The sequence below is a fragment of the Struthio camelus genome, chromosome W (assembly GCF_040807025.1).
Source record: "Struthio camelus isolate bStrCam1 chromosome W, bStrCam1.hap1, whole genome shotgun sequence".
In the NCBI taxonomy this organism is placed as follows: Eukaryota; Metazoa; Chordata; class Aves; order Struthioniformes; family Struthionidae; genus Struthio; species Struthio camelus.
This window is the reverse complement of record NC_090981.1, coordinates 12,515,845-12,587,332: the sequence shown is the minus strand read 5'-3', so window position 1 is coordinate 12,587,332 and position 71,488 is coordinate 12,515,845. Positions and strand designations below refer to the sequence as shown.

Here is a 71,488-nt window from a genome sequence, read left to right as displayed (position 1 = left end):
CCCATACCCTTACCCAGTCCCCATTGAAGGGTTCATGGAGTAGGGAATGTTAAAGAAGCCTGCAGGGCTGTGATCTGCCTCTGCATGTTGACTATAGCTTCCTGCAGGGTTTGGAGGTCAGCCTGGAGATGTGGGGAAACCCTAGGGGCAAGCCCCTGCACAGCCTGGGAGCCAGGCTCCATGGTGCTTGGCTCAGGGCTCAGACAGCCTGAACTAATTGTCAGGGATAAGCAAGAGTGGGGCTGCTCCATGAAGGAAAATGAGCAAGGATGACCACAGCACAGGCAGGAGCAGCAACCTCATCGACAAGGGTGCAGCCCCGTGGGATCCAAGCAGAGCCAGATTGGTGATAGTAACAGGTTCTGTTTACAGTACAGAATCACAGAATCACAGAATCGTTTAGGTTGGAAGGGACCTCTGGAGATCATCTAGTCCAACCTCCCTGCTCAAGCAGGGTCACCTAGAGCATATTGCCCAGGATCACATCCAGACGGGTTTTGAATATCTCCAGGGAAGGAGACTCCACTACCTCTCTGGGCAACCTGTTCCAATGCTCAGTCACCCTCACAGTGAAGGAGTTTTTTCTCAGGTTCAGATGGAACTTCCTGTGGTTCAGTTTCTGCCCATTGCCTCTTGTCCTGTTGCTGGGCACCACGGAGAAGAGATTGGCCTCATCCTCTTGACACTCCCCCTTCAGATACTTGTACACGTTGATGAGATCCCCTCTCAATCTTCTCTTCTCCAGGCTGAACAGGCCCAGCTCTTGCAGTCTTTCTTCATAGGAGAGGTGCTCCAGCCCTCTAATCATCTTGGTAGCCCTCCGCTGGACTCTCTCCAGGAGTGCCATGTCTCTCTTGTACTGGGGAGCCCAGAACTGGGCACAGGACTCCAGGTGAGGCCTCCCCAGGGCTGAGTAGAGGGGCAGGATCACCTCCCTCGACCTGCTGGCAACACTCTGCCTCATGCACCCCAGGAGACCATTGGCCTTCTTGGCCACAAGGGCACACTGCTGGCTCATGCTTAACTTGTTGTCCACCAGCACTCCCAGGTCCTTCTGGGCAGAGCTGCTTTCCAGCAGGTCAACCCCCAGCCTGTACTGGTGCATGGGGTTATTCCTCCCCAGGTGCAGGACCCTGCACTTGCCTTTGTTGAACTTCATGAGGTTCCTCTCCACCCAGCTCTCCAGCCTGTCCAGGTCCCTCTGAAGGGCAGCACAGTCTTCTGGTGTGTTAGCCTCTCCCCCCAGTTTTGTATCATCAGCAAACTTGCTGAGGGTGCACTCTGTCCCTTCATCCAGGTCATTGATGAATACATTGAACAAGACTGGACCCAGGACTGACCCCTGGGGGACACCACTAGCCACAGGCCTCCAACTTGACTCTGCACCACTGACCACAACCCTCTGAGCTCGGCCATCCAGCCAGTTCTCAATCCACCTCACTGTCCACTCATCTAGCCCACACTTCCTGAGCTTGCCTAGGAGGATGTGATGGGAGACAGTGTCAAAAGCCTTGCTGAAGTCCAGGGAGACAACATCCACTGCTCTGCCCTCCTCTACCCAGCCAGTCATTCCATCATAGAAGGCTATCAGGTTGGTCAAGCATGATTTCCCTTTGGTGAATCCAGGCTGACTACTCCTGATCACCTTCTTGTCCTTCATGTACCTGGAATCTGTTTCCAGGATTAGTTGCTCCATCACCTTTCCAGGGATGGAGGTGAGGCTGACAGGCCTGTAGTTCCCTGGGTCCTCCTTCTTGCCCTTCTTGAAGATAGGGGTGACATTGGCTTTCTTCCAGTCCTCAGGCACCTCTCCTGATCACCATGTCCTTTCAAAGATGATGGAGAGTGGCCTAGCAATGACATCAGCCAGCTCCCTCAGCACTCATGGATGCATCCCATCAGGGCCCATAGACTTGTTTATGTCCAGTTTGCTTAAGTGATCCCTAACCTGATCGTCCTCGACCAAGGGAGTCTTCCATTCTCCAGACTTTCTCCCTGGTCTCCAGGGCCTTGCATTCCTGTGGGACAGTCTTACTAGTAAAGGCAGCATTCAGTATCTGTCTTTTGTGTATCCTTTGTCCCTGTTATGGAAATAATTCAATCCTAGGTTTCAGAGGAGCAGAGTCTCACGTACGTCTAGCAGTGAATTTAATTATTTATTTAAATGATGGTACAGCAAAGTAACAGCTCGAGCTGGGTGCCTCCAGGGAGGGACCCCGAACAAAGAAATTTTGGGGTAATTATACTCTTTGCAGTCAAAAGGTTCTACGGCAAAAGGTGAGGGCTGGTTCTAGCTGGGTTTGCAGTCGCATCCTCAGCAATGTCTCTCGAGCTCATTTGCAATTCAGTCCTGCGGCCTGCAGGCTTCATCTACTTTAGGCACTAGTGCTGAGCTGGGCTAGAGCTAAATTAGCTCTCTTTTCTAACAGTCACCAGGGCCCCTGCCACATTCAGCAGCAGGTCCACATTTTCCCTAGTCTTCCTTTTGTTACTGATGTATTTAAAGAAACCCCTCTTGTTGTCCTTGACATCCCTCACCAGATTAAACTTGAGATGGGCCTTGGCCTTCCTTGTCCCATCCCTGCATACTTGAACAACATCCCTCTGTTCCTCCCAGGTTATCTGTCCTTGCTTCCACCTCCTGTACACTTCCTGCTTCTGTTTGAGTTTTGCCAGGAGCTCCTTGTTCATCTATGCAGGTCTCCTGCCCCCTTTTCTCAACTTCTTGCTCACTGGGATGCACCATTTGTGAGCTTGTATAGTTGGGGAGCTCGTGCATATTTTAAGGGCTTCTCCAGAGTTTGACACTACAAAATTTCCCTTTGTAGTGGACACATATCCAGAGGGTTTAACTCACTCTACCTGTACAGACATGTTGTAGATCACCAGCTGGTCAGAGACTTTTTGGTTTCATTACTATGCTGTGTTCCAGCCTGTGGTAATAACAATAAATTGCATTATATGCCTGTGAACTGACATCACATCAACATGCTCATTATTGAAATAAAGACCAATCAGAACAAGTCTGCACTCCCTGGACTCTTTCATAGGCAGGAATGGGGAAGATTGCATAGATCTGTACAACACTGCTGTACCTTTGCTGCAAGACTGTAAAAGTTGACAGGTCTGATCTTGGTGCCAGAGATGATGTGGGTCTGGTGAATCACCCACTGAATTACAATTGGCAGCTATATGAAGGATCATTCCCTGCTGGTTGATAGGGAAGAGTTTGTCCATGGCTATATCCTGTTTGCCTTCAACCTTTCAGCAGACCAATAATGTGTTGACTGCTATTCTCTGATTAAAACCTGAGAGCAGAAATACGCTTTGCAGGGGCTCTGACCAAGACTGCTAATATGGTCATCTACAGTGTATTTGGCAATGTGATTGAGATAAAGTGGCTCCCTAGGGCCCATGTCTCTCCAAGACCAGCGAGTGTAGTTGTGAACAGTTGTGCACATCTGCATAACTGGCCTGGAGAGCGCTGGCTGGCAATTTTCCTGGCAGATCAGAACCGTGCAGTTTTTTGACTCATACTGTCACCCCCCCCCCAAACATTGCTCTCTTTCCTGAAAACATTAAAATGGAATGCTATGGACATCACTTTCAAGAGGAAGCAGCTGCAATATCCCCTTTCTACGGCCTACAGCTACCACTGTGTTTTTCCTACATCGCTGTAACAAGGAGTTATCACTTGAATGGGTTTTAAAATTGTATTCTAACTACTTAGTACAAAATGACTGGATAATGGTGCAGGTTGTAAAAAAATGGATATAAAGCTTTCCCTGTGACTTGGGATGCTGAAAATATGTTTCAAGAGACCCATATATATATATTTCTTGTAATGACTTTCATAAATGTGTTACACAAACTCAAAACTCAGCTAATAGGTTTTAAAAAAAATCCTTTTGCATCCTTTAACTATCCACCACTTTGTTTTACAAAAAGACACCGCAGACAACAAGGTTGAAGAGTTCTGTGATAGTTTATTTTCCATGTTAAACCTTAGAAGGTACCTTACCAGGTGAGCCACTGGGCTTTAGGTAGCTTTCTCTTCTTAGGTGGTGTGAGTAGTGTTTCTTGGTCTGTCATAGTTGCTTTCGGTTGTTCCAAGAGATCCTGGTTCACTGTATTACCCATGACAGAAGACAGGACTGCAGCCATGGCGTTCATAAAAACATTCTAACCTTTAGGCAATCCCATACTGGTAGGGGTATGGGGCTGAAGGACTCCTCAGTGTAGATCAGACAGGTTAGATCCCTTCATGACCACTCCTTTGTATATGGAACTCCCCTGGTTAACCCAAGAAGAAATCTGTTTGTGTTGCCTCAGTTTACCTAGGAGCACTTGTGCATTCTTTTGTCAGGGCCCTGAGTGCACCAATAGCCCTTAATGGTCCTGACCAGCCTCACCTGGGGCCTCCACCCACACCCTCTGCCCATGGGGCCCAGGAGCTCTATTTAAGCTCAGGCCTGGGCATTCAGTCCTTGCTTGAGCTGTCATAGGTGTACCTGCTCCTCAGTCTGTTCCTGAACTATTGTTTGGTTTTTTGGATCTGGACCTAACTTGTTATCTTGTTTTTGCCTGATGATCATGGGATTGTTGATAAGACCTGTTGCTGTCACTGTCCTGCTCTGCTCATCCAGCTGAGATGTTGCAGGACTGTACCCTGTCAGTGAGGTCACTGCCTGGCCTGTGTTGTGGACACCCTTGGCTCCTGGCTTGCTTTCCCTTTGGGAGTAGCCCTGTTCCCACTGCTCCCTGACACTTAGCTCAGGCCATCTCAAGTCCTGAGCAGAGCAGTATGGAGCCTAGCCTTCAAGCTGTGCTGGAGCCTTACCCTAGTGCCCCCTTCCCCCCCCCCCCCCCCAAATACATACCCACAGCTCCAGGTTGATCTCCAAACCCTGCAGGAAGATGTGGTCAGCATGCAGAAGCAGATCACAGCCCTGCAGGTTGCTTTAGCATCCCCTGCCCCCATAGCAACCCCTGTCCCCCAGCTCCCCAAGCCCTTCAATGGAGATTGGGTGAAGATATGGAGATTTATTAGTCAGATGTGGCTAATATCCACTGCTTACCCAGAGACCTACCCAACCCATTAGCTGCTCAGCAGTAATAATGTCCCAACTCTCAGGAATGGCCCTAGATTGGGTCACCCCCCCCCCCCATGTGAAGTGCAATGAGTCTATGTTCCAGAACACTGATGACTTATTCACTGCTCTGGAGTGGTTTTGGGGAAACTACAGTTGTGCAGCTGTGGCTGAGGCTGCCTTGCTAGAGTTCTGGCAGGGGAGTTGATCAGCTGCCTACTACACAATTCAGTTCATGAAGTTGACTGTGGAAACTGAATGGGAAGAATGAACCCTTATGGCCTACTGCAGGTTAGAGCTGACCAAGGCCCTCAGACATGAGATGGCCACAGTGGACCCACCATGGAGGCTGGGACAGCTGTCAGACCTGGCTATTGCTATGGAAAGCTGCCTGATGGCATGCCAGAAAGAGCACGCCCAGACTCTTGGGGGAGCCCAGCCACGTTTTCCTCCACCTCCCTTACCACCCCTAGAGGAGGAGCCCATGGAGGTAGGTGCCATCCAACCTCATCCCAGGAGTGAGAACACAGATGGAGGGAAGGGGCACGCTTTTCCTGTGGTGAAAAAGGCCACCATGTCATTGCCTGTCCCAACAAAACTCCTGCCCCAACCACTGCAAAGGGAGCACAGTCAGGGGCATATGGACTAGAGCCTCACCTCACAATACTTCTTACCATCACCCTTCCAGATGGGTGCACTGCTCTGATGGACTCAGTCCTCGCATAGTTTTGTGGCTTCTGAGTTTGTCCAGCATGCCCAGATCCCTATCCAGCCACAGCCCACCCCAACCACAGTCATTGCAGTAAATGGGAGGAGCACCCAAGGGAGGGGGGCCACCAGCCATGAGACTGTTCCCCTTAAGGTAACTGTGGCACCTGGACACTCTGAGTTTTTGTTCTTCCTCATCCTGCATACCCTCTTCTTTCCAGTGGTCCTTGGGCTGCCCTGGTTGTAAAAGCACAACAATCATTGACTGGCAGTTGGGATTCTTGTGTTTCCCTGCAGGAAGGGGATACTCAGAGTGTGAGGGCAAGAGCTGGCCCTGGGATCTGCTTGGGACTGTTCCCCCTATTACGACACCCCATATGGGTCGGTCTAGAAATTCCTGTGTTCCTGATGCCACACCACATGAGCAGTTGTCTGGTTGCATGACTGCCATGCCTGTTTTTTGCTGAGAGCCCTACAGTGACCTCCAAGAGGATGGTGACCAAGAAATGTAACTGCACAAGAGTTGTGCCAACTACACCACCCCTAGATCATAGCAGTGCCCTCAGCACAGCTCTTCTTAGTCCCACAGCCTGCAGCTCTGACTCTCCCAGGCCCCGGGACTATACCTCTGTCTCAGTCACTGGAGCAATGCTCCCAGATGAGTACAGTGACTTTGCAGATGTCTTTGAGAAGAAGGGGACAAAAACTCTACCACCCCGTTGTGCATATGACTGCCCCATTGGCCTGAGTCCAGGAAAGGAGGTGACCTTTGGGCACACTTATGCCTTGTCATGCCCTGAATTAGTAGCCCTCGAAGAGTACATCAAGGACAATCTGGCACGTAGGTTCATCTGCCCCTCCACTGCCAATAAGAAAGGCACTCAGACTCTGTAAGGTATTGATTAAAATACCTGATATTGGACATAACACAAGAAGGAAAAAGGGGATAGCATAGATAATCTTACAACCCTTCAGATGCTGGGAACCCTAAGTTATGCAGCATCAGATGGACCTCTAGTCAGGGCACAGCATGCTGTGCAGATCCCATCCATGCTGATGTTCACTGGCATTGTGGTCTTTAGAGTTTTTATAGGATTTTCTTTTTTTTTCCCTTTTTTTAAAAAATTATACTTGAGAGCAAGCTGCTACCATTAATATGTTATCTGTCTCACAGCCCATTTCCTACCTTACATTTGTGGCATCACTGAGAAGGAAAGCATTTGAGATAAAGTTAGTCCTGGGGGCTTCTCAAATAGAGACAGAGATATATTGCATTCCTCAGTAGCTGTTGGAGTCGCTGTGTCAGCTGTGTCAGAGACTTCCACCCAGACAGACCTTCTGACAGTGGGTGCAGCTCTGCAGGTCTCAGGCTGCAGGGAGTGCCTGGGGCCTCTCTGTGAGGCTGGGGCTGACAGTCATCTCTTCTGCAGAAGGTGTGCTGTTGTTGATGAATTGTGTCGCCAGGTTAAGGAGTTATGGGAGGAAGTCAGCAGGCTGCGTAGCATCCGAGAAGATGAGCAAGAGATAGATAGGATATTCTCAGAGAGCCTACAGCTTCAGGAGTACCAACCTCCCACAGCAGTGGAGATGCAGGTGGGCTCTGTGCCATGTGAAACAGTAAGTCATAACTCTGTAGAAGATGAAGGCTGGAAACTGGTCACTCCTCATATGAGGAGAAAGGCTCCTGCCCTCCTGAAGACTTGCAGTTGATGAACAGGTTCAGTGCCCTCCAAGCTGAGGAGGAGCTGGGCATGGCTTCAAGTGAAGCAACTGAGCTGATGGACTCTGTGCTATGCAGGAACACCTGGAAGAAGCCGTGAGTGATTGTTGTGGCTGACTCCCTGCTGCAGGGGGCAGAGGAGCCTATCTGCCGACCTGACCACTTGTCTAGAGAGGTTTGTTGCCTGCTAGGGGCTCGAATCAGAGATGTCATGGAAAGACTGCCGAGGCTTGTCTGCCCGTCCAACTATTACCCCCTGCTGCTTTTCCACGTGGCCACCAACAATACTGCCAAGGGCAACTTGGAAACTGTCAAACGGGATTTCAGAGATCTGGGGATGGTGGTCAAGGGTCTGGGGGCCCAGGTCATTTTCTCCTCAATCCTGCCAGTGAGAGGGAAGGATGGGAGGAGGAGGAGTAGACAGATTCTCCAAGTAAACAACTGGCTGTGCTGCCGGTGTAGGCAACAGGGTTTTGGTTTCTAAGACCATGAAACCCTGTTTGAAGATCAACAGCTGATGAGGAGAGATGGGATCCACCTCACTAAGTGGGATACATGTGTCTTTCTTTGCCAACAGGCTGGCCAGCCTGGTAAGGAGGACTTTAAACGAGGAAAGACAGGGGAAGGGGAGAGTTATAGAGACCATGCAGTCAGCAAAACAGGGCTCAAGTGGAGATACCTCCAGCAAGTGCATGCAGGCAAGGCAGTGCCTACAAGACAAGACTATGGGGTATCCTCTTGCACCCCTCCTGGGAAATCAGCATGCTCGAATACCCCTCTGAAGTGCCTGTACAAAAATGCATGCGGCATGGGGAATAAACGGGAAGAATTAGAAATCTGGGTGCGGTCGCAGGGCTATGATCTCATTGCAGTTACAAAGACATGATGGAATAGCTCACATAACTGGAATGCTGTCATGAATGGCTGCATGCTTTTTAGGAAGGCCAGGCCAGGAAGGTGAGGAGGGGGAATTGCTCTTTATGAGAGAGAGGATCTGGAATGTATGGAGCTCTGCCTAGGGGTGGATGAAGAGCAAGTTGAGAGCCTATGGGTAAGGATTAAAGGGCAGGCTAACATGGGTGACACTGTGGTGGGTGTTTGCTACAGGCCACCTGATCAGGAAGAGGAAGTAGATGAGGCCTTCTACTGACAGCTGGAAGTAGCCTCATGATCACAGGCCCTAGTTCTCATGGGAGACTTCAACCACCCTGACATCTGCTGGGAAGAGAGCACAGCTAGGCACAAACAGTCCAGGAGGTTCCTGGAGAGCATTGATGATAACTTTTTGACACAGGTGGTGGAGAAGCCAATGAGGAGAGGTGTGCTGCTGGACCTTGTACTAACAAACAAGGAAGGTCTAGTTGGAGATGTGCAGGTTGGGGGCAGCCTTGGCTGTAGTGACCATGAGATGGTGGAGTTGAGGATCCTGCGAGGAGGGAGCAGGGCAATAAGTAGGATCGCAACCCTGGACTTCAGGAGAGCTAACTTTGGCCTCTTCAGGGACCTGCTTGGAGGAATCTCATGGGGTAGGGCCCTAGAAGGAAGAGGGGTCCAAGAAAGCTGGTTAATATTCAAGGATCACTTCCTCCAGGCTCAAGATGGGTGCATCCCTCTGAGTAAGAAGTCGAGAAAAGGGGGCAGGAGACCTGCATGTATGAGCAAGGAACTCCTTCTCAAAGAGAAGCAGGAAGTGTACAGGAGGTGGAAAAGGGGACAGGCCACTTGGGAGGAATATAGGGACGTTGTCAGAGTGTGCAGGAATGGGTCTAGGAAGGCCAAGGCCCATTTGAAGTTAAATCTGGCAAGGGATGTCAAGGGCAACAAGAAGGGCTTCTTCAAATACCTCATTAACAAAAGGAAGGAAAATGTGGGCTCACTGCTGAATGACACAGGGACCCTGTTGACAGAGGACACAGAGACGGCAGAGATACTGAATGCCTTCTTTGCTTCAGTCTTTCCTGCTAAGGCCAGCCTTGAGGAATCCCAGACCCTGGGGACAAGAGAGAAAGACTGGAGAAAGGAAGACTTTCCCTTGGTCGAGGAGGATCAGGTTGGGGATCACTTAAGTAAACTGGACATATGCAAGTCCATGGGCCCCAATGGGATGCACCCACGAGTGCTGAGGGAGCTGGCGGATGTTATCGCTAGGCGACTCTCAATCCTCTTTGAAAGATCATGGAGATCAGGAGAGGTGCCTGAGGACTGGAAGAAAGCCAATGTCACGCCAGTCTTCAAAAAGGGCAAGAAGGAGGAGCCAGGAAACTACAGGCCTGTCAGCCTCACCTCCATCCCTTGAAAGGTGATGGAACAGCTCATCCTGGAGGTCATCCACTAAGCATGTGGAGGACAAGAAGGTGATCAGGAGTAGTCAGCATGGATTCACCAAAGGGGAAATGATGCTTAGCCAGCCTTATAGCCTTCTATGATGGAATGACTGGCTGGGTAGAGGAGGGCAGAGCAGTGGATGTTGTCTCCCTGGACTTCAGCAAGGCTTTTGACACTGTCTCCCATCACATCCTCATAGGCAAGCTCAGGAAGTGTGGGCTAGATGAGTGGACAGTGAGGTGGATTGAGAACTGGCTGGATGGCAGAGCTCAGAGGGTTGTGGTGAATGGCGCAGAGTCTAGTTGGAGGCCTGTAGCTAGTGCGGTCCCCCAGGGGTCAGTCCTGGGTCCAGTCTTGTTCAACGTATTCCTCAGTGACCTGGATGAAGGGACAGAGTGCACCCTCAGCAAGTTTGCTGATGATACTAAACTGGGAGGAGTGGCTGAGACACCAGAAGGCTGTGCTGCCATTCAGAGGGATCTGGACAGGCTGGAGAGCTGGGCGGAGAGGAACCTCATGAAGTTCCACAAAGGCAAGTGCAGGGTCCTGCACCTGGGGAGGAATAACCCCAGGCACCAGTACAGGCTGGGGGGTTGACCTGCTGGAAAGCAGCTCTGCCGAGAAGGACCTGGGGGTCCTGGTGGACAACAAGTTGACCATGAGCCAGCAATGTGCCCTTGTGGCCAAGAAGGCCAATGGTCTCCTGGGGTGCATGAGGCAGAGTGTTGCCAGCAGGTGGAGGGAGGTGATCCTCCCCCTCTCCTCAGCCCTGGTGAGGCCTCACCTGGAGTCCTGTGTCCAATTCTGGGCTCCCCAGTACAAGAGAGACATGGCACTCCTGGAGAGAGTCCAGTGAAGGGCTACCAAGATGATTAAGGGACTGGAGCATCTCTCCTATGAGGAAAGGCTGAGGGAGCTGGGCCTGTTCAGCCTGGAGAAGAGAAGGCTGAGGGGGGATCTCATCAATGTGTATAAGTATCTGAAGGGAGAGTGTCAAGAGGATGGGGCCAGGTGACACCACTTCTTGGTGGTGCCCAGTGACAGGATGAGAGGCAACGGGCACAAACTGAAACACAGGAAGTTCCATCTGAACATGAGGAAAAACTTCTTTCCTGTGAGGGTGACTGAGCCCTGGAACAGGTTGCCCAGAGAGATATTAGTCTCTCCTTCCGTGGAGGCCTCTCTTCCTGCCTTGCCTGCTGGGCCTCCTTCCTTTTGCGGTTCCCCTTCACTTTCAATTCCATCTGGGAAAGCAGAATTGCAAGGCAGATGCCTTGTCACAGGAGAACCCAGATTGGGACGCACACCTTGTGCATGAACTCCCTGCCTTTTTTTTCTTCGAGACACTTCATCACAGCCACAGCAGAGGATAAGCTTATTGCAGAAGTTTGCCAGGCCACTGCAAATGTCCTGGAACAACATCATGCTGGCAAGGCCTCCCCTAGCCTGTGAGAACCGGACAGCTGCCTATACTGAGGCAGACAGTTGCACATCCCATAGGGAGCACTGCAAGCACAGGTCCTGTACCAATGCCATGATGCACCTGTAGCCGGATACAGGGGCTGTTGGAAGATGCAGTACCTGATTACCCAGACCTTCTGGTGGCCTACAGTACAGGCAGATGTGGTTGACCACGTCCAGGCCAGCAAAGGGCTACTAAGATGATTAAGGGACTGGAGCATATCTCCTATGAAGAAAGGCTGAGAGCTGGGACTGTTCAGCCTGGAGAAGAGAAGGCTAAGGGGGGATCTCATTAATATATACAAATATCTGAAGGGAGGGTGTCAAGAGGATGAGGCCAATCTCTCCTCTGTGGTGCCCAACGACAGGACAAGAGGCAATGGGCAGAAACTGAACCACAGGCAGTCCCATCTGAACATGAGGAAAAACTTCTTTCCTGTGAGGGTGACAGAGCCCTGGAACAGGTTGCCCAGAGAGGTTGTGGAGTCTCCTTCCCTGGAGATATTCAGAACCTACTTGGATGTGATCCTGTGCAACGTGCTCTAGAGGACCCTGCTTGAGCAGGGAGGTTGGACTAGATGATCTCCAGAGGTCCCTTCCAACCTCAACCATTCTGTGATTCTGTGATTTATGACACCACTTCTTAGAAGGGAGAAAAGACACAGACAACAGGGAGATAATATGCAATAACTAGCAACTGATTTCCTGAAGTGTAACAATTTTGAGTTCTCCTTGCCTGCTTCCAGATGTCCTAGATCATTCACAGTCAGGTGTTGTCAAATCTCAGGTCACCTCTCCAGCGGATCATTGCAGATTTGCTTCTGGTTTCTGTTCTTCAGCCCTCTCTGTGCTTCTGCAAGAAGATGTACACAGTAAACCCTACTATTTGCAAAGATTATTAAATGGTTTTTCATAGCTTCTTTTTGTTTTGAAGTTTGGGATTTTTGCATCTGAGGCAAAAGTTTGGGTAACAGTGCACCTAGGTATATCAAGTTGGCCCACACTTTGACACAGTATTGCAAGCATAAATTTCCCTCTACTTTACAATTTTTCTCCTCTCATAACAGAAATGCTCCCAGTGTGAAAACAAACTGTAAATTGCATGTCTTTGAGGTCTGCCCACCAGCTCCTTTTATACTTCTTCCCTTCTCTCCAGTGCATCACATCTGAGCCTTTGGGCTTTCCTCTGTTTAGAGCCTGGGGGGGGGGGGGGCGGTGCTCAGCCACCAGCTCTACACTTACATGAAAGACAAATTTAAGCACACACACCCACTCAATTGCAAAAATCCCTCCTGTTTCTGCACACAGTGAACGATCTTGCCAAGGTTAACTTCTCCTGGGAAGTTCTAGCTAGGTGGGGCTGCTGCTAACGAGCTCTCTGGGTTGCCCTGGTCAGAGGGAGTTGGGGCTTTTGTTTCAGGTGGCTCCTGATTGGGTGGGTCAAGCACCCTTGTGAGTCACTGCTAGGCAGAGGCCTATGTAAGAGCCAGGCCTAGAGCGCAACTCCCAGAGCGCAGCCAACAGAGGCAGCGAACAGACGCAGCAGTTTGTGCAGCAGTGTCTGGGCTCTGCCTGGGCCTTTTGTGGGCCTTGTTGGAAGTTGTGGACTTTCTGGGGACCCCCGAGGAACTAGACGGTGCTTGCTGCTAGCAGGAAGGGAGAGCTGGGCAAGGACTCCTGCAGGGGGCCTTGACTTAACTTCTCCTGGGAAGTTCTAGCTAGGTGGGGCTGCTGCTAACGAGCTCTCTGGGCTGCCCTGGTCAGAGGGAGTTGGGGCTTTTGTTTCAGGTGGCTCCTGATTGGGTGGGTCAAACACCCTTGTGAGTCACTGCTAGGCAGAGGCCTATGTAAGAGCCAGGCCTAGAGTGCAGCTCCCAGAGTGCAGCCAACATATGCAGCAGTTTGTGCAGCAGTTTGTGCAGCAGGCAAAGAAGGCACCTCTCCATCTTGCACAGTGGTGTGTCCTTCCCCGGGGCATGGTCATGACATACTGCAGAGCATGTTCCCCAGTGGCTGTTGGAGGTGCTGCATCAGCTGTGTCTGAGGCTTCAACCCAGACAGACCCTCAGACAGCAGATGCAGCTCTACAGGTGTCAGGCTGCAGGGAGTGCCTGGGGCCTCTCCATGAGGCCTGGGCTGACAGTCAGCTCTCATGCGTGAGGTGTGCTGTGGTTGACCAGTTGCGTCACCAGATAAAGGAGTTACGGGAGGAGGTTAGTAGGCTGCGTAGCATCTGAGAGGATGAGCAGGAGATTGACAGGGTATTCTCGGAGACTGTGCAGCTCCAGGAGTCCCCTGCCCCCACTGCAGCGGAGTTGTCAGAGGGCTCAGCACCGAGTGTAAAGGTGCATCATAACGCTGTTGAAGAGGGCTGGGAGCTGGTGACCTCTCGTAGAAGGAGAAAGGCTCTTGCTCCTCCTCAAGAGTTACCCTCAAAGAACAAGTTTAGCGCCCTCCAAGCTGAGGAGGAGCTGGGCATGGCTCCAAGGGAGGCAACTGGCCTGGCAGACCCTGTGCCGTGCAGGAACCCCCGGAAGAAGCGGCGAGGGATTGTTGTGGGTGAGTCCCTGCTGCAGGGGACAGAGGCACCTATCTGCCGACCTGACCTCTTGTCCAGAGAGGTTTGCTGCCTGCCAGGGGCTCGAATAAGAGATGTCATGGAAAGACTGCCAAGGCTTGTCCATGCATCGGACTACCACCCTCTGCTGATCTTCCATGTGGGCACTAATGACACGAAAGGCAAATTGGAAGCCATCAAACAGGACTTCAGAGCTCTGGGAATGGTGGTCAAGGGTCTGGGAGCCCAGGTCGTTTTCTCCTCAATCTTGCCTGTGAGGGGAAAGGACGGGAGGAGGAGTAGATGAGTTTTCCAAGTTAACAGCTGGCTGCGCCACTGGTGTTGGCAACAGGGCTTTGGTTTCTATGACCATGGGACCCTGTTTGAAGATCGACAGCTGATGGGGAGCGATGGGATCCACCTTACCAAGCGGGGCACGCGTGTCTTTGCCAACAGATTGGCCAGCCTGGTAAGGAGGGCTTTAAACTAGGCAAGATGGGGGAAGGGGAGTGGTATAGTGGCAGGGGAGTCAGTAAAACACCGCTCAAGTCAGGATGCCTCCAGCGGGTACATACAGCCAGGGGAGACAGCATGGGACATGGCTATGGAGGCTTCTCTTGCACCTCTCCTGGGAAGCTTGCATGCTTGACTGGCTCTCTGAAATGCCTGTATACCAATGCACGCAGCATGGGGAATAAACAGGAAGAGTTAGAGATCTGTGTGTGGTCGCAGGGCCATGATCTCATTGCAGTTACAGAGACATGGTGGGATAGTTCACATGACTGGAATGCTGTCATGGATGGCTACGTGCTTTTTAGGAAAGACAGGCCAGGAAGGCGAGGTGGTGGAGTTGCTCTTTATGTGAGGGAGCAACTAGAATGTGTGGAGCTCTGCCTCGGGGTGGATGAAGAGCAAGTTGAGAGCCTATGGGTAAGGATTAAAGGGCAGGCTAACATGGGTGACACTGTTGTGGGGGTTTACTACAGGCCACCTGACCAGGAGGAAGTCGTCAATGAGGCCTTCTACAGACAGCTGGAAGTAGCCTCATGATCACAGGCCCTGGTTCTCAGGGGGGACTTCAACCACCCTGACATCTGTTGGGAAGACAGCACAGCTAGGCACAAACAGTCAAAGAGGTTCCTGCAAAGCATTGAGGATAATTTCTTGACACAGGTGGTGGAGACGCCAACAAGGAGAGGTGTGCTGCTGGACCTTGTACTAACAAACAAGGAAGGTCTAGTTGGAGATGTGCAGGTTGGGGGCAGCCTTGGCTGCAGTGACCATGAGGTGGTGGAGTTGAGGATCCTGTGAGGAGGGAGCAGGGCAATGAGTAGGATTGCAACGCTGGACTTCAGGAGAGCTAACTTTGGCCTCTTCAGGGACCTGCTTGGAGGAATCTCATGGGGTAGGGCCCTAGAAGGAAGAGGGGTCCAAGAGAGCTGGTTAATATTCAAGCATCACTTCCTCCAGGCTCAAGAGCAGTGCATCCCTCTGAGTAAGAAGTCCAGCAAAGCGGGCAGGAGACCTGCATGGATGAGCAAGGAACTCCTGGCCAAACTCCAGCAGAAGAAGGAAGTACACAGAATGTGGAAAAGGGGACAGGCCACTTGGGAGGAATATAGGGACGTTGTCAGAGTGTGCAGGGATGCGACAAGGAAGGCTAAGGCCCATCTGGAATTAAATCTGGCAAGGGATGTCAAGGACAACAAGAAGGGCTTCTTCAAATACATCAATAGCAAAAGGAAGACTAGGGAAAATGTGGGCCTGCTGCTGAATGGGGCGGGTGCCCTGGTAACAAAGGATACAGAGAAGGCAGAGTTATTGAATGCCTTCTTTGCTTCAGTCTTCACTGCTAAGGCCAGTCCTCAGGAATTCCAGACCTTGGAGACAAGAGAGGAAGTCTGGAGAAAGGAAGACTCTCCCTTGGTGGAGGAGGATCAGGTTAGAGATCTTTTGTCCAAACTTGACATCCATAAGTCCATGGGCCCCGATGGGATGCATCCACGAGTGCTGAGGGAGCTGGCGGATGTTATCGCTAGGCCACTATCCATCATCTTTGAAAGGTCCTGGAGATCAGGAGAGGTGCCTGAGGACTGGAAGAAAGCCAATGTCACGCCAGTCTTCAAAAAGGGCAAGAAGGAGGACCCAGGGAACTACAGGCCTGTCAGCCTCACCTCCATCCCTTGAAAGGTGATGGAACAGCTCCTCCTGGAGGTCCTCACTAAGCATGTGGAGGACAAGAAGGTGATCAGGAGTAGTCAGCCTGGATTCACCAAAGGGAAATCATGCTTGACCAACCTGATAGCCTTCTATGATGGGATGACTGGCTGGGTAGAGGAGGGCAGAGCAGTGGATGTTGTCTCCCTGGACTTCAGCAAGGCTTTTGACACTGTCTCCCATCACATCCTCCTAGGTAAGCTCAGGAAGTGTGGGCTAGACGAGTGGACAGTGAGGTGGCTTGAGAACTGGCTGGATGGCCGAGCTCAGAGGGTTGTGGTGAATGGCGCAGAGTCAAGTTGGAGGCCTGTGGCTAGTGGTGTCCCCCAGGGGTCAGTCCTGGGTCCGGTCTTGTTCAATGTATTCATCAATGACCTGGAGGAAGGGACAGAGTGCACCCTCAGCAAGTCTGCTGATGATACTAAACTGGGAGGAGAGGCTAACACACCAGAAGACTGTGCTGCCATTCAGAGGGACCTGGACAGGCTGGAGAGCTGGGCGAAGAGGAACCTCATGAAGTTCAACAAAGGCAAGTGCAAGGTCCTGCACCTAGGCAGGAATAATCCCCTGCACCAGTACAGGCTGGGGGATGACCTGCTGGAAAGCAGCTCTGCAGAGAAGGACCTGGGAGTGCTGGTGGATAACAAGTTAAACATGAGCCAGCAGTGTGCCCTTGTGGCCAAGAAGGCCAATGGTCTCCTGGGGTGCATGAGGCAGAGTGTTGCCAGCAGGTCGAGGGAGGTGATCCTGCCCCTCTACTCAGCCCTGGTGAGGCCTCACCTGGAGTCCTGTGCCCAGTTCTGGGCTCCCCAGTACAAGAGAGACATGGCACTCCTGGAGAGAGTCCAGCGGAGGGCTACCAAGATGATTAGAGGGCTGGAGCACCTCTCCTATGAAGAAAGACTGCAAGAGCTGGGCCTGTTCAGCCTGGAGAAGAGAAGATTGAGAGGGGATCTCATCAACGTGTACAAGTATCTGAAGGGGGATTGTCAAGAGGATGAGGCCAGCCTCTTCTCCGTGGTGCCCAGCAACAGGACAAGAGGCAATGGGCAGAAACTGAACCACAGGAAGTTCCATCTGAACCTGAGAAAAAACTTCTTCACTGTGAGGGTGACAGAGCATTGGAACAGGTTGCCCAGAGAGGTGGTGGAGTCTCCTTCCCTGGAGATATTCAAAACCCGTCTGGATGTGATCCTGGGAAATATGCTCTAGGTGACCCTGCTTGAGCAGGGAGGTTGGACTAGATGATCTCCAGAGGTCCCTTCCAACCTAAATGATTCTGTGATTCTGTTACCATATGCCTCAGTTTTCCCAATCAAGGCCTCTTTTTCTACTCACAAGCATATCTGGGCAAATTTTGAGGACTTCCTATATTTGGAATTTCCAGGCCTAACAGCTCAGCTGCAGTTCAGCACCAGCTTTGTCCTGTCCCTAAAAGTGCACTAAGTCCATTGATTTTAGGAACTGCCCACTAACTTCATGCCATTTCTTTGAACCTGCACAATAGGTCTGACGCCCTTAAAATGATAACACTGGGGCTCTATCCATGCACTATGACTTGATCTTCTTCTGCATTGAACTATGTTTTAAGGTGTAAGAAAATGAAGGTTATAATTCAGTCTCAGTATCCCATTCTCCATTTCATCACCTCTCATATCAGCGTAGATCTCTGTCAGAGTTGGTTATAATTCTGTTAAGAAAACTCTGCATTTAATATTTTTCATGTTATGATGCATGAAATTTTACCCATATAAAGACTGCAGCCAGGCAAGTGCTGACTGAGGTACCCAATAGAAATTTTATTTGGCAGATCTCAAAGGAGAGGTGTGGAGGAATATCTCCTGCATTGCCATCGTCTCAGTGCCCAAACACAAGAAATGAGGAGCCAGCAAACAGGAAAAATGGAAAGAGAAATTCTTCTGTCCTTGGTTGGAGAAGGGCCACATTGCTCAAAGGAATATGGGTTCTCTGTGGTTTGTGCTCTGCATTTTGTGGTGCCTGGTGTTACTTATTTTTACTTTTTCATCTCTTGAAGAGAAATTGCAGAATGTAACCAAAGTGGGCTATTCATACTGCAGCAAAGAAGGCAGACTGAGAATTGTGTGCAAAGAGGTAAAATTGAAAACCTGATAAAGTATGAACCAGACCAGTGATACTGAAAGATCTCAGACATGAAAAAGATTTTGGTTTGGAGGAAGCATTTTTAAGCTTCCTCACCTTTCTCCCCTTCCATTGCCTTCTGTTTACACCTGAAATCTAAGGAGGCCATGCAGGAACCTAGGGAAATCTGACTCACTCTAATTTATACCCATGTATGGTCCTAGAAGCTGGGATTCTCACCAGTCCAGCCCAGACTTCTGCTAAAGGTACAGAGTAAACATTCAAGAAGGAAATTACAGCAATCGAATGGCATTACCAGCATCTTTCAGTTAATCTCATTTTAGGTGGCTAATTAGTATCCTGCAAAGATCTGTGTCATACTTGTCAAGTGGATTAAAAAACAAATACCTGATAAAAAGTAGCAAGCAATGGAAAGTCTTTGGGATGATTTCTGAAATGCGTCTGCCAGGGAATTTTTTCTTGGCCAAATACTCTGAAGTAAATTTCTCAAAGATCTAGAAGAAAATATCATCACTGATGAAGTTTACAGATGATCCAGACATAGGTAGCACAGTAAAAACCATACAAATAAATAAATAATAAAAAAGCCAGCTCTACAGAGCCACCTGGAATCACTTGAACAAAGCATGTTACAATAAATCAACTACACATCTAGGAAGCAAGACCGTCAACTGTATTCAGAGAATATGGATTGATTGGAACACATGCCTCTGAAAAGAGCTTGGGAATGGTGATAGGAAACATCTGAGCAACCCACGGGGGAACAATAGCTAAGAGAGTTACTGGGAATCAGGTAGCAGAATGGAACAGGTACAATACAGTCTGTACAACTGTAATAAGATAGGATCAGTAGTTAAGGGGCTGCTTTTCTTCAAGATAAAACTGACAGTTGCCTCGCCCCCTACTTCCAGCAGAAGTCCCAACATAGGCTTTCCCCCAGAAGTAGGCCACATGACTGTGTACCCCAGCAGTCACCCCTACACTTCCACTGTAAACATCCTTATATCCCGGAAGCCACCTCTTACTCTTCCAGTTAAACCTCACCTTCTTGTTTACCCCAGATGTTAGGGAAGTATCTACAGCATTGGGAAGTCCCTTCTGCAATTGGTTGGTTAACACATGCAATCTCAAAAGCCTCTGTGGTTGGTCAAGTGCCCATATCACCAGGAAGTCCTCCTGTGATTGGTTGGTTAATGCATATGATCTCAAAAGTCTCCACGATTGGTTAATTGATGCAGCCATGCCCCATGTGAGCTGTCCCAGAAGTCCATACTCACTTTCTTGTTTATCCCCGATGTTAGGCAAGTGCCCATATCACCAGGAAGACCCCTACAATTGGTCAGCCCTTTTGACATACCCCCATGTGACCTGTGAATTTTGACACAACAACACTCCTGTGACCTCAATGTTCTGCTGAACATGTTCTAGCCATGATCTCAGAATTTTCTGTGGCTGGCCGGCCCTTTTGACATACCCCTGCTGTGAGTTTTGCTGAACACTGTCTAACATGGCTGAGGTAGGTGGGAGGTTGGGGGCTCCCTTTGCCCGAACAAGTTGGGAGTAAGGGGTGGGAGTAAGATGGAGAGAGTGAAGGGCAGGAGGACAAATCTAAGTGTCTCATCAAGAACACCCCCACCCCCAAACAAAAAGGCCAATCCTATCTGTCTAATCAAGATGCCTCCTTACCTGTGTTTATTAGTAGTGCATTACTAGACACATCTACGCTGCAATATCTGTTAAAAGACATTTACTATGTTTCTGGGGAGGTGGGAAGCTTTGGTGGCATAAATTCACCTTCTGAAACAGCTAAAAGAACAAATGATCTGAACAGAAACCAGGTGGTAATGGTTTGCAAACCAGGACATGTATACCTTACACAAATTGGTGAGAAAACCTTTTAAAGGGAACGAGGTGATGGTGCCTGAGGATACCAGGTGGATCTGGTAGATATGCAACAATTTTCCCAACATAACAGTGGTGTTAAGTACATCTTAATGGTGATAGACGTATTATCCAAATTTGGGAGGTTGGAGACTCCTTTTTCCCAAAATCTTTTGGATATGCCTAGGATTGGAGTGAGTTGGTGAGAGTCAACCCCTCCCCCCCTTTGTCCAGATTGATTGATGTGTCCTGTTTTTCCATGCCCAGGAGTGGGCTTACAGTTATCGGGATGGAGCTTACAGTTACTCACAATACCATTATGCGCTACGTGCTTGCTCTATATCTGTTTCCTTATCCTTACATCAATAATGCAAATAAGGATGAGTAGCTGAACAATGCTGTTTTGTTAGACCATGATTATAGTAGAAGCAACAGGACATGATCTTTTGGATGCTGCCTACTCACATATGCTTTCAGAGACCTTGTCTATAACAGAAACAGTGAGGATGGTTTTTGAGTGCTCAAAGACCATGATTATTATAGGATACAGAAGAGCAGCAGATGGAATGGAGTTCATAAAAAATGCTAGTTGTATCAATAAGTCTGGTGCCACATTTCACAAGTTAGTGAAGCACAAATCCAAGCTATGACGAAGGTTGCTCATTAGTAAAGCTAAGTGAATTTTGCAGCATTACAGGTGTCTTGTTGGCAAAGGGTTAAGCTTACAACAAGGCCCCTCAAGTGCAGACTGCTTTTCTGAACCTGATGGGTTAGTGCCTGCATCTCCTGGTAGGGTAGAAGATAAGCCCATGTAGGGGACTTATGGGGCATTTCATCCCCCTGCAGAGCAAGAGACTGTGCCCCCACTGGCTCAGAATGGGGATGCCCCCCAAGAAGAGCCACTGGATGCGCTCCATAGCCCCAAGGGGTCATTTGAAAGTCCAGCTTTACCCCCATCCCCAAGTGATGCAGGGGAGGTAGTGCAGCCTGTGACTTCCATGGAACTTGTGTGGCAGTGGGAAAACAAATTGATTGCCTGTTGATGATTTTGAGAGTGTGAGAGGTATAAATCCTACATTAAAAAGGTTCACAAATGTGAAGACTGGAAATACAGTTTGTCACACACATCTTGAATGTAAACCAGCACCAGTGTTTCATGCCTGTAGTCAAAACCCCTGAAGCAGGAAAGAGCTTATATATATATATATATATATATATATATATATATATATATATATGTATATGGAACATATGCAGGAAACTGGGACACATATCCTTAATTAAATACTTGCCCTGAAATTAGCACCAGAAGCACTGTGGGATGAAGAAGGGGGTGGAAAGAAAAGCTGAATGAGAATGGGAGTGGCCATTCATGACAGCATTCCAATCATGTGAGCTATAGGCTCACTGTATAGCCTATACAGTTCAAGATATGCTTCAAAGTGAAAGCTCCCCATGAAACAAGTAGCCAAAACAGTTAATTTGGAAAATTTCAAAATGTATTGTTTCCACTTTCTAAAATTTTTCCTCTTCTTTCTTCTTATAGTATTCCTGTATGTGGCAAAATATTGCTATAAGACTATTACTATGAGTGAAACTATAGGAATGTTTTTTGAACTCCTAGACAGGATTGGCCAGAGATCCCTTTACCAAGCTCAGCTGGTTCAGTTGCATTTAAAGGCTATGTAGTGAAATTATTGCTAAACTAGTAACTGAATCACCCATAGTCTGATTCCTCCCCAACCAAGACCTTAGTCTTAAGAGTGCAAGAAATCCTCAAGTAAACAGTATTGAGCTACCATGAGGTTTGGCGATGGAGAGCTTTGGATTTTAAGAGAAATTCTTTTCCTCTTGTGTGAAAACTGTAACAAGTCACTTAAGACTCCAGAACTGGATCCAAGTCTAGGTAGTACTTACCAGCCAAGAAAGCAAAGAAAGATCTCATCAACAGTAAAATTAGCAGCTGGCGCTACAGCTACATTGCCAGGCTGTCTCAAAAGGTCCCAAAGCTGGGAAACCACACAACATGCTGCATTGTTTGGAGGAAGATGGAAGTGACCTCAGTATGGACACATTAACTCTCATTCGCGTTAACATGCACATAGAAAACACATGATAGGCCTTATCAGGATATGTATGTTTGACAAGACAATTAAGTCATCCTAGTGTCAGGTCACCTTGTCCTAGTTTTATATCAAAGATTTTTCATATCACCAGCAGTTTTGTTTCAACAAGTTAATTATATTCCTAAAAATCTTACATATCAGCCAAAGATTCTCTACAGCTGCAACTATCAGCAAAATAAAAGTTTATACTGCACATGGCAAAGTGATGAGGAAGTCTATGTGTCAGCCCATGCTAATGCACAGGCCTGTGACCCTCTGCCCATGGCCCAGGAGCTCCATTTCAGCTCAGGCCTGGGTCCCCATTCCTTGTCTGTGCTATGCTGTAGGTAGGCCTGTGCCCAGCCCTATCACCTGGTCTGTGCTCTGCTGTCCTGACTTGGTCACTGGTCTTCCTGGATCAACCTTGGACGTGACTTGTTACCTTGTGTTTGCCTGGTGATCACTAGGCTGCTGCTGGAACCTGTTACTGTCACCACCACTGCCCTGCACTAGTGCTGTGGGGCTGCGCCCTGTCAGTGAGGCCACCCTTGGCTCCTGGCTCCCCTTTCCTCATGGGGCAGCCCCACTCTTGCTGCTCCCTGTTATTTAGTCTCAGGCCTCTGGTATCATCCTATGTCTATGATCTTCCACGCCACATTTTATTCTAGTCATAGATAGTTCAGTCCACACTGAATAACTACTTGTTATTACTATAAACTAAAGCTAAACCAAAACAAATTTAGGCAATAGTCACCTGACTTCTAGACAATTGCTATCACAGCTAAAACAAGCTAAAAACAGCTCAGGCTCAGACAAATCCTGAGACCCTGCACTGTTAGGTCAATACAAAACCTGTGACCTTTAACTAGTAATGGCAAAAAAATCATATTTACTGGGCTGCAGACTATTCCTTATATCATCACATAATATTTAGAATTAATGCATCTTTAAGGAACATCCTTAGAATATACAACTTCCTTTATTTTCCCTTTTTTGGAGGACAAATTTAGAACAAGGATTTGTTTTAAAGCCCAGTGATGGAGAAAATGAAGAGTAAAATTTTCAGTTGTGCTTCTGATTTAGGAACCAAGCCCTGCATTTGTGAGTTTCACTGGAGGCCTTAGATACCTTTGAACTCCACAACAGGTACCTAGACAGAAATTTAAATACACTTAAATGACTTTAAAAGCTGAGCCTTTTTAGGATATTCTCCCCCAGTATTATCCTGGCTCTAAGGTTGAAGGATAGCCCTTAGCCAATGAACGAATCACAAACTGTTCTCTTTGGCTATCCACAATTCCTGCTAGGTAACCACTCATCCAACCTGCAGGAAATTGCTTCTGATCCCTCATAAAAAATGATTAAAGCTTCTGAAAGAGCTTCTGCTTCTGGGACATTCTACATACCAAGCGATCTGCCTGTGGTGGTTACTCAAGAGACTGATCACAGTTATCTTCTGAGCCAAAATCTTCACCTAGCCCCCAACCACAATGCAGTCTTCACAGTAGTCAGAGGATCCTGCCTTGCCTTTCTGCTGTGCACCTGATCTCTTGGTACAACTGTGATTGTGTGAGTCTTCCCCCGCCCCTTTCAGGGCCACAGCAGGAGATGGGAGAGCGCAAATCTCACTGGACTCCTGTGCACATAGCCAGTTTCCAAAGAGCTCACAATAGAATCAGTGTGTTACACTCAAAAATCTTATTATGGGCAACAGAGTACAAACCATATATACATGAAGCCAGGATTTTTGTGTTACTCTACTTCAACAGTCTAATCAAAATACAAAAGAGTTATTGTTAGTCCAGTTACAATAATACTACCATTCATAGACCAGATAAATACAGGAAACCCTCAATAATACAGTTAAAATAGTTATACAAAAAAAACCTTCCTAGTATATACCCCTTTTCTCTGGTGTTATGCTCACCCTTCCAGTATCCCTCTAGGGCCTCAAGTTGAAAGTGCCAGTCTTCCTCAAGAAGAGGTGAGGTGAAGCATGGCCCCCCGGCACCCAGGCAAGGTGAGAGGAGGCACTCCTGGCCGGGACGTGCCCCTGGTGGTGAGGCCAGGCACAGTGCCCCTGGTGCAGGGAGGCAAGGGGTCCCTGGTGAGGTTAGACATCTCTGGTGTGACATGGCAAGGTGAGTCACCCCTGGCCAGGCAAGGCCCCCTCAGCCAGGCACCCCTGATGAGGCGAGGCAAGGTGAGGCGAGGCAAGGTGATGCACCCCTTGCAATGAAGTGCCCCTTGCAGCAAAGTGAGTCAAGGCATCCCTGGTGAGATGCCCATGGTGAGGTGAGGCATCCCTGGTAGCAAGGCAAGGCACTCATGGTGGGGGTGGTGAGGTGAGGAGAGGGGAGACACCCCTGGCAGCAAGGAAAGGTAAGGTGCCCTTAGCAGCAAGGCACCCCTTGTAGCAAGGTGCCCCTGGCAGTGAGGCAAGGTGAGGCACCCCTGCCGAGTCAAGGTACCCCTGGTGAGGTGCCCCTGGTGAGGTGAGGTGAGGCCCCCCACCAGCAGTGAGGCAACCCTGGCAAGGCAAGGTCAGGTATGCCTGGCCAGGTGCCCCTGGCAGCGAGGCCAGGTGAGGTGAAGCATCCCTGGCAGGGAGTTCCCCCTGGCCACACAACCCTGGCGAGGCCTGGCACCCCAGCGAGGGGAGGCCCGACACCCCTAGCAAGTCCAGGCACCCCTGGAGAGGGAAGGCAAGGGGAGGCCTGGCACCCTTGGAGAGGCCCCGTGACCCTGGTAAGGCTAGGTACCCATTGCTGGAAGTCCCTGGCAGGGGAATGCATTGTGCTCCTGCGCCTAGACTATTTAGATTGGGAAAACAGGGGGCTAGTGGCTTAAAAAGAAGGGATGATGAAAAGAAGGCATCTTAGAAAGAAGAAGGGGGCCTGGAAAGAAGAGGGTGAAGAGCCTGTCTGGAGGGAAGAGCCTGTCTGGAGGGAAGAGCCTGGAAGTAGGGGAAGATTCTGCAGATCAGGGAGATGCATGGAGATAAATGCTGGGGGATGCCCAGGGACCTTGGCCAGTAATGCCCAAGACTGATAACTGAGCAGCTGCACAGCACAGAACTGACATGACTTTCTGCCTGACCTTTCTGGATCATCAGTGATCTCTGATGGGGAGGGAAGTCAAGACCTAGGGAATGTAGTGTGTGGGGGGGGGAGGGGGTGAGTGTGTGAAATCAAGTAGAATAAAAGCTCCAGTCTTGTTGGGTCTTAAATAAACCCCAGTATCCAGATCCACTGTGGGTTATTCTTACTTTGTCTTGCCTGTAACAGCACCTGGAGGGCAAAGGGGGCCTAGGAGAGCTGATTGATCTTCAAGGACAACAGAGTACGAGAATGGTTCATTCCGATGTGCACAAAGTCAGATAAGAGTGGCAGAAGGCCAGCATGGATGAACATGGCGCTCCTGACTGAGCTCAAATAAAAAAAGGAAGGACACAGAAGGTAGAAGCAGAGACAGGCTACTTGGGAGGGAGGAATACAAAGACAGTGCCTGCCTGTGTAGGAAAGGAGTCAGGGAAGCCAAAGCTCAGCTGGAGTTGAAACTAGCAAGGGAGGTGAAGGGCAACAAGAAAGATTTCTAGAAGTATGTCGGCAGCAAAAATAAGGCTAAGAAGGCAAGTGTGGGCCCATTGCTCAATGGGGCAAGGGACCTAGTGACAAGGGACATGGAAAAGACTGAAGTACTCAATGCTTTCTTTGCCTCAATTTTCCCTGGTAAGGTTTGCCCTCAGGCCTCCCAGGTCCCTGAGCCTGCTAGCAGAGTCTGTGGGAGAGAAGTAGTACTCAGTAGAGGAAGACAGAGTTAGGGCTCATTTAAACCAATTAGGCATATACAAGTCCAAGGGCCTAGATGGGATTCATCTGAAGGAGCTGGCCAATGTCATTGCAAAGCTGCTCTCTATTATATTTGAAAGGCAAATCACAGAATCACAGAATCACAGAATCGTTTAGGTTGGATGGGACCTCTGGAGATCATCTAGTCCAACCTCCCTGTTCAAGCAGGGTCACCTAGAGCATATTGCCCAGGATCACATCCAGACGGGTTTTGAATATCTCCAGGGAAGGAGACTCCACTACCTCTCTGGGCAACCTGTTCCAATGCTCTGTCACCCTCACAGTGAAGAAGTTTTTTCTCAGGTTCAGATGGAACTTCCTGTGGTTCAGTTTCTGCCCATTGCCTCTTGTCCTGTTGCTGGGCACCACGGAGAAGAGGCTGGCCTCATCCTCTTGACACTCCCCCTTCAGATACTTGTACACGTTGATGAGATCCCCTCTCAATCTTCTCTTCTCCATGCTGAACAGGCCCAGCTCTTGCAGTCTTTCTTCATAGGAGAGGTGCTCCAGTCACCCCTATCTTCAAGCAAGGTAAGAAGGAGGATCCAGGGGTCTACAGGCTAGTCAGCCTAACTTCAGTCCCTGGGAAGGTTATGGAGCAAATCCTCCTGGAGTCCTTCATGTGGTTAGAAATGGCCAAGGAGGTGATTGGGAGCAGTCAGCATGGATTTATCAAGGGCAAATCATGCCTGACCAGCTTCATTGCATTCTATGATGAAGTGACTGGAGCTGTGGACATGAGTGCAGTGGATGTTGTATGCCTTGATTTTAGCAAGGCCTTTGACACTGTCTCCCATAGTCTCCTTATCATCAAATTGGTGTGATATGGGCTGGATAAGTGGACAGTGAGGTGGGTGGAAAATTGGCTGGACTGCCAGGCTTAAAGAGCTATGATCTGTGGTACAACATCTAGCTAGTGGACAGTAACTAGTGGTGGCCCTCAGTGATCAGTACTGGGACCAATACTGTTTAATGCCTTCATTAATGATCTGGATGATGAGACAGAGTGCACTCTCAAGAAGTTTGTGGATGACACCAAATTGAGGCGGGGGGGAGGGGAGGGGGCAGTCAATATGCTGGAGAGCAGGGCTGCTATTCAAAGGGACCTGGACAGCATGGAGAAATGGGCTGACTGGAACCTCATGAAGTTCAACAAACAAATGTAAGGTCTTGCTTCTGGAATGGAATAACCCTATGCAACAGCACAGGCTGGGGGACGACTGTCTGGGAAGCAGCTTTGCAGAAAAGGACCTGGGGGTCCTGGTGGACAAGTTGACCATGAGTCAGCAGTGTGCCCTTGTAGCAAAGAAGGACAATCACATACTGGACTGTATCAACAAGAGTATAGTCAGAAGGTCCAGGGAATTGATCCTTCCCCTCTATTTGGCACTTGTGAGACCACATCTGGAGTGCTGTGTCCTGTTTTGAGCTCCCCAGTACAAGGAAGACATGGACATACTGGAGCAAGTCCAGCAGAGGCCCACCAAGATGGTCAGGGGGCTGGAGCACATGATGTATGAGGAGAGGCTGAGAACTGAGTCTGTTTGGCCTTAAGAAGAGAAGGCTGAGGGGAGATCTCATTGCTGTCCTCAACTACCTAATGGGAGAGCGTAGAGAAGACTGAGCCAGATTCTTCTCGAAGGCGCACAACAATAGGACAAGAGGCAATAGACACAAGTTGGAACATGAGAAATTCTGATTAGATATTAGGAAAAAAATTTTATCACAAAGGTGGTCAAATGCTGGAGCAGATTGCCCAGAGAGATTGTGAAATCTCCATCCTTGGAGGTGTTAAACTCAACTGGACACAGTCCTGAGCAACCTGACCTAATTAGACCTGCTTTGAGCCAGTGGTTGGACTAGAGACCTCTGAAGGTCCCTTCCAACCTAAATTATTCTATGATTCTCTTCTCCAAAACCAGCAGTGTTGTGACAGTGACATGAGCAGTAAATACTTGCACAGCAATTCAAGGATATTTGGTTAGGTATCTGCCTCCAAATTAGATGGTACCTGCCTTGGCATCAGCCCTTGTTTGGGAGGACAACCTGCTTGTGCTTGGCATGCTCCTGCTGGCAGCTATGAGTGTCTTGAAGCTACATTTAATTACAGACATTTGTTTGCTTTTGTAATTCCTCTATTAGGAGGGAAAGAGCAGGAAATGTCAGAGGCTAGTAGAGAAATGAATAACCAGTTGAAGAACTATATGCATAGGCTCTCAGGAGTTGGCTCTGTGTGTGTCAGGCATGTCAGAATAGCTGGGTGTAGGCAGCTTGTCACAGAATGGTTGACAGTTTTTTGAGTGTTAACAGCTTGTGCACAGGGCTTGTGCGCTTTGTCCTAGCTCTTGTGTTTTGTAGGTGCGTGCTGTCATTAAATCTTACACTCACCTTCCCACTGTGGGCTTCTGTGTTGCTCTTGCAGTATTCTGGAGCGTCAACTGCATCATGAGGGTGTGTGTGTGTGTTAGAGGCTGGTGTGGTATGTGGAACTACTTCTGAAGTCCCTGTGTGACACATCTGGCCAAGATGTAGCTGTAGAAAAAGAACAGGCTTCTTGGGATGCTTCCCATAACCCAAACAAAAGGAGGAAGAGAATGCTCTGTCAAGCAATGTGTAATAACACATTGCTGCATGGGGGCCTGGAAGCCAAGAAACTGCTTTGCTGCCCTCCAGAAAAATATTAGTGTTTGAGCTTGCACAGCTGAGGATGCCCCATTTGATATGGAACTTGTAGTGTGGATAAATGCTGCTGTGTTTCTCCACATCTGGAGCTTAAATCCTTTATCTGACTATCTGTAGTGATCCTAACTGGAGGACTATTGTACATCAAGGAGTTAGTGATCCACATAACAGTTAAGTTGAGTAGACACAGGCCTGTGCTGTGCTATGCTGCACATATAGCTTGGCCTTCAGGCCTGTGCTGTGCTGGACATATCACTTGGCCCCAGGATGAACTTAGCTAGTAGGCAGCTCCCACTTGGCACCAGGGATAACGCCACCTGCATGGCCTTGTCTTTAATCTTAAAGTGAAGCAGCATGCTTTCATGTGAACATCCTTTTGCTTGACAGTAGGAATGATGAATAGAATTGTTTTCTTCTAAGAAAATCCTATAAGAGCTCTAAAGACCAAAATGCCGGCAAACCTCTTCACAGACGGATCTGCACAGCGTGCCGTGCCCTGCCTGATTGGAGGTCCATCTGATGCTGCACAACTTGGGGTTCCCAGCATCTGAAGGGACGTAAGATTATCTATCCTCTTTTTCCTTCTAGTGTTAGCTCCAATAAATGGTATTTTAATCACTACCTTATGGAGTCTGAGTGCCTTTCTTACTGGGATCATAACGAACACTAGCACCAGTGCATTAAACTATCAAGATATGAACTTTCCAGGTAGGCACCAGATCATTATTAACAAAAATCTTTTTCTGTGTCCAGAATCAGTCTACGACCTGTCCTTGCTACAAAGGTTTTTTTCATTTCAAGCTCTGACTTTGACTTTTTAACTCTGATGCTATCCTGGTGGAACGGGTTTGAACAAAAGAGCACACAGAGCTCTTGCTATTTAAGGAAAATGCTGATTGTTTGTATAGGATGCAGCAGGCTCGCTAAAAATACCCCTATGTACTTCTACCACCTTTCAGCTGCTGCTGCAGCAGACTGAAATACTATTGGAATTTTCTTTTTTTAGATGATGTCAGCTATCAAGGGCTGCAGAATTTTAAAATTAATATTTTGTAATAAGGTGGGAGGCTAGCTCTGTGTACTGCTAGATTGCCCAGCAGTATAACTGGGATCTGGATCATGCTTCTTACCAAGTAGTTAGTTAGTGTATGTATGTGATACAGCAATTATGCTAGCTACAGGAGGGCAAACAGTAGCTAATTTGACAAAGCTTGAGCAACAGAGTGCCAGCATCTGAGCCAGCATAAAGCCAGTCGCTACAGTGTCACAGGCAAAACAGAATAAACAAAACTCATAATGGATCTGGATACTGGGGTTTATTTAAAAACCTATGAGATTAGAGCTTTTACCCTACTTGATTATTTCACACACTCACTCAACTTGTTCCCCGCCCCACCATTACATTCATTAGGTCTCAACTTCCCTTCCCAACAGGGAGACTGCTGCTGGTCCAGGAAGGTTGGGGCAGAAAGTCATTTCAGTTGTGTGCTGTGCAGCTGCTTGCAGTTACCAGTCTCAGGAGTCCACAGGCATTTGTCTCTATGGATCTCTCCCATTTCTAGGATCTTCCTCCACTTCCAGGATCTTTCCTCCAGCCAGGATCTTCACCTTCTTCTTTACAGACTTCCCCAGCCCTCAGTTTTCCAAATATAAATAGTCTATATGCAGAAACACAATGCATGATCATGTAATTGGTGGTTCTGTCTCATGTCTCTTTATTAATTGGAGGATTCTGGACATGTCACTTTTGTTTCACAGAATCACAGAATGGTTGAGGTTGGAAGGGACCTCTGGAGATCATCTAGTCCAACCTCCCTGCTCAAGCAGGGTCCTCTAGAGCATATTTCCCAGGATCACATCCAGACGGGTTTTGAATATCTCCAGGGAAGGAGACTCCACCACCTCTCTGGGCAACCTGTTCCAATGCTCTGTCACCCTCACAGGAAAGAAGTTTTTCCTCATGTTCAGATGGGACTGCCTGTGTTTCAGTTTGTGCCCGTTGCCCCTCGTCCTATCGCTGGGCACCACGGAGAAGAGTCGGGCCCCATCCCCTTGACACCCTCCCTTCAGATACTTGTACACATTGATCAGATCGCCCCTCAGCCTTCTCTTCTCCAGGCTGAACAGGCCCAGCTCTCTCAGCCTTTCTTCATAGGAGAGATGCTCCAGTCCACTCATCATCTTTGTAGCCCTCCACTGGACTCTCTCCAGTAGTGCCATGTCTCTCTTGTACTGGGGAGCCCAGAACTGGACACAGGACTCCAGGTGAGGCCTCACCAGGACTGAGGAGAGGGGGAGGATCACCTCCCTCCACCTGCTGGCAACACTCTGCCTAATGCAGCCCCAGGATCCCATTGGCCTTCTTGGCCACAAGGGCACATTGCTGGCTCATGCTTAACTTGTTGTCCACCAGCACTCCCAGGTCCTTCTCTGCAGAGCTGCTTTCCAGCAGGTCAACCCCCAGCATGTACTGGTGCCTGGGGTTATTCCTCCCTAGGTGTCGGACCCAGCGCTTGCCTTTGTTGAACTGCATGAGGTTCCTCTCTGCCCAGCTCTCCAGCCTGTCCAGGTCCCTCTGAATGGCAGCACAGCCCTCTGGTGTGTCAGCCACTCCTCCCACTTATGTAGCATCAGCAAACTTGCTGAGAGTGCACTCTGTCCCTTCATCCAGGTCACTAATGAATATATTGAACAAGACTGGACCCAGGACTGACCCCTGGGGGACACCGCTAGCTACAGGCCTCCAACTTGACTCTGCGCCATTCACCACAACCCTCTGAGCTCAGCCATCCAGCCAGTTCTCAAGCCACCTCACTGTCTGCTCATCTAGCCCATACTTCCTGAGCTTGCCTATGAGGATGTGATGGGAGACAGTGTCAAAAGCCTTGCTGAAGTCCAGGGAGACAACATCCACTGCTCTGCCCTCCTCTACCCAGCCAGTCATTCCATCATAGAAGGCTATCAGGTTGGTCAAGCATGATTTCCCCTTTGTGAATCTATGCTGAGTACTCCCAATCACCTTCTTGTCCTTCATATGCCTGGAAATGGCATGCTAGATTATTTACTCCATCACCTTTCCAGGGATGGAGGTGAGGCTGACTGTTCTGTAGTTCCCCAGGTCCTCCTTCTTGCCCTTTTTGAAGGCTGGAGTGACATTGGCTTTCTTCCAGTCCTCAGGCACCTCTCCTAATCACCATGACCTTTCAAAGATGATTGAGAGTGGCCTAGCAGTGACGTCAGCCAGCTCCCTCAGCACTCGTGGGTGCATCCCGTCAGGGCCCATGGACTTGCGTATGTCCAGTTTGCTTAAGTGATCCCAACCTTATCCTCTTCCCCAGGGGAAAGTCTTCCTTTCTCCAGACTCTCTCTCTTGTCTCCAGGGTCTGGGATTCCTCAAGGCTGGCCTTACCAGTAAAGACTGAGGTAAAGAAGGCATTCAGTATCACTGCCTTTTCCGTATCCTTTGTCACCAGGGCCCCTGTCCCATTCAGCTGCGGGCCCACATTTCCTCTAGTCTTCCTCTTGTTGCCAATGTGTTTAAAGAAGCCTCTCTTGTTGTCCTTGACATCCCTTGCCAGATTAAACTCCAAATGGGCCTTGGCCTTCCTAGACCCATCCCTGCATGCTCCGACAACATGCCTATATTCCTCCCAAGTGACCTGCCCCTGCTTTCACCTTCTGTACACTTCCTTCTTCTGTTGGAGTTTTGCCAGGAGCTCCTTGTTCATCCATGCAGGTTTAGTCCAGGTGTTATCAAAATTTGCAACCAGGCCATACTGGTTTCAGCCAGCAAGTATCAGGCTTGTGCTTGATAGTTCAAAAGTTCAATTTCAGCCATTCATCCACCCACACCCACATAATTATCTGCCGCCTGTCAGCATTCACAATCTAGATTGTTTTTCACCGTCAAAAGGGGTGTCATTAAGCCAAAGGATTACATTGAATGGGATTTAAAAACCACTGACTCAAAGCTCAAGTCTAAGAATTGGAGTACAACCTAGGAACACAGACTCCAGCACCCAGATTCTCCATGCATGTTTGTGTATTATAACATCTAGACCTGTTGAATATGTGAGATCTGTGTTCAAATCCTTGCTCCGCATCGGGCAGAACAGGACTTCAGGCAGAATCATTCTCCCATCCCAGATCAGTTCCCTGAGCAGAAGAACGTCCTAGTATCTGGTTGTCCTTAGTGCAGCCCATCAGCAGCGTATAGCCACCTGTTTCACCAGTACTGGATCACAGGCATGTTCTGAGCACGCCTACATAACTCTGCTAGGGAAGCCCAACAGGCATTTCCCACCCATCTAAGAAGCCTATTTAGCCCATTAGCATGTAGGTAGTTGTGTGTGCAGCACTGAGCCTAGAGGACTTGGGCACCAAGCTAGATGATGGTTTTGAGAAGAGCAGTTGTGCTTCAAGTATCAAATCACCCTAAGAATGGTCCCAAATCTATATATCCAGAAAAGTGGATTCTGGATAGCAAGAATACTACCTGATGACTCATCTAGGTCTTACCTCATTACTGGGGATAGCATAGTAACCCAATCTGAAATCCAAGGTCTGTCTAGCAGGACACTGCTAGATCAGTTTTTACCCAACTGCTTGCATGTGTTCCAGAAGTTCATGATGCTCCGTCGTTACTTATTTTAGGCTGGAAATTGAGTTCTGTGGTAAGACAAACCAGTGGTAATGAGCTTTGGGATATTTATCCTTGATGACTACACTCTTTTCATCTTTGTAAACCTATCATAAAGAAATCTGGATTATTTACTGATTCAAAGTTAAATATCTTATTCCCACAAGCACCATAATTGGTGAATTTTGAGATGTTATCCATATGCACATCCCATTATAGGTGCACGCCTCTGAACACAGGGATGTTTTGCCAGCAGTATGGAAATGACCTCTATGGATTATTGTGCTTAGGGCATAAAGATCAAAATATATTTATAGAAATTTATTTTCCTCTGAGCCACACAAAATTTGAGGTACAAAGGCTCCAAGAATAGAATGGAGAGTACGATGTATAGGTATGTAGATCACAGAGAAACCCAATTACAAAAGCTCGGCAACAACCTAGCCCAGTGAACTGTCTCTGATAGCAGTCAATATAGATATCTAAGGAAGAGTATAAGACTAGAAAAGTTACTTATGAGTGACAGGTATTCTGTGAGACATGTAGTCTACACATATGTTGTAACTGGGAGTGTAACCATGCTCTACTATGGAAGATCAATTAGCTTTTCCCTTTGCAGTAAAGAGGGCACACTCTAAACCTCCTTGCTTCCTGGCGATTGAAACCACTATATGACAAGCCAGTGCCAGCAGAAGACATGTTCTTGTGGCAATTCACCTTAAATTCTTGGTAGACAAGACCATGTGGGCCCAGGAGGGCTCATGCCAACTGGCTTGGAGAAAGCAAAGGCGGCAGATGCCTCAACCAGGGACCTCTTATTCTGTCTTAGGGAAAACTCACATGAAGGTCTTCAGAGGTACTAAGGTCAGAACCAAGTGATTCAATGGAATTGAACCAGCCATGGAATCTAGGATAGGTAAAGGCAATGCAGGTCAGAACACATGGGATGATTTCATAAGTGGCACAAGGACAAAAGGAGGCTTTCAGTGGAGGCACAGAAATCCAAAAAGCCAGGAAAGGCAACTACACAGGAAGAAATATCAAACAGCAGAGCATTCCAACTCAAGGAGGGGAATTAAACTGGTCCTGCACACATTCCCTTTTCTATGCCATGCACCAGGCAGGTGTGGGGAGATGCTAGCACGCACCCTCTGAATGCTGCAAGGAAAAAGCTTTCTGGTCTCACATAGCAGGGAATGAGTAAACCATTGCTAAAGGTGGATGTGGACTCTGTAGAAAACAAACCACCTTCCAGATTGCATTCAGTTACTGGTGAGGTCTGGAAAAGCCTGCTTCCGTCAGGCCACACTCAAGCTTTGTGACCACTGAAACAAAAATCTTTGCCTTATGCATAACAGAGAGCACAGAAGAACATACTCAGCTACGGCTTGTTCTCTGAAAACTCCTGGAGCGAGGCACAAGCCCCAAAAGATCCTACAAATAGCATGCACAGCCCTATAGACCTCTATGGGCATCACAAAAACAGGAAAATATCCAAGTTTGTGTGCTTGCAGTTCATGCCTAAGCAGCGGGCTAGTTCATAAGCCCATTCACTCAAAGGACAGTGGAAGATTAGTCTATCACGCTCACCTTCCCTTCCTGTCCTTTGTTTTGCTTTGCCTCCTGCAAGAAAAGTTTGATACGACTGGTCAAGAGAAACAGCAGCAAAAGAAGTGGAGAATAGGGAGGCCAGTCAACAACAATAAAAATCTGTCAGGTTCTGAAATGGTGCGCTGTGTCTATGACCTCTTAGCAGCATATCTGCTGGTGAGAAGCAGAAGATGCCATTTTTCACCTTTGCTAATTCTTTTCATATGTTTGCATACACACCCAAGCAGTCCTGTTCTACAAGAAAGAGGATTAAAATTTTAGCAGCACACAAATCACAAGACTAACTCTTCCAACAGTAAGACTAGTTGATGCTATTATATCTTTTATACACACACACACACACACACACACACTAGTGTGCATGTATATACAACTAGTGGGACTAGAATCAAGGCAATTGTGAAAAAGTGTTATCTATTAATTATTCTATTCTAATCTAGTCTATTAATGTCTGATCTCTCAGAAAGCATGTAGCAGACAAAAAGGGAGCTCAAGAAGGAATGTTATGCTCTGACCCTGTAACAAGCTTATCCAGCTGAAAACTAACCCCCTGCAATTAGTTTCCAGTTAGATCAGCTCAGCACACAGGTCCATAACCAACAGCATCAGCACAGGGAGCACACAAGTAGAAACACATGCCCTGCAGTTAGATCAGAATAAGCTCCTATCAACCTGCATCTTCAGGTCTGTTTACTTGTTTGGCCATTTTCCCTTCCTCCAATTATTAAGTGCCTAACTTCAAAGCACACTCTTATGCCTGCTGTCATACTGTTCCAAGTATTAAACCAGGAACACAGGAACAATTATACCAGTGGCAAGAACAGCCAAGACAGGAACAAGAAAACCTGAGCAGATGGCTGAGGGAACAATAGATCTTGCCAGTGTTTTTGATGCTACTACATGAAAAGAAATAGCTTTTTATAGCAAGCTGAAGTGCAACTTCAAACTTGTGCACCCAGTTTAGGAAACTCCCCCAGGGAAAAAAAAACAAAGCACATATTTAGATAGTGATTATACTGGGGCAAGGCATTTTTATGGCCCCAAGAGGGCTGCAGCTTCACAAACCAGTTGAACTCCCAGAGATTGAGCAGGGATAAGCCAGCCTCCCTTGCCCCAGCCCCATGCCAGCTTTCAGGGGGACTTGGCCCCCCAAAGGACAGAGTAGGGCCCTCAGCAAGCTATCTCCATAATTGGGGGGGAGGCTAGCAGCTCCCAAGTGAGCATGTATTTCACAGGGAAGGAGAAACCCCTCAGCCCCCACCCCAGACTTATGCTTTGTCTCAGGTAGCTGTGGAGCCTCCTCACAGGCCATATCTTGGCAGAACCATTCCTAAGAGAGCTGTTGATCATGCCTACAGCCACCACAAAAGCCAGGCCCACACCACGTACCCAGTGCACAGAAACTCCCACTCACAGCCAATAGCACCCCTCAGCCAACTCAACCAATCAGCTCTTGTTGGGGACTTCCCTACGACAGGAAGGCAGAGTTTTGTGTGAGCAGTGATCTGAGTATTTCCCTATGTGACTGGGAGTTGGCACTTAGTGGAGTTTAGTGCAGTGCACCCTAACGCCCTCTTGAGGGCAGGGCTTGTGGTGCAAGCCAAAAGGTGCTCGCAGTTTCAGGGAATCATCCCAACCTTGGAAGGCTGTTGTTGAATAGTGGTGGGTCAGGGCTGTTAAAGAGGCCTCTACACAGCACATGGGAGCTTCCTCCTCAGGTTGCTGCTTGGCAGGACTCAGTTGTGCGTGCTACACTGGGCTGATGATACACAGTACTGTGGCTACCCAGCCACTTGGTCTTTGATGCCTCAGGACAGAACTGAAATGGTGTCGACATTTATTTCAGGTAAGCTAACCACTCAGGAAAGTAGCCCATGGGAGGTCTTCCACAGTTAACAGTGTTCTTCCCAGCTCAGTCTGCTAGAGCAAGGCTGCTGCAGTTGCATATTCCCAGGACAGGCCAGTAGCAAGGCTGAGAAGGTATCCCCAACACACACACACACACACATGCGCACTGTACAGATACCAATGACCAACAACAGATGTAACACGGACAGAGAAAAATGCCTTACAGGCACCACATACACACAAACAGCACTCCCACAAACATGGGCACCACAAATGACATGATCCTGTTCTTACTTACCAGCTAATTAGACTCAAAGCTTGGTAGCAGATCTCACATACATACCCATACACAAACAGGTCTCTGGCCCAGACCTATGGTCCCTGCAGTAGCTGGCTCCCAGATCTCTTATCCTATTCACTGGCCAGTCCAACTTGAAGTTTGCTAGCATCTCACACAAACTCACACAGGATAGAGAGCATGCTCACACAGAAGATAGCTAGGAATAGAGTAATAAGATAGGATAGACAGCAGTGATCGCATGCAGGACTCAGACAAGTGCACTGGCCAGCCCCTTCCTAACATGCAGCCAGTCTCTTTTATCCCCTCTCCTCTCCATTTTCCCGTGCTTGTTCTTCCCCCATCCACCTGGATCCCTTCCCTTTCTCCACTCTTGCCCTCTCCCAAATAAACAGCCTGCCCCTAATGACTTTTTCCCCATTGGTCCCAGCTTTGCTACTTCCGTACCCAAAGTTGGCATTTCTGATACTGTTACCTAGGTCATCTCGGCCTTACGTGGTATTACAGGTGTGGTTACCTAGGCACTGCTGGCCTTGCAAGACTCTGCTCCCCAAAAGGTCCCCAGCGCTCCCCGTCTGTTAGCTGTGAAGCTGGGCCATCTCTCACATCACTCCCCCTTAACCGCCTGTGAAATCCAGCCATCCCTCACGGTGTTGTCTGTAACTTCTGTCAGTTTCCCACTCCGTTATCTGTCGCGTCCAGCAATTCCTCATGTCATGTCCAGTAGTTTCTCATGGTCTGTTCAGTTAGCTAAACCTCAGGCCAGGGCCTAGGTTAGGGCTTGTAGCCCTAACACTTTTCTTTTTAATCAGAGCTTAGTGCCACATGTCTCTTGTTATGATGTACAGTTTAAGCATGGGATAATAGCAGAGGCCTTAAAAATGTGTGCACAAACCCAAAACAGAGGCCCAGTACTAAACAACTCACTAGTACTCGATTACTGGTCATTGAAGAAGTACAACCTTGAAAGCTTGGAAAAACTGGTTTAAGCATAACAAAGAGAAAAGCAGCAGCTAAGCAAGAAAATACTCAAGCAGTGGGATAAGACTACAGCCAGGGAAAGTGATGGTCTCAAGCATTATACAGCACATAGTCCAGAGGATGGAGGCCAAAGGCTAAGAACCTTCCTAGACTCAAAGATCTTACAAAAGGCTAAGACCTGTATATCATGGGGGAATTGTTGTGAGATCTTGGAATTGTCTTGCTACACATGCTGATTTGAAGCTGAAAGCACACCACCTGCTTCCACCACCCTGACTCTTCAGGTACCTTTTGACCCACCAGCCAGTCATCCAGGACTGAACAGTGGTGTGAGCGTGTGTATGTCTATGTCTCTCTGAATGCATGTTTCCCCCCCAGGACTAGTATGACTGTATGAGATTATAAACGTGTGTGTCCAAGTATGTTCTCCCCCCCCCAATTCTTCACATTTCTCTTCACTAACACTCTAACCTCTCAATAAAACCTCTTTGCATATACATTGAATTTGGCTAGTTATTATTTTGGATAACACCACCATCCCTTGTTCCCAGGCCAGGAGTTAAATCACGTAACTGGCCATGGTGACATGCATCAGCTCTGGAGTTCACTGGCAAGATGCACATTACACTAGTGCACACCCCTGTTTTAGCTTGGGAAGGAAAGAATACCTTGGGGAGCTTAAAATTCACACACACCACTGATGAATGGGAAGGTTAGTTCCTTCCCCTTCCCTGTGGGGAAAGCATGCTGAAAAATAGGTTTTAGAATTAAAACAGAGACATACTTGCCATTTGGTGTAAAGCTCAGGACTTTGGGTCCTATTTCAGCAATTTGTGCCAAATTCCAAGAATTCTATAGCCTCACAATCATTAAAATAACACAATCCTGGTTTATACCTAAGCACCTGGCTGTTTGACTCTTAAAAAAGGGGATGTTGAATTAAGGGGAAATTCCAAAATCTATCAGATTGCAAACCTACATTTTCCTCTTATGTGCCCTTCCTTCTTCCTTTGCTTGCTCATAGCTGAATTGAGATTTGTTTGAAAAGGTTGGAAGGGTATGCTTTACTGATTGTTTCTCTCCAAAGAGAGGCAGCATTTAATGGCACATAAGGATGAGCCTAAAGGTGACAATCTTGCTCCTACATAAGCTGCTGTAGTGATCTTAACTGGAAGACTATTGTACATCGAGGAGTTAGTGATCCACATAACAGCTGACCTGAGTAGGTGCAGGCCTTTGCTGTGCTGCACGTATCCCTTAGGCTCAAGATAAACTCAGCCAGCTAATCGTAACGAAGGAGCCTGTAGGCAGCTCCCACTTGGCACTGGCAATGACACCACCTGTGCATCCTTATCTAAAAGTGAAGCAGCATGTTCTCATGTGAACACCCTTTTGCTTGACAGTAGGAATGATTAATAGAATTATTTTCTTCTAAGAAAATTCTGTAAGAGCTCTAAAGGCCAAAATGCTGGTGAACCTCACGATAGGCAGAATCTGCACAGCGTGCCATGCCCTGATAGAGAGGTCCATCTGATGCTGTATCATCTCAGGGTTCCCAGCATCAGAAGGGACATAAGATTTAATTGCTAATTTTTTTATTCCGCTCCTATCTTTGAACATTCTGATTAAAGATAGTATTATACCTAAAGATTCAAGTGGGCATTCTTTCTTACAGAGATCCAGAAAGAACCAGCACCTCCCTAGTGCACAACAGCTGCCTAGGAGTAGCCTATTTAAAAGTCAGAGTATAAATCACTGCTAATGATTACTGTGATAGTGAAGAGGAACAGCTGACAGTTAATCCAAAGACACCTGTTTATACTCTTATTTTTAAGGCCATCTGCCATTTAACTGGTAGTTAATTTAATAATAGAAGGCTGGATCCAAACAGGATCCAAATGGGCACCTAGAAGAGGACCGAGTCCAAACCGTGGTGCAAAAAATGCAGCTTAACCTGCATCTCCCTATTCAAGCTGAAAATTCCCAGGGGTCTCATTGCTCTGTTGTGCATCTACTCAGCCCTGATTCAGCTTCAGGAACATAGGTTTTGAGGTCACAAGAAACATCACTTCTTTAGAAGTTTGGTTATTCCCTAGGAGCTTCATGAGTTAAGTGGTTTTCTTTCCCTGGCCACTTGCTTGGGATGTCATTTTCATAGTGGCTTTTCCCCTGTAGTCCTTGCCCTTCTATGGGGATTAGAATAGTCACTAAACCACACCTCCTCCTGGAGCTGTCCTTAGCAGGAGGGTGTTTCTTCAAGATGTCCTTCCAAGAATCATAAGACAACCTCCAGCCCTTCCTTCTCTGCTGCAGAAGAGGATCAACATCATTCTTTTTGTCTGTTTCTTGGAGAATTTACTTGGGGATTTCCTTGACCAATGCAGATCTGGTTTTAATCTGAAAAGATGATGCATGCTGGGTTTGAGGGATCTCAAAGAGATTTCAGAAATCCTTCCCTCAGTCTTTGTCCTGGGAGTTTTGTAATTGCTCAGCTCCCCTGCACATCAAGAAAGGCCATTCTTGAGCTTGGAAGAAGTGGTACAGTTAGTTTCAGTTAGCTAAACCTCAGGCCAGGGCCTAGTCAGCAGCCTGCAGCCTTAACACCTGCTAGGTAGAATGGTTGGGAGGTAGGTGGGGGTAAAGAAAACATGAGACTTAAAGGCCTCCAGTTTTGTGTTTTGAGGTCCTCCAGTCTGAGCGCTGGAGTATTGTAGCTATAATTATAGAAGACTGCTTTTTATTTCATTTTTTTAAAGATATTGCTCTGATTATTTTGAAAAGGCAGAGATAGCTGAAGAACAGGAGTAATTTTTGAATGGAAAGAATTTTGAAAGTATAACTTGTTTCACCAGCTATACTGGTCACTTATGGCTGTGCACTTCCTTCAGTGTGGACAGTTAGGACAGGCTAATATAACTTCCTTCTCTCCTGGTCTTCATTAACACAATAATTATTTTTTTTCAAATGAATGGAAATAACAAGAGTGACTTCTATCTTTCTTATAACCTATATAAATTGTTCACTAGCTGCCTAGTCTTGCACAAATACCAAAGTGAATTTTCAGTCATAATGTCATCAACTGATAGAAAAAAAATTCCTCTTTTGTCCAAACAGGCACAAACTGGTGACATAGCTAAGTTGCAGAATGACAAGTGGAAAAACATTAAAGAGGAAGGTTTTCATTACCCATCACTACTATACCTAAAGCTGGTTTATTTAACTTACAGTCTTACCTTAAAGCCCAATGTTGGCATCCATTCGCTGAATCTGCAAACCAGCAGAAAAGATCACTTACTAGAAGGAATCAGAACTGAACTACTACCACGCACTGGAAATGAGCCACTGACATGTGGACTAAGCGGGCGTTGCGACAAGGCTGCTCCCGGTCTATGCTGAGAGCTATAGTCCGCGAATATCCTAGGGACCATTCACAGGGTTGCGAGCGGCCCAGGACGCGGCTGGGGATTGGTGTGTTCTGGCAGTTGCAGTTCTGACTGGACCACAGTGCTTGCCGGGAACTGTAGTCTAATGAGGTAGTAGTAACATGGCTGACTCACGGGCTGTTACTGTGTCTCCTCTCTTTGATTCCCTCCCCCTACTCCGGACAACTAAGAGGGTGAGGCTTCCGGGGTTGGATTTTTTTCCGGCTCAAAATTCCCCGTATGTGGAGAGTAGTTTGAAATATTCCAAATTTTCCAGCCTCATCTGCTTTTATTTGTGATTAGACTCCCTTGGTATACCCTTGTTCATTGCTTGCCTTGTCTAGGACTGTTGATGGACCCTGTTACTGGCACCTGGATTTGCCTGCTGTGTTCAGACCATGCAGGACTATGCCCTGTTGGTGAAGGCACTGCCTGTGCTGGGGTCACCATCATCTTCTGGATTGCATTCTCTTAGAGAGCAGCTAGTCCTTGCTGTTCCCTGACAACTAGCTCAGTCCTTCTTGAGCCCTGAACTCAGCATGGCAGGATCTGGCCCTTGGCTGTGCAGGGCCTTGCCCCCATGGCTCAGCCTGAGCAACTGGCTTTGCCCTGGACTCTGATCTCCCTACAGTGCCAACTCCCATCACAGCCCCAGGCTGTTGAGTGAAAACCTATCTTTCCCCTCTAATGCCACCTGGCCTCCAGGGCTTCATCCAGGGCAGCCTGGGCCCTTTCCCCCTGCCACCCCCCAGCTTCTCTGGGGCTTCATCTGGGGTGGTCCAGGCCTTTTCCCCACCTCCAGAGCTCCATCTGGGGGGGCCTGGGTCCTTCCCCCCACCTAGCTTCAAGTCTCCTGCATCATGTCCCTGCCATGATCCTGACCTGGTTCCAAGCCACCCATGCCATGTCCCTTTCCCAATTCCATGTCCCTGCCCTGGCTCTGTGTCCCCTGAAATAGCCCCATGACAAGCCCACAGCAACTACATCACTTCACAGCAAGTCCCCTCTGAACCCAGATCTTTGTAAGGTTTGAGGATGCACCTTGCTGGGAGGGGAGACTGCTGTCAGGACTGCTGTGTTCAGACCCTGTGGGATTGCACTCCATTGGTGAGAGTGGTGTCTGTCCTGGGGTCACCCTCAGCTCCTGGCTTGCCTTCCCTTAGGGAGCCGCTAGTCCTTGCTGCACCCTGACAAGGCCTCTGCTCTTCCAGGGTAGTTGTTCCAGTCAGTGCTGGGGACCATGCCTTGTGGCACATCACCACCATTATTGAACAGTCATACACCACCTTCAGCAGTTTCCAGGCCCCTTTCTATGCACCTGTATCTGTTGACTGCTTCTGGGAGCTGTGCACTTAGCCTGGCAGTTTTATAGGCCTCTCCCTAGTACTTGCTGAAAGGGTGCTTGAACCTCCCTAATCAGTAGTCAGCTGGAGACAAAAGCTCAGTGCACCTTTTGATCAGGAATAGCTGACAGAGCTCTTTAGAGACTGCTAGAGCTTGCTAGATGTAAAAGTCTCTTGTAGATATCCTTTCCCAGCAGCATCAAGCACCTTGAAGTTCCTACTCCATTGGAAGTATCTGCCCTCCCCCATCCTTTTGTGAACTGCTCTCCTATGTCCATTTCTGGCCATGCTGGAAATGTTGCTTTCCTGGGATTCTTCTGGAAAGTGCTTTCATGTTCAGGTGGAGGAGAATGCTGTTCCCTCCATGCTGCAGGGTTGTCATAAGCCCCTCAGGTTGTGGCATGTGCATATGGGGTTATGTGTGACTTTGGAGGGAGCTTTTTCTAGGTAGTTTATGGAAGAAGCCAAGAAATCGTGCATTGTTCCTGCCAGTGTTGGTCACTCAAGGGGAAAACAACCATACATTAGCCAGGGAATCCCAGAGCATCTGTCATGTAGAGATAAAAGCAATGTCAAGAGCCTGAATGGGGAATCCATCCCTCTATCAACTGCCCATAGAGAATGTGCTGCATTCACTCTCTTATTGGGCCAGTGGGAGCTCTCTGCTGGCTACTGGTGACAGCAACATGGTGCTTTCAAGCTTCTGACCTTGCAACTGCATAGCTCAAACTAGGGATGTTGTACAAGATACATGTATGTGATAACCTTTCATGCTAAGAACATCCACACCCAGAAGCCTAGGACCAAGGCAAGGGCAGATATCCTATGCAGACATCTATGGAGCACAGACTGCTCTAGGCCAATGGTAGTGACATCTCTAGTGTAATCTTACTGTTTTTTCAGCCATAAAAAAACAGTCTCTATCTTACTCTGATTAAAATCAAGAGTTACCTCAGGGACTGGCCAGCTCTGGGAGATAGATCAGGCCCTTTGCTAAGTCAAATAGTGGCAGTAAAGACATTTACACACACACACACAAAGAAAAGACTGTCTGTGGCCATGTAGTGATCCTAACCAGAAGACTATTGTACATCGAGGAGTTAGTGATCCACATAACAGTTGACCCAAGTAGGCACAGGCCTGTGCTGTGCTATGCTGCGCTATGCTGCATGAATAGCTTGGCCTTCGGGCCTGTACTGTGCTGCATGTATTCCTTGGCCACAAGATAAACTTAGCTGGCTAATTGTAATGAAGGAGCCTGTAGGCAGCTCCCCCTTGGCACCACTGATTGCACCACCTGCGTGTCCTTGTCTTTATCTTAAAGTGAAGCGGCATGTTCTCATGTGAGCATCCTTTTGCTTGACAGTAGAACTGATGAATAGAATTGTTTTCTTCTAAGAAAATCCTATAAGAGCTCTAAAGACCATATGATGATGAATCTCATCATGGATGGGATCGGCACAGCGTGCTGTGTCCTGATTGGAGGTCTGTCCAATGCTGCACAACTCAGGGTTCCCAGCATCTGAAGGGATGCAAGATTCTCTATCCTCTTTTTCCTTCTTGTGTTAACTCCAATAAGTGATATTTTAATTGATACTTTATGGAGTCTGAGTGCCTTTCTTAGTGGGATTATAACAAACACTTGCTCTGGTGTATTACAGTCTGGATATTAGATGAATCTAAAGAAGCCCCCCTTCCCAAGGCTGTATGTGTGACTGGATGGGAAATGAGGAAGTAAATGCAAGGCTGAGTGGGGGAGAGTAAGAGAAGAGGGAGGTGGGGACAAGACCAGAACGGAAGTCAATAAACAATGGATGATGAGGGAATGGTGTGAGAAGAGGGCCTGTCTGTCTTAGGGAGTAGAGGCTTGCCCATGTGAGTGTTTATCTACCTCAGCCTGAAAGGGGTTAAGGCAGAAAAACAACCACAAGACCCAAAATCCATGAAGACAGAAAGGAAGACTTATTCCTTCATGACTTTGTGAAGAATCCTGAATCCCGGATACACGGCATTGAAAACTTGGCCTAAAAATGGGCCAGGGAGCTAGAGACATACCAGTTGCATGGAGTGGACTACCCTTTTTGCCCCAAATGCCATTTTCCTATTAAAAGTGCCCTCAGTATATGGTTCAGCCTGTTTCTGGCCTGTCACTCAGAGCCATGTTTGACTGTCTTTCATTTGCATAAAGCAGTTCAGTGGGGTCTGAGCAAATTCAGTCAGGAGAAGACAAAAGCAAAACACTTTCTGAGCTGTCAGAAAGTGAGCTGGGTAACAGGAAGGAAAAATAAAGCATGGAAAAGACCTTCAGACTGAAGAGTAAGGCATAAGGGGCTGCAGGATTCAGTCCATGCAGAAATAAGGCTAAGCTACACCACTCCAGCTAGGTAAAACTCATGGTTCAACTGCACCATGACTCTCAGAGATTCCTGCCTGGATGGACAGCTGGTCCATGCACTTCAGTGGCAAACCAGTAGGGCACCACACTGACTTCTATGGGACCACCATACAAATGGGACAGCATACAGGCAGGGAGGGCAGGGGTGCATGTGAACTGTCCTTAGCATATAACTATCAAGGAACAATGTTTCTAAAAGTGACTGCATTTCCCTGTATTGTAGGCTAAAAGTAGTGCAGGAAGAGGACAGGCCAAGAGTGTTTGGTTTTATTGCTCACACAAAAATAGCTGATCTAAATCACTCTACAGCACTTAGAGTTTGACAGGCAGAAGACAAAACAAAAAAATTAAAATAAAACTGGTGTGTAGTATTCATTATCCTGATTGTTTTCCAGACAAATGTTCAAAGCCTCTGGTATTTCTGCTTCTGCTGGTCTCAGTGAATCCTCTTCATCTGTAAAACAGTCATAACATCAAATCATTTCACACTGGACAGCTCTTGTGCCCCCCCCCCCAGCTGTGCCATGCCAAAGCCCCTGATGCTGGACTCCTGAGATGTGAAGTTCTGGCTTCCTTTCTGGTTTTTAAAGGGCATTTCAGTCCTCTGGGTTATGGGGAGAAGTTGGAGAGGGAGAAGCCCAATGGGTTCAGTGGCAGAAGACAAATAATCACAACCCTGATGATTGTGATTTTTTTAAGGTCTCATGATTTGGAGACCAGATTTATGTGATATGCCTAGGCCAGCATCTGGCCCCAAGTTGCAAAATGGTTGCTTGCCATGGGACAAAGCTGATACAAACCTTGTAGCAAGAGTTATAAGCCCCCTCCCCTTCCCTCCCACACGTGCACATGTACTGGAAAAGCAGAGTACTTGCAGAGCCCTGGCTCATAACCCCTATTAGAGGTTCCTGAAACACAGATCCTAAGAGGTTTTCCCAGCTCTGAAGAGATGCACGTGCCCAGTTCCCACTGACTGCAAGAGGAAATGGACTCTTTTCCCCTCAAGCCAGCTCTGGGAATCTCAGCCTCCACATGGCTTCCTGTGCCTTGAACAAAGAAGGCCAGATTGGAAGAGGATAGTGGTGAAAGCAGAATTCATTACATTCACCATGAAGCACTGTCACAACCAGGAGTTGACATGTGCTCTAGCAGGCACTTCCCAGGGCACATGCAGAGAAGTGCAAGTTCTGCCAGCCCATTATCAGTGAATGGATTACTCTTGAGTCCAAATGGCAACTTGCCATCCAAACAGGTTTGGTTCCCATCATGGCTCAGCCTGAGGATCTGGTACTTTCCCTACTACTGCACCTGTTTTTCAGGTTGCATTGCTCTAACCCAGGGCTTGGCAGAGAAGTTAGGAGCATGGTTGCTCCCTGTCATGCTCAGCTAAGTTTGACCCACTGTCTTTAATTGCTCTGTTTCAGCTGGCAATGAACCTGGGGCAGAAAATCATCTGCAAATGTGTAGGTTTGCTGTTGCTGGGTACTGGAATGTAAAGATCCTCATCTGAACCAGTCTCCTTATACCATGAAGGTATGTGAGGGCACAGCTGCTTTTCCCCAGTGCAAGGAGCTCAATAAGCTCCAAGAAGCCACACAGATGTCACTTTGGCCAAAGAGGTCTTTAGGATCTAGGATCACAGTCCAGATCCTGACTTCATGTCAATGATTCTACCAACACCAGTGTGCTTGTCTTGCTCTATATGACTTGGAGAACAGCATCTGCCCCCCCTTGCCATTGCACTCAATTCCAAATACCCCTTCACAGCTACACTGGACAGATTTGGTGAGGTGGAGAACTGGGGCCCTCACCCTGCCAGGAGCTGGTTGTTGAGAAACTTGGCAAGCTTGGAGCTGAAAGTCCTGAAGATCCTGTACAGCCAAGTGTCACCAGGATTCATCTTAAGACAGATCCTAGATGCTCACCCCCCAAAAGGCCTTACCCACTGATCACTGTGACCCCAGAGGTTCTCTGGTAGCTCACCTGCTCCATACAGGCTCCCCTCAGTTGATTCCTCCCTCACTGCTCCCTGCTGTGTCCCACTGAGGAGCTCTTGGATCATCATCATGGGTGGCTTTCCTTGGTGTTCTAGTACAGGTGGTGCCAGCTCAGCCAGTTCTTTCTCTGCTTCTCCTTCCTCCAACACTTCAGGATGAGGTTCTGGCTTGGGTTCGGGCTTAGGTTCAGCCTGAATAACTGGCCGATGGCCTCGTCCTCTCCCAGCTCCTCTGCCTCTCTTTTGCCGTTTGCTCTTCTCTTGCTCCCTGTCAGGATGTTTAACACAAGCAAAGGGTTGGGGACAGAGAAGAGGACTTTCTCTCCCCCATCTGACATCTGGCTCCTTCCTGGGGTGCCCACACTCTCCTGACCAAATACCACTTTGCTAGGCCCCAGGCTGTGAGTACAACTCAGTTTATCCTGGCAGAGCCTGTGCATGTGCAAGCAGAGACTGCTTCCTCCACCCCAGCCTCTCACATGAGCCCTGTGTGACAGATTCAGGCCATGGGAGCTTGGAGACTAGATTTGACCCAGCCCTGCTTTTCTGGGTGAGAATCACTCGTCTCCCAAAGTGCTACCTATGTAAAATGCCACAGTCCCTCTCCAGCTCCTTGCTCCCTGCCCAGAGCTCCATTGGCTGCCAAGAGCACAAATGCATCTGCACATTTTAATACATACACATTTGCAAATATTGAAGCTATTTCTAGGCTACCATTGACTTCAGCTTATGGGCAATGTGCCCTGGCCCCAACCATGGCAGGGCCAAGTGAGGACTGAGGAGGGGAGAGACACACACACACACACACACACACACACACACACACACACATAGACACACAGCATACAGGAGCAGGGCTGAGGTTTGGCTGGGAGTGGATGTGTGTGTAGTTGGGACCTATCCCATAGGAGCCAGATTTAGGTCTCAGGGATGACTATCTCTGGGCTGGCCAGGGGCAGGATCTCTTTGGGGAATGGAGGCTGGCTGTCAGGGGAACAGGTGCTGTCTCATGGTGTGAGGCTCTTGGAAGGGCGGGGGCTGAATCTATCCAGGGTTTCCCAGGGAAGGTTTGGAGTACCTGCAGCTTCTCTACCCTGGCTGGATTCTCTGTTATGTAATTCAGATCCTGTCAGCAAGCATCTAACTTCCTTGGACAAAGGGACCAGCACAAGGCCCTAGCCCAGAGAAGCTCTTTTTTAGAAGGGCTTGAAGAGGATGTGCAGACTGTTTGAACTCTGTGTGGTGGGTGGGTTTCCTCAGTGGCTCAGTCACAGGGCTTGGAGATTCAATGGAGACCTTTCCCAACAGAAGACACATGGGGCACACCTCAGCTCTGTCCTCACACTCCTCTTGCTTCCCTTGACCCAGTCCACATGCCTGCCCCCCGCCTCCATCCAGCCTGCCTGTGAACCTAATATTGCAGTTCTCCATAGCACCCACTCAAGGCTCCATGTTGGCCAGAGCAAGACAGGACATAAATTGCACCTCCTCCCTTGTGTTGGGCATGGGGACAGGCAGGGGGGAGACAGGAGTTGTTGCTGAAAATACTCTTTAGCACCCACCTAGATCCCCAGGGGAACAGGACCAGGCTTTGCAGGACAGAAGCAGGGCTTTGTCAACAAAGGTCCTTACAGCCCTCTTCCGTTACCATGTGGGCACAGAGGTGCTGGGATACCATGCCTGGGTACAGACTAAGTGTAAAATAAAATGACTCTACAGTGTAAGCAAAATTTACCCCAGGACCCACTGAACTGAGTCTTTCTCCTGGGCTTCTGCTTTTCTTTTCTGGAGCAGCTCTCGGTCTCTCAAGCGGCGTGTGATGATGACATCTATGAGAATAAAATGATTATTAATGAGACATCCTGGGCAAAGAATGATTCAATCTCTCCCTGACCAGTGTCAGAGCCCTACTTCAGGCAACCAGACTGATGGCTCTCTTCACAATAGAGTGGCTCTCAATACGTAACAATTCAGGACACTATATTTATAGAACGACCACAGTGCGTTGGAGCATGGCTTGGAGCTATCAGCAAGTGACACTATCCAAAGCACCTGGGCACTGGTGCCATACATCACCCTAAGCTTCTAGCTGAAGTTTTCCTCCCACCACTGCTGCCTTTGGGTGACTCTTTTCCAACCTACTCATCACCATAGGGATCTGGGGCTTGACAGAAGCACAGAGTAAGTGCAAAGGCACCACAAAGTCCCTGAGTCACATGTCACTAGAGGCTGTGAGATAAATCTTTGTGTTTGCCCCATTCTTACACTCTTCCCCAGATATGCTTTATTGTCCACTGTCAGAGTCAGGATGCTGGGCTAGATGGACCAAAAGTACACAGATCCAGCAGAACCATTTTTATGTTAAGTTGACTGGTTCCACCACGAGAGAGACACCCCAGTCCTTCAGGATTCAGAATCCTCAGTACATTTCCCTGCTCTTTGCTGGCACATGGGGAGCTGCCAGTGTCTGTGATTCCTGAACCATTGCACTAACACCATCTTGTGTGTTGTGTCCAGCAGAAAATCACCAGGAAGCAGGAGGACTGGTGGCCTTCTCAGAATGAGTCTCCCATGGAAGGCCTTGCCCTGCAGGAGGGCAAGCCCTGCAACATGGGAACAGGTCTGTAGGGGTGGGTGAACCAAAGGGCATGGGCTTACTCATACACACATGCTTGTGTATGTTACTAGATTGAGCCTTTTTAAGAGCTGGTGGCCCAGATATGGAGCACGACACAGACCAAGCACATACTGGTGGTGGGGAGGAGAATGGTCCCAGTGACTATGCAAGCAGCCCTGGGCTGGTCTGCAGCTATAAGGAGAACTATGGCAGGGCTAGAGAAAGATGGAATTCATCACACCTCATGTTAGAGGGTTCCAATGCAGACATTTCCATTTGGGCAAGACATATGTTTCCTGTAGTTACCAGAGAGAAAGGGGCACCTCTGAGACCCAAATCATCTGAGCTCTGTGAAATGCCCTCCTTGGGCCTAGATGAATTGTGCCTATTTCACTGGCTATGAAGGGCTCCAGATGGTCTCCTGAGATGGAGACATCTCAGCCACCTAGAGCTGGACAAATGAATCCTCTGGACTTCATTGAGGCCAGAACTGAACCCTGCTTTCCCATGTCCTGGTCCTACTAGGCATAGGTAATAGGTCTTATGCCTTCTGATCCAATCAATCAATCAGCCCTGAATTTTCCAGCTTGGACCCTGGCCTGTGATAATAAAGATGACCCAGCTTAGATCATGTAGCATAAGGCCATTCCCTTGAGACAAAGGGCATTGAGGGACTGTTCAGCAGGAATACTATCTCTCTGAAGCCTGTAAAGAGGGAGATCTTTCTATACATACACCAAAGAGATCACAGGAGCATTGATTTTCATCATTTCAAGTAGACCTGTGCAATGAAAATTTGTGAATTATTTTTTTCTCATGTCCATCTGGAATTTCCCTTGTTGCAACTTGTGCCCGTTGCCTCTTGTCCTTTCATTGTGCACCTCTGAGAGGAGGATGGCTCTGTCATCTCTATAACCCCTCTTTAGGTAGTGGACAACTGTAATAAGATCTCTCCTCAGTCTTCTCTTCTCCAGGCTGAACAGACCCAGTTCTCTCAGCCTCGCCCCATAGGGCATGTGCTCCAGCCCCCTGACCAGCTTGGTGGCCCTCCACTGCACTCGCTCCAGTATGTCTATGTCTTTCTTGCACTTGGAGGGGGGAGAGGAGGACTGGACACAGTATTCCAGATTCGGTCTCATGATAATAACAACAATAACAACCCTGATGTTCTATTATTGTCTATTATTGTCTTCTATTGTTCTTTTATTGTCATTAGTACAGTAATTCCTAGAGTCCTCTTTGTTCTGAGCATGGTAGAGACATACAAGAGTAGACAGCTCCTCTCTCAAAGAGCTTTCAATCTCACTAGACCAAAAAGAGAGGAGACAAGATGTAATATAGATGCAAAGACCATGACACAAACAGATTGTGCCAGAGCTTCTCAGTCATAGCAATGGCTACCCAGGCATCTCAGCACACCCAGAAGAGGTGTCAGCCTCCAAGAGAGAAAACATTGTATGTGAATTATAAAAAAATACAGCTTAGCAGCAAGCCCCCAAACAGGAAGCTGCTCCTCCACATGGAACAGTATCAGAGCTGGCAGGGGCACAGCTGGCAGGAAATAACTGTCATCCACATAGCAAAGGGCAGGAAACTGCCTGGGAAGATGTGTTTATGAGTCATAGTAGCAGGATTCACATAAGGCTCCAGTTTAGCTACTGAAGAACATAATCATTTACACATCTCTGTGCAGTCAAGATCATTTTTTCTCATTCAAAATGATTTGGGGGCTGCAAAAGCATTTTCAGCTGCATGCAATCAGTTGCCATTCTAAGCCAGCCTAAGCAAATTCTTTTTGCCTGGTTAGAAAAACCCCACTCATTTATTTTTTACTGGACATCCCACTCGTTCATTTTTTACTGGACAAAGAGACCACTCCCATAGCTGTTTCAAAGCTTCCTGAGCATGTGTTTCCTATTGCCTGCTAGTGCTCAGCAGGAATGGTTGTACAGAAACACCAGCAACCCGATACAAAATTATTTAACAGCAGATGCAAAGATATAGAGATGCAACAAAAGCATTCCTCAAGCTAAAACAATGAGACAGTATTGCCAGTATAAAAACTGACTGTATATTGGCAATAATCAGGGGGTTTATGTGAGTTGAAAAGCCTTTTGTAGGTGTTTCTGCCCTTCATGATCTTAAATACAACACTAAAAAGGCCACCAAATATTGCAGTTTAAACATCTCTCCTCCATCCTCCAAGCATCAGCTGGAAATAAACACCTTTTTTTACAAGGCATTAGTAAGTGACAAGGAACTTTCCCCCTCCCCCCCAAAAAAATTCAAGTTAAGATTGGTCTCAGCATTACCTTGCACAGTGTATTCCTCATGGGCTGTGGAGGGCAAGAGGGAAGGGTTCAAGTAAGCATGGTCTTTTCCTAAACTCTCCATTGATCTTCTCAGTTTTAAATAAAAAGCAGCTTAGTTCTTCAGGCAGGGCATACAGAGTTACTGGTGCTGCAGAAGGAGACCTTAAAAAAATACAGACTGCCCGCCCAAAATAGCTTATCTGGCTGGGCCACTGGTAGGGTAATAATATTCTCCTTATGATGCAAAGGTGTGGAAGTCTGTGTCCAGGTCCTACTGCATGCCTACAAAATGCATTAGTGCTTCTATACAGCAAGTTATTACTCTCCATATAGGAAGTTTACAGTTACTGCTGCTAAGCTGTGATTCAAGCCCCCTTCTGCTACATGGCAGGGCATGCAAATTAATCTACATGAGTCACTTGATGAGTGCTAAGGAGTTATGATTCTCACAGTGGCACATATAGCTGTAGGGAAGCTTGTGTGTCCATGGTGGATCTGGCTGTCTCCGTTGCTTTGGGTAGCACAGGAGCTGGTGAACTGTGGCTCTGCTGCCGAGCAACTGCATCTGTTCCTGCCATAGCTCAACCCAACTTTTTGCGCGCGCGCGCGCGCACACACACACACACACACAGGAGAAAGAAGTGCGTCATTAATCCAAAGCCTGGTGAGGTCTGATAAATGACTCCTGACTCAGCAAAATATTACTAGATGACACTGCAGAGTTGGTACTGTGACGTTATCCCCATCCAGCCAATTCACACAGCAATTTCTAGCAGGGTAGAAACCAATAAAACCATAAAGACCATCTATAAAAGAAAGGATGGCTGTGGCTTGGGGGTCTCCATGGTTTCTGGCCAGATCTTTAGAGGTGCTTAAAGGGGTACACAGGCTTTAAAACCCTACTGAGCCTCTGCCTGCATCTCTTGGTGCCTAGATCCCTGTCAAAATTTGGCTCTCACGTGAATTGTTTTAAACTCTAATGGAGCAATTTTACCATCTCTCTGGGAAGACCTAGGTGATGGATAATAGCCTGGAAATTATGGGCCTCATAGTCTAATCTTGAATTGTCTGTACTCTAAAGTGAAGAATGTGTGACAGACTTGCCTGAGACAACAGTGGTGCTGGGTGTGCTTTAGAACTGATATTCCTCCTCTGTGCCCCCCTCTCCACCCGCCAAGCACCAGTGATACAATGTTCTCTTCTCCTCTAACTGAGCTCAACACCAGACTCCAATGATGTGTGGGAAATCTCTGCACCTCTTCTGCTGTTGGGGGGGGGGTGACAGTCCCCTCCAGAATTTGGGCAAGGGGGTTAAACTTTATAACCAGGCTCAGTTGCGTAAATTTTCATGATTTGGCCAGATTTGACAGATCTTTGGCAATTTACACCATATCGTGCTAGGCTCTGCTTTACAATCACACCCTCCCACACTACCACCGCCACCGCCACCTTTACAATTCAGCTAACCCCAGGCCATATCAACTGGCATTTCTAGCTTCCCTGGCCAGGGAATAGAAGGCACTCAGCCAAGCATCTGTATGGGACTCCAAATACAGTGATTGCTACAACTTTGGGAGTGTCATTGCCACCTTGTAGAGCTGCTCAGTAGAACATCCTGGCTTCTGGCATACTTTCTTGTGGTGCCTGGTCCTCTCTGCTCCTTTCTCTGCCCAAACATGAGAGGAACATTTTGTCCAAGCGACAACTGGACCGAGGGCTGGACATTGCCACTGGGCATGTTTCCTGGCTCTGCCAGAGCTGCTGTCATGGCTGACTCAGCAACACCAGGCTTGGGATCTGTGTATAAATCAGAGCGTTTTATGAACTTTGCTAGTATTTCTGCTTTCCCACTGCTTGGAGCTGCCACAGCTGGAGGAGAAAACAGGCAGCAAGATGATACCCAGAGACATACTTATCTCTCCCTATAGAGTCATAGGCACAGCCCTAACCCAAATTTATCTAGGGAAGCAATGTGAGTGCCCAAGAAAGCAACATGGTTATCTCTCCCAACAGATGAGGATTCGGCTTCTTCATGTTTTCTCCTTTCCTAATAAGGACAGGGAAGCAATCCACAGGCTTTTCTGTTCCTCCCTAACTCAGGGCAGGCTGGAGATGACTCAGCTGAGCATAATACACCACTTTGGGAGAAGGTGCCTTCCAGTAGCTTCATGTAATAAATTGCTGCACCTGTATAAGCACCTATCCCCCTCCCCACCTGCCTTGACCAAAGCATCTTTTTTTTTTTTATAAGAAAGAAAACAGATGTATAAATTCAGTAGGCAAAAATACACATGCAAGCAAAACTTTCCTCCTACGCTCCAGCAGAAGGGTCTGTACAGCCAGGGCAATATGTTTCCTTTGCCACAGATCAGTGGGGGGGTCTTGCTACTGACTAGCTGCTTCCTGAGTCTCCCTGAAGTTGGCCAGCCACAGACTTGCTGGACTCAGGCTCTCTGGATCCAGATGTTCTATACCATGTCCACACTCCATAGTAGCGCTAGATTTCTCTATTTGCTTCTCCCCAAGGGAATCCCCTTGGATTATCACCTAGATTTTATCAGCGTAAAATAGGTAAATCTGCTTGTCAGGTCTGTGGTAGCGTTACAAGGAGCAGTTTTTAAACTCCATGGACCTAGGCCCAGCTTGATCCAAATTCAGCTCAGCATGGAGTCCTCTGCTAGTCACAGACATCTCCCTGTTCCCCCTCCAAGTTCTCAGAGAGGGAGGAGGAGCAAATGTCCTCAAATTCATTGAGATGAAAGGACAGTGTTATCACTAAGCCTACCCATGCTTTGATCTCACAGGCCCAGCCCACAAGTACATGTTTTAGTACTGCTGTTTCTGAATACACACTCTATATTGTACTGGATGCATGCAGTTTTCTTCAGCTCTTTTTATTGTTTCTTTCCTAACCTCTTTAAACAAATATACACAGCCCTCAGGGATACACAATTACTGTGGTGGCTTGCTGTTAAATTGCTGTGCTGCTCTGTATACACAGCTTGTACTGCCTGTCTCTCCACACAGAGGTGAGAAGTTGGTGCCTCCTTTCCAGGTGAAGGGAGGGGGGCAGCTACCCTCCATGCCATGCCAGGGGGTAACCCTGTGGCACAGAGCAGAGATAGAGCTCTCTCAAATACATCCTGCCTATAGAGCCAAGTGGACAATCAATTATGTGAAGAGCACTTAGAGTAGACAAACCTGGGGAGACAAGATCAGTGATGATTGGATTTTCACATCTGCATTCACTGCAGAAGAGTTTGGGAACAATCCCACACCAAAGCCCTTCTTGCGGGGGAGGGGAGACGTCATCTGAAGTTGTCCTTAAGAGGAAACACGGGATAAACCAACAATACCAACAATAACAAATTTCCAGGACCAGATTATGGTCTAATCTCTCGCTCAGTACCTGGGGACTGGAAGGTGGCAAATGCAATGTCAATTTTTTAAGAGAGGCCCAGAAGGATGTGAATATCCTTAAGCCTGTCTGCACCAGACAAATCAGTAGACAATGTAATAACAGAAGTAGCAGACACATGGATAAACAGGATATATTTGACACTGTGCAGTTCTGGTCCTCTCCTCTTTAGAAGTGGAAAAGGTCCAGAGAAGGGCAACAAAGATGATTAAAGGTCTAGACTGGCTCCTAGACAAGGAGCAACTACTCAAACTAGGACTCTTCAACCTGGATAAAACTATTAAGGGAATGTGAAGAGAAACAATTGTTTACTGTCTTAAAAGTTCAAACCAGAGGCATTGAAGGAAGCCAATGGGTGGTAGCTTCAAAACAGAGAAAGGAAGTTGTTCATTGCAATGTGTAGTTACCTGTAGAACTCCTTGCTGCAGTTGTGGTAGATGCTAGCAGTTGATGGGGCTTCAGACAGCAACTAGACCAATTGGAGCATGGAAGGAATTTTAATGCCAGCAACCACCTCTGATCCAGGAAATTGTTGGTGTTCTGAAGAACTGTCCCTACCTATTTGTCCTGTTATTACATTCTTTTACAGACATCTGCTGTCAGTCAGGATACAAGATTAGATGGATCTCTGATCTGACCCAGTATAGCCATTCTTATGTTCTTCAGTTCTATTTTTCAAGTGCAGCCTTAAATCAATCAGTATTGGTCTTTTCTTGCACTAGAAATACTGAGGCTACCCACACAAAGGTTACAAAAAGTTGCTGAAGTGGAAGCAGGCATTGTCAGACATGGGGATGGATTATGTGACTAGCTAGCCAAGCATAGGGGCTGTAGCACTGGCAGAGCTCCTGAATTTACAGGCAATCTTAGTCCCTAGCAAGATGGTTACTGGTCTTCCTGGAACTCTCTTCATCATACAATGCACCCCAGATCCTACAATCAGGAAGCAGCAAGGGCCAGTTGCTCCCTAAGGGGAGCCAGGAGCCAAGGGTGACAGCAAGGCAGGCAGGAACAGTAGCCTCTCAGACAAGGGACCAGTCCCACAATACCCAAGCAAGAAGAATAGAGAGGCCAGTGATGATAACCAGGGTCAGTCAAGAGACAAGTGATCAGGCAAGTCCATAGTGACAAAGCAAGTCGGAGGACAAGCTAGGAAATCAAGTCAGCAAGGTACATAGCCAAGCACATTCACAGTACAGATCAAGCAAGAACTAGAGGGCTGAGCCTGAGCTGAAATGGCTCTCCTGGGCCATGGGCAGAAGGTGTGTGGGTGGAAGTCCCAGATGAGGCTGTTCAGGGCAATTGAGGCCTATCCGTGCACTCAAGGCCCTGAAACCTATCCTGGATGCTTACAGATGGATTGTGTGAGTATACCACTGAGTCCCAGCAGCTTGTTCCCTTGTGGGTATGCATAGAATCATCCTGAGTGTTTCATTCACTGGGGAATGCTTTTCAGGGTAATGTGTTGCACTGTTAAAGTTGATCAGCTATCTCAATCGATCACTGTCTAGAGGTATGATGCCTGGAGCAGAGCTGACCCAAACTCAAGTGGAGGATCCTATGATTGCCCCATGTCCTCTGAACTCTGCCACTGGGGTCTGGGACAAATGGGATCCCCCTTGTTTACCCTAATGGCAAAGCACTGTTACAGGTATTTAGTAGAAAAGTGGCTTATGTCCAAGCTGATTGGGTAGAGGGGGAGAGGGAGTCCCAGGTAGTGCGAGTACACACTTATGCTGTTCAGTTGAGTTGGAGCTATACCCAGCCAAAGCCCCAAATTCAGCCCCTAAGACCAGGAACAACCTAGAGCTGAACCTTGATGCTTGTTCCTGTTTTTATTTTAAGGGTATTCTGCAATTACCAAGAGCAGGTCTAGGGGGTCAGTGATAAAAATATGGGTTCCATTTGGAAGATATTCTCAAGTGTTGGAGCAGAGAGCCAGGCTCCCTGGAGTCTGTGCCTCCTCTCTGGTTTTCACTCATTGTTGAATTGGCACTACTAGTATCTGTGGGCTCAGTAGATGTAGTGCTGCTCCTATGTGCTGTCTGGGCTGATTCCTGTTGTGAAGTGATCTTGGATGAAAAAAACTGAAAAATGTTTAAGTAGTGCCACTGTTACCATTTCCAATTTATTTCAACTTCGGAAACTAAAACGTTTTCTATGGGGTCAGGGAAAAGAGAGCCATATTTTCCCACATTGAAGAAACTTTATCTTCCCCTTGCTGAATGGCATCCTACACAAAACTTGCACTTCTTCAGCACCTTCTGCTCTAGGATCGCAAACCTCTGTCTGTTCTTTGCTACTCCCATACATGCACTTCTCACTAGAACATGAGTGAAATAATATTCACAGTGCAAGGCCCTCATATGTGATGTGGATTTGAATTGAACATCCTCAAGAAGGGCAAGAAGGAGGATCCGGGGAACTACAGGCCAGTGACCTTCACCTCTAATAGCTTCTAATTCACTTCTAATAGCTATTTGTGGGAACTGGCTTGTGTCCTTGCCCCCCCCCCCCCAAAAATGATGGTGTTGAAATAAAGATTTTCCTAGGGATGTCAGACATGTCATTTTATTATTCACTATCACTGGTTGAAATGTGCATTGCTGTTAGAGCAGCATCAACACAGAGCATATGGGATCAATTAACCACCTGTTCCCACAGCTCAAGAGAGATATCAGAAAGCTCAGATATCTTGACACTCCACATCATTCAAAATCTGGACATTTTTTCTGGTTCTTCTAGAATAATGAAAGAGAAGAAAGAGTTGGAAAAAAATATTCCCCAAGTCACATTTAGGCTTCCTGTCTAACCTGTGGAACAGAGCTGACTTTTCTAAAATTGGTTTATTTAAAAATGTGAGATGACTGCAAGCCATCATGGCACATAGAAATATACTTACTGGGCATTCAAGAATCACAGAAGTGTTGGTGGGAAGGTGGCCTCTGGAGGTCCAACCTCCTGCTCAGAGCAGGACTATCACAGAATCACAGAATCGTTTAGGTTGGAAGGGACCTCTGGAGATCATCTAGTCCAACCTCCCTGTTCAAGCAGGGTCACCTAGAGCATATTGCCCAGGATCACATCCAGACGGGTTTTGAATATCTCCAGGAAAGGAGACTCCACTACCTCTCTGGGCAACCTGTTCCAATGCTCAGTCACCCTCACAGTGAAGAAGTTTTTTCTCAGGTTTAGATGGAACTTCCTGTGCTTCAGTTTCTGCCCATTGCCTCTTGTCCTGTTGCTGGGCACCACGGAGAAGAGGCTGGCCTCATCCTCTTGACACTCCCCCTTCAGATACTTGTACACGTTGATGAGATCCCCTCTCAATCTTCTCTTCTCCAGGCTGAACAGGCCCAGCTCTTGCAGTCTTTCTTCATAGAAGAGGTGCTCCAGCCCTCTAATCATCTGGGTAGCCCTCCGCTGGACTCTCTCCAGGAGTGCCATGTCTCTCTTGTACTGGGGAGCCCAGCACTGGACACAGGGCTCCAGGTGAGGCCTCACCAGGGCTGAGTAGAGGGGCAGGATCACCTCCCTCGACCTGCTGGCAACACTCTGCCTCATGCACCCCAGGAGACCATTGGCCTTCTTGGCCACAAGGGCACACTGCTGGCTCATGCTTAACTTGTTGTCCACCAGCACTCCCAGGTCCTTCTCTGCAGAGCTGCTTTCCAGCAGGACAGCCCCCAGCCTGTACTGGTGCATGGGGTTATTCCTCCCCAGGTGCAGGACCCTGCACTTGCCTTTGTTGAACTTCATGAGGTTCCTCTCTGGCCAGCTCTCCAGCCTGTCCAGGTCCCTCTGAATGGCAGCACAGTCTTCTGGTGTGTTAGCCTCTCCCCCCAGTTTAGTATCATCAGCAAACTTGCTGAGGGTGCACTCTGTCCCTTCCTCCAGGTCATTGATGAATATATTGAACAAGACTGGACCCAGGACTGACCCCTGGGGGACACCACTAGCCACAGGCCTCCAACTTGACTCTGCGCCATTCACCACAACCCTCTGAGCTCTGCCATCCAGCCAGTTCTCAATCCACCTCACTGTCCACTCATCTAGCCCACACTTCCTGAGCTTACCTAGGAGGATGTGATGGGAGACAGTGTCAAAAGCCTTGCTGAAGTCCAGGGAGACAACATCCACTGCTCTGCCCTCCTCTACCCAGCCAGTCATCCCATCATAGAAGGCTATCAGGTTGGTCAAGCATGATTTCCCTTTGGTGAATCCAGGCTGACTACTCCTGATCACCTTCTTGTCCTCCACATGCTTAGTGAGGACCTCCAGGATGAGCTGTTCCATCACCTTTCCAGGGTTGGAGGTGAGGCTGACAGGCCTGTAGTTTCCTGGGTCCTCCTTCTTGCCCTTTTTGAAGACTGGCGTGACATTGGCTTTCTTCCAGTCCTCAGGCACCTCTCCTGATCTCCAGGACCTTTCAAAGATGATGGAGAGTGGCCTAGCGATAACATCTGCCAGCTCCCTCAGCACTCCTGGGTGCATCCCATCAGGGCCCATGGATTTATGGATGTCAAGTTTGGACGAAAGATCTCTAACCTGATCTTCCTCCACCAAGGGAGAGTCTTCCTTTCTCCAGACTTCCTCTCTTGTCTCCAAGGTCTGGAATTCCTGAGGACTGGCCTTAGCAGTGAAGACTGAATCTGTGAAGGTGAATGTGAAGACTCACATAGTGAAGACTATCACCAGCACTAGTTCAGGACAGCCCTGGCTTTATCTAGACAAGTCTTGAAAACCTCCAAGGATGGAGATCTCCTCCACCCTGACACACGGATGCGCACACACACCCACACACACTCCTACCTCTCTGGTGACCTGTCCCAGGACTGCACCGCTCTCCTGGGGAAGAAAGATTTCTTGCTGTCCAACCTGGACCTCTCAAGGTGGAACTTGTGCCCATTGTCCCTTGTTATATCACCTGCTGCTACTGAGAAGAGTTTGGCTCCATCATCTTTGTAACTGCCCTTCCAGTAGCTGTAGGCAGCTATTAGATCACTCCTTAGGCTCCTCTTCTCCAGACTAACCCAGCCCAGCCCCCTCCACCTCTCCTCATAGGCCATGTGCTCCAGGCCCTTGACCATCTTTGCAACCCTCTGCTGGCCCTTCTCCAGTTTCTCCACATCCCTCTTGAAGTGGGAGCCCCCAAACTGGACACAGTATTCTAGATGTGGCTGTCCCAGGGCTGAGTAGAGGGGATGGTAACTTCCCTCCTTCTTCTGGCCATGCTCCTCCTAATGTAGCCTGACGCATGGATTGCCTTATTCATGATGAGAGTGTGCTGTTGGCTCATGTTCAACCTGATGTTCATTATCACCCCCCAGGTCCTTTTCAGCAGGGTGTCTGCTCAGTCAGTTGGTTCCCAGCCTGTACTGATGCATGGGGCTATTCCACCCCAGGTGCAGAACTTGGGACTTCTCACTCTTGAACCTCATGAGATTTCTCTTGGCTCAGTCCTCGAGTTTCTCAAGGTCCCTCTGGATTGGGGCTCTGTGCAGAAAGCCATTAGGTCCATAATTGGGAATTTGCATTCATAATGATCCCTTTGGAGGACTTAGTGGTAGTAATTGAATGTGCAAATTAGGTGCCCAGTTGAGCTTTTTGCATGTTTAAGCGCAGTTCACTCCTCTCTAACAGTAGACAGAACAGATTGGGGGGAGGGGATAGCAAATTATGAAATCTTATGTCCCTTCTGATGCTGGGAACCCCGAGTTGATACAGCATCGGATGGACCTCCAGTCAGGCCATGGCACACTGCACAGATCCCGCCTGTGGTGAGGTTTGCTGGTATTGTGGTCTTTAGAGTTTTTATAGGATTTTCTTAGAAGTACTGTGACGTGGAAGGAAAACACGTTGCTTTACTTCAAGATAAAGATAAGGACATGCTGGTGGCATGAACACTGATGCTAAGTGAGTGCCACCTCCAGGCTCTTCCGTTATGATTAGCCAGCTAAGTTCATCCTACATCAAGGGACATATGCAGCACAGCACAGTCCTGAAGGTCAAGTGCTATGTGCAGTACAGTATGGCACAGTACAGGCCTGTGCCTGCCCAGGTCAACTTGTTATGTGGATCACTAACTCTTCGATATATGCTGGTCTTCTGGTTAGGACCACTATAGAAAGAGAGGGAGGGAGAGAAAGAGAGAGGGAGGGAGGGAAGGAAGGAGAGAGGAAGGGAGAGGGAAAGGAAGGGGGAAAGAGAGGATGGGAGAGAGGGCTAGAGGGAGAGAGGGGGAGGGAGTGGGATGGAGGAAGAGGGAGACAGATGGGGGGGAGAGGGAGAGAGGAAGGGAGACAGAGACAGAGGGACAGAGACTTGGAGGGAGGGGGAGAGGGCAGAGGGAGGAGGGAGAGAGAAGGAGAGAATAGGAGAGTAGGAGAGGAAGAGAGGGACAGAGAGAGGGGAGAAAGGGAGAGGCAGAGAGAGAGGGAGGGAAAAGGAGAAGGAGAAAGGGAGATAGGGAGAGAGAGAGGGTGAGAAAGGGAGCATGGGGGAGAGGGAGGAAGAGGGTGAAGGCAAGAGGCATGCAGAGAGGGAGAGGGAGTGAGGGAGGGAGGGGGAGTGAGGGAGGGGGAGGAGGGAAGGGCACCAGGAAGTGCTGGTTTGTTATGAGCCCAGGAAGAAAGGCACTCAGACTGTAAAGTATCGCTTAAAATGCCATTTATTGGATCTAACACTATAAGGCAAAAGTGGATTAGTATAGAGAATCGTACATCCCTTCTGATGCTGGGAACCCTAAGTTGTGCAGCATCAGATAGACATCTATTCAGGGCACAGCACACTACAGATCCTGTCCCTGGAGAGGTTTGCTGGCATAATGATCTTTAGAGCTCTTATAGGATTTTCTTAGAAGAAAGCAATTCTATTCATCATTCCTACTGTCAAGCAAAAGGATGTTCACATGAGAACATGATGCTTCACTTTTAGATAAAGACAAGGACATGCTGGTGGCATCATCACCAGTGCCAAGTGGGAGCTGCTGACAGGCTCCTCCCTTTAGATTAGCCGGCTAAGTTTATCCTGCAGCCAAAGGATATGTGCAGCACAGCACAGGCCTGTGCCTACTCAGGTCAGCTGTTATGTGGTCACTAACTCCTCGATGTACAATGGTCTTCCGGTTAGGACCACTAAAGAGGGAGATGGGGGGGGAGCAGGGGGAAAGGAGAGAGGTAGGGGCATGACAGGCGCCGCACAGGCAAGGGTGGGACTGCGGGATGGCGCAGCCCAGCGAAGAGGGGCTCGCTCTGGGGTCTTCCCAGGCGTTAACGAACGCCGGGTGCGCCACGGCCGGCGCCACCACACTGCGGGGTCGCTGCGGCCTGGGGGCGCACCCTCCAACGACCCCGTGATTGACAAGTCCAGACGAAGGCGGAGTGACACCGCAGACCCACACCACAAACATCTCGGCGCTGTGGAGCCATTCCCCGCAGAACGACCCGTTCATGGGCGCATCGTTGCCAACGGAGCAGTGCTGCGGGCTGAGCACGAGGTCACCTGGGGATGCGCGCACTGCTATTGCCTAGAGCCGTACGGCTTTGGCATAGCTGGGGGCTGGCATGGTTCTGACCGGCTATAAAAGGGAGCAAGCCGCATACGTTTGCGTGCGCTCGGCCCCACCGTCAGCTGGCCTGCGGACCCGAGCGCCCGCCCGTCAGCGGGACGCCCCTGATGCCAACGGCGTGGTGAGGAGAAGCCGGGGAAAACTAGCCCGGAGGGGTGGCCCTCAAGGAAAGGGCGCGAGCGGTCGCTGTACCGGGCACCCGTGACTGAACTGTAGCGCTCTGCTATGTAGATATAGTTTCAGTCCTGTTACAGTTCTGGCTTTGCTATTCCTTTAGCTTCGTTATAACCGCTTAGCTCTAACAAATTCTCACACTGGACAAGTGATGCTCTCTCGAGTTCAGTGCAGCTAACCCCGGGATCCGAAAGAATCCCGGCTGCCCCTCTAGCGGTGCAGAGAGAGGGAGAGAGAGAGGAGGAGAGGGGAAGAGGGAGGGAGGGAGGGGGTAGAAGTGGATGGGGAAGAGAGAGGGGGAGTGGGGTGGTAGAGAGGGGGGAGAGAGGAGGGGGAGGGAGGGAGGGAAGAGGTTGAAGGGGACGGGGGGAGATGGGAGGGTGCCCAATGTATGGGGTATATATAACCTAGACACATCCTAAACATCAGTGTGGAGCTATTTCTTTAACTGTGGGGCAGTAATCACATGTAGGTTAGCAAATAAGACTGCCTGATTTGCAGAATAAACATACTCCTGCATGCCTCTAAAAAGTTGTACCCAGAAGATATAAAATTGACAGTGGTAGCAAACCAACTAAATGCTTCCCTTGAGGGTGAGAGAGAAAATTGAATGGGGAGATTTACAAAAAACATTAATTCTGCTAGAAGTACAGTACCAAAATGGTCTTATTTCTTTGTTTTCCTGACAATTCATTTTTCTCATCTGTGATTCCCTTTACATTTATCCTTCTTTTTTTTCTTCCTTTTTGAATTTATTTTTCCTTCTAGCAGGGAAATACTACCTTTGCTTGTTAATCCTGTCTATAGCAAAGCAATCACTGAAGGAAGAAGAATGAATTACCGTGTGATCTAATTCTTACACCCTGCCTATGTGCTCTCTATAGTCTGCATCTCATAGAAAGAGGAATGCTGAGCCCTGCTACTGCTACACTGGTAATGTCAACAAACTGTTATTAATCATCTGAATCTGAGAAATTGCCACCCCCTCCTTCTACAAGAGGAAAACATGGAAACACATCTGTTTAATGTAGTTATGCATGCAAAATGCACCATTTGGAGGATAGATGACGGATATTTTTTTTCTGGTGATCACTGTGTCATGATTCTTTCTTGGGGAAAGAGCAATCCCATTGCCATTAACCTTTCTCCTTGCTGAGAAACCTGTAGAGCAATGAGATGGCATCCTCCTGAAGGAAAGATGGTTCAACCACCTCTGTGCAAGTCATGTACTCAAAGTGTTAAAATCGACAATCAACCTGTATAACTCACTTAAGGAATATATTCAGGAAAAAAGTGAAGCAGCATGGTCTCATGTGAACATCCTCTTGCTTGACAGTAGAAATGATGAATAGAAATGGTTTCTTCTAAGAACATCCTATAAGAGCTCTAAATTTAGACTAAAATGCTGGTGAACCTCACCATGACCAGGATCTATGCAGTGTACTGTACTGATTGAGAGGTCTGTCCAATGCTGCATCATCTTGGGGTTACTAGCATCAGAAGGGATGTAAGATTTAATTGCTAATCTTTTATTCCTCTCCTATCTTTGAATATTCTGATTAAACATCATATTATACTTAAAGATTCGAGTGGGCATTCTTTCTTACTGAAATCTGGAAAGAATCAGCAGCTCCATGGTGCACAACATTTGGTGCAGTTGGCAAGATCTTGATAAGAAAATGTCTTTTTGGAAAAAAGACATGCAGAACAGCCTGAAGGGGTGCCGGGCTGGCCTTGCATGGAGGTGTGGGGGCCAGTCGCACAATGTTTGTCCTGGGTGACCTCCGCAGTGAGTTGGGAAAATGAGAAGGGGTTAGCTGGATGTCTCACCCCAGCTGAAATATTAACTTGTCTGCAAAAGGAAGGGTCAGGAAAAATAAAATCCCAGCAGAATTTGTATTGTATTTGTTTGCTACTAACATGCTTGAAACGAGCATGGGAATGTTTTGACCAGCTAGAAGTGTTACAAAAGACTAATAAGATATGGGAAGAACTAGTGCGGGTATCCCAGCAACAAGAAACACTGATGAGGGAGCACACTGCTGGCTATGCCGTCCAAGGACAGGGTGGGCAGTGCGTGGTACGTAAGCAGCAGATACAAGGCAAAGGTTGGGATCCTGGAGCACGGGGCCATTAGTTACGAGCAAAGCAAAGGGGCCCCTGGGCAGCCTCATTATACGATCTCAGTGCAAGATTATACCCAGGGAGAATTGCAAATCATTGCTGAAACTCTACTGGCAAAAACCAGGGAAGAGACTAGGGCAGCAACATTGTAATGTTGTTTATACTAACTGTGTTAAGCATTGTCTAACTTTAGGTGGTTACATGTAGCGTACCTCCTGCTGATTACAATGCCCTTTTGGGGGACTGAATCACCTGCTCCAGAGCACCTGTGAGGCAAGAGCAGATGTTGCCACAGCACGGCCTCATCAGTTGCTGTGATTGAGCTGGGAGATGGGCATCTGCAGGGCCAACTACTGCACTCACAGGAGGTTTGAGATATTGTTGGATATTCATCATATTAACCACATTGACCCCATTACAGCAGGTCAACACAATCCAAGGGGTGGAAAATCATAGACTGAAGCTGACATGGACCTAATATGTTCAAAGAATCATTCTACCCGTTATTTTAGCTGGAAGGCTCTGGACTTATGCTTTGATTTCACCTTGGGTTGACCCCTCTAATCCAAATCACACTGTACCAATTGATATTCAAGAATGCCAAGAATAGGTTTCCACCAGATGAGTGTGCTTGGGTAAACCACCATTAATAGAAGACCCTTGTGCACCAGGAAACGACCAACAAATATGTACCTTAACAGCTTTACAAAATAGGGCTACAGTTGTAACCAACTGGAATGGTTCACTCTGTGTTGTTTCTATAGTCCACCAGGAAATTGGTAAAATGATCTTTGTAGTATACCTCCAGTTTGCACATGTTGCAATAATGTCAGTTTGATAATAGTAATCATACATATTACACTCAACAACCTAGTGTATCTGTCATGCAGGCCTTTCTTGGCCCCTAACATGGACCCTCCCCAAACTAAGAATAGGGGGGTTTTCTAAACAGCATTCTGTGGTCCACAAGAAATTTAGAAAATAACATAGTCATTGACAGAAACTGAAAAGCAGCATGATGTTGTAGAAATACAAGCGTTTTAACATCAGAACCAACACATCATTCAACCCTCAAGGTGAGTAGCTAGTGCTGCTGCTGCCTGATGATGGGACATCTTTGGTGGTTTTTAGCTCCAATGCCACTGCTATTGTACACCTATTCTCACACCCAATATTTGTTTTACTTGTTGCTGCCTTTTTATTACTAGTTGTAGTAAACGCTTTGTATATAAGAGTCTTTCTAGGAGCCAAAAAGCTTACAGATGTAACCTGCAAATTACAACAACTTTAGGAAAGGTCAACTGTATGTGGATCAAGGGGTGGAGTGTAGTGGTCCTAACTGGAAGACTACTGTACATCAAGCAGTTAGTGATCCACATAACAGTTGACCTGAGTAGGCGCAGGCCTGTGCTGTGCTGCACATATCCCTTGGCTGCAGGATAAACTTAGCCAGCTAATCGTAATGGAGGAGCCTGTAGGTGGCCTTCACTTGGCACCTGGCGATTACACCACCGGTGTGTCCTTGAGCACCACAATGCCAGAGAACCTTAGCTTGGATGGGAGCTGTACAACATGCTGTGCCCTGACTGGAGGTCTGTCCAATGCTACACAACTCAGGGTTCCCAGCATCTGCAGGGACATAAGATTATCTATGCTATCCCCTTTTTCCTTCTCGTGTTGGGTCCAATAAATGGCATTTTAATCAATACCTTACAGAGTATGAGTGCCTTTCTTCCTGGGATCCATAATGAACACTTGCACTAGTGCATTACAGAGGATGGAATCAGACTCTTCTTGGAGGTGCTCATAAATTAGGGCAGGGAGGGGGAGGCAGAATTCTCCAGAAAACAACAGGAGTAGGCAAGAGGACAAGTTGTCATTCAAACACTAAGGGCAGCCCTGGGCTTGCCCAAGCCTCAAAGCTCCTGAGTGTTCAAATTTCTGCAGAAGCCACAGAAAAATGGGAGCCTCCCAAGAGCAGGGTAGGCAGGCCTACTTCAGTCCATCCTTTTGCAGCAACAGGGAACGTTACAGAGTCATTCCAGCCAGCGCTCAATTGAAAAGCTTTTCCAGACAAGTGCCATTGCTTTCTGCAGAGTCTGAGCTTGCACTTAAATCAAATAACATCCCAGCCCAGGGAGGGGAGAAGGTGACAAAAGATGAATTAACTTCAGACAAATAACTGTAGCAGTTTTGGGACTGCCCCAAGCTCCCATAGTTCTGCTACAGCAAGACTGAAAAACAGCTGGAGACAGATGGAGAAGCAGTTTGCAGTGCTCAGGCATCACTGGTGACCACAGTCATGGCTCATCCTTCTCTTGACATGCTAACTCACATCATTATTATGAACCACATCATCTTTACTTGCGGGGAGCTGTGGGTATTGGTTCACTCAAAGCAAAACACATTTTTCCACTGGAGGGGGAGTGGCAGTTGATTAAAAATATATTTATTTTTAAACATAGCTGAGAAATGAATGCATCTCTAGTGGATTTTGCTTTGGACAGTAACTTTTAGGTTTTGATATTGTCCTGTTTTTTTTACGCTTAAACCTGGAGGTAAAAAGCTAATGATCCAGCCATGCTATTTCAGTATGTTCAGGGTACTCAGGTTGTCTTTACCATGAGATGCTCAAGGGGCTGGGGCTGATGTCACATCTCTTTGCTCTACCATCCTCTACCAACTACATCTGTTTTCTGAACCAGGGTCAGAAATGGTTAAGACAGCAGTGTTTTAAAATATTTTCCAAAGCCAATACGTACTCTCATTCATTCAGGACTTTAAAAATGACGTCCTTGAAATACAAAGAAGCCTGTCATTTGACACCGTCTCCCATAACATCCTCATAGACAAGCTGATTAAGTATGGGCTAGATAAGTAGTCAGTGAGGTAGACTGGCTGAACGGCAGAGCTCAGAGGGTTGTGATCAGTGGCACGAAGTCCAGCTGGAGGCCAGTCACTAGTGGTGTCCCCCAGGGGGTCGATAACTGGGGACAATACTGTTTAACCTCTTCATCAATGACCTGGATGATGGGACCAAGCGCACCCTCAGTAAGTTTGCAGACAGTGCAAAACTGTGTGGAGGTAAAAGACACTCAACAATAGTGGCAAGACTAACTTCATTTTTTACTAATTGCTATCTTAAGATAGAGGAAAGAAAAAACCTTGATCTTTGTATAAAATGCTCCAACTCCTGCCTGACTTACCAGAAATTCAAACTGGATAAAGCAGGTTAGAAGTTGCAGAGTTTGCTAGTGAAGAATTCCATTCTTTGTTCTCTGCCTTGTATATATAGCCAATCAAGAGAGTGTTAGATAGTAACTATACCAACCAAAGAAATGTATATAAGTTGTTTACTTATGCTAATCAGGGAAGCTGCTGCCTGATCTATGCATTGGACATGCTTCCCCTGTAGCTGCTGGAGTGTGTGTGTGTGAGAATAAAGACTCTCTCTAAACTAAATTGCTACAAGTAGAGTTTTTCTATGACAGCTGGGAGGAGTGACTGATACACCAGAGGGCTGTGCTGCCAGAGGGACCCTGACAAGCTGGAGAGATGGGCAGAGAGGAACCTCATGCAGTTCCACAAAGGCAAGTGCAGGGTCCTGCACCTGGGGAGGAATAACCCCATGCACCAGTACAGGCTGGGGGTTGACCTGCTGGAAAGCAGCTCTGCAGAGAAGGACCTGGGAGTCCTGGTGGACAACAAGTTGACCATGAGCAGCAATGTGCCCTCATGGCAAAGAAGGCCAAGAGCATCCTGGGCTGCATCAGGAAGAGCATTGCCAGCAGGTCGAGGGAGGTGATCCTGCCCCTCTCCTCAGCCCTGGTGAGGCCTCATCTGGAGTACTGTGTCCTACAGACTCCTCTGTTACGATTAGCCAGCTAAGTTCATCCTGTGACCAAAGGATATGTGTAGCACAGCACAGGCCTGAAGGCCAAGCTGTATGTGCAGCACAGCACAGCACAGGCCTGCACCTACTCAAGTTAACTGTAATGCAGATCACTAACTCCTCAATGTACAGTAGTCTTCCAGTTAGGATCACTACAGGCCACAAAGATGATTAAGGGACTGGAGCATCTCTCATATGAGGAGAGGCTGAGAGAGCTGGGACTGTTCAGCCTCAAGAAGGCTCAGAGGGGATTTTATCAATGTGTATAAATATCTGATGGGAAGGTATAAGGAAGATGGAGCCAGACTCTTCTCAGTGGTATCCAGTGAAAGGACAAGAGGCAATGGGCACAAATTGAAATACAAGAAATTCCATTTAAACACAAGAATAAACTTTTTTTACTGTGAGGGTGGTCAAACACTGGAACAGGTTGTCCAGAGAGGTTGTAGAGTCTCTATCCTTGGAGTTATTCAAAAGCCATCTGGACATGGTCCTGGGCAACGTGCTCTATGTGACCCTGCTCTGAGCAGTGAGGTTGGACTAGAGGATCACCAGAGGTCCCTTCCAACCTTAACTAATCTATGATTCTATCCATGAGATTCTGACATGCAAACTTCTGGCATCAAAAGATAAGTGTTACTTTATGATGAGCTGTTCTCAAAGAGGATATACTTCAAAAGACCCTGCCTTCTTTCCTCACTCCCTCTTAAAAACAATCATGTAACATCATCATCATCATCCAGCCTTCCAAGCACAAGGACATTATAAAAAAGAGAGAGGAAAACCATGTGAGTTTCCTGGAAGCACCTCAGCCAACACATTTACTGCTCCTATATAGCAATTGAACTTTTCTATAGTGTTGTTCAACAGTGTATAAAGAGCATAACAGGCCAGGGAGTGGGTAGATACAGGATATAATTGGATTTACTTGCCTTCACTTTCAGGGCTTCTTAGGAGTTAAATTCTCACCATCATAACTGGGGTCTGCTTCAAGGTACACATATCCTATTTAAGATATTCACTGCCACGTGGTTCATGACTGGCAAACAGTCTATGAGTCTCTAAGCTCCCAAGCAGTCCTAGGAAGGGCCTGTAGGAGGAGAGCTCCAATTCACATTGAACAAAAGCTATATTATCATGTTTCAGAATAGCACATCACAGGTCCAAATACATGGGAAGCATTGCTACAGTGCATAACATCTATATTTATAACACTGCCTCATAGCACTTATTAAATCTATACTACTGACAGAGTGGGTCCAAACACATAGAGATTGCAAAAATCTGAGTAATACAAGGACACTATTTGATCCTGTGAAACTGGGCAAGAGGAATTGTTAGGAATTGCTGAATCCAGTAGCTGGATAGAGGCGAAGCTGCCACAGCTCCATGCCCCCAGGTCCAATCAGTAGTGAAGCTGAGCATGATGTATGCTCAGTAGGCACGCAAACAAGCACACACATACAATACATGTATATATGGCTGGCCACACAGATCAACAGAGAACACAGCACCCACACAAACACAAACAGTACCCATGGCCTCATCCTGGTCCCCTCTCCAGCTGATCAGGATGAAGTTAGTGGGAAATATATACATATATGCAATATGGCACTTGGGCATACAAGCTCCCACAGCCCACAGCCCCACTCCAGTTGCTGGTACAGACCCCCTTGCACACACAAACACACAGACAGACACACACACTGTGGATCCCACCAGTAACTGGCCTTAGACACCCAGTTTACCCAGTAGCTGGCCCTTGGATCCTCTTCATCTCCATTTGTCTCATGCACAGAGACACACACACATACAAACGGGTCTCTCCATTGACCCCCAGACCCCATGGTCCCTCCAGTAGTCAACTTGCAGACCCTCTGACCTCTCCAGTGTTCATCCCAGACTTATGGCCACTTAGATATCTGGCTCCCAAGCCACTTATCCTACTTGCTGGCTAGTCCGGCTTGTTACTTGATAGTGATCACACACTAACATGTGCACCCCCCACTCGCTCCAGTTGCTGGCACCACAGACACATAGGCCTCTCTGACCCATGGTCCTACTCCAGTGACTGGCACTTAGCCCTCCATACATGCACGTGTACCCAGAATAGAGAGCCCTTCACCCAGG

General features: G+C 47.9%; 1 protein-coding gene and 1 long non-coding RNA gene across 3 annotated transcripts; both read right to left on the bottom strand.

Moving 5' to 3' along the window:
* Positions 1-11,982: 11,982 nt before the first annotated feature.
* On the bottom strand, positions 11,983-41,484 carry LOC138064141 (uncharacterized). The gene is made up of 3 exons (XR_011137417.1): positions 41,329-41,484; positions 18,587-18,693; positions 11,983-12,157 (listed from the first exon to the last, which is right to left on the bottom strand). It is a non-coding gene; the product is annotated as an uncharacterized lncRNA (long non-coding RNA).
* Positions 41,485-45,499: 4,015 nt separating this feature from the next.
* Positions 45,500-52,778, bottom strand: LOC104148733 (hemogen-like). Of its 2 annotated transcripts, none has more exons than XM_009682043.2 (4): positions 52,181-52,768; positions 48,999-49,080; positions 47,239-47,519; positions 45,500-45,709 (listed from the first exon to the last, which is right to left on the bottom strand). In XM_009682043.2, exons 1-4 carry the CDS (start codon positions 52,260-52,262, stop codon positions 45,603-45,605), a joined length of 552 nt encoding a protein of 183 aa, XP_009680338.1. In that variant the 5' UTR covers positions 52,263-52,768; the 3' UTR covers positions 45,500-45,602. The 2 variants fall into 2 exon arrangements, with proteins under 2 accessions (XP_009680338.1, XP_009680337.1); XM_009682042.2 differs by having other exon boundaries at positions 45,501-45,709; positions 48,987-49,080; positions 52,181-52,778.
* Positions 52,779-71,488: the final 18,710 nt, after the last annotated feature.

What these genes read in the sequence shown, in the direction of transcription:
- LOC104148733 (XM_009682042.2), bottom strand. Translation starts at nt 52,262, where the DNA reads ATGGAGAGTTTAGGAAAAGACCATGCTTACTTGAACCCTTCCCTCTTG. An exon ending in TCAGTTCAGTGGGTCCTGGG is followed by an intron (nt 47,520 to 48,986) that starts GTAAATTTTGCT and finishes ACATCCTGACAG; the next exon opens with GGAGCAAGAGAAGAGCAAAC. An exon ending in GGGGAGCCTGTATGGAGCAG is followed by an intron (nt 45,710 to 47,238) that starts GTGAGCTACCAG and finishes ACTGTTTTACAG; the next exon opens with ATGAAGAGGATTCACTGAGA.